The 70,594-nt window shown below is 49.1% G+C and overlaps 4 protein-coding genes across 10 annotated transcripts; 2 read left to right on the forward strand and 2 right to left on the reverse strand.

Moving 5' to 3' along the window:
* The first annotated feature begins 8,142 nt into the window (after positions 1–8,142).
* ZNRD2 (zinc ribbon domain containing 2) lies at positions 8,143–13,991 on the forward strand. The gene is made up of 5 exons (XM_078868153.1): positions 8,143–8,276; positions 10,263–10,417; positions 10,738–10,822; positions 11,150–11,421; positions 11,931–13,991. The coding sequence occupies exons 1-5, from the start codon at positions 8,261–8,263 to the stop codon at positions 12,159–12,161; spliced, it is 759 nt and encodes a 252-aa protein (XP_078724279.1). The 5' UTR covers positions 8,143–8,260; the 3' UTR covers positions 12,162–13,991.
* Positions 13,992–21,585: 7,594 nt separating this feature from the next.
* LOC144941746 (E3 ubiquitin-protein ligase pellino homolog 2-like) lies at positions 21,586–39,934 on the reverse strand. Of its 4 annotated transcripts, none has more exons than XM_078868155.1 (8): positions 39,917–39,934; positions 35,482–35,602; positions 27,788–28,036; positions 26,466–26,595; positions 25,278–25,379; positions 24,404–24,658; positions 23,003–23,215; positions 21,586–22,726 (listed from the first exon to the last, which is right to left on the reverse strand). In XM_078868155.1, exons 2-8 carry the CDS (start codon positions 35,487–35,489, stop codon positions 21,965–21,967), a joined length of 1,719 nt encoding a protein of 572 aa, XP_078724281.1. In that variant the 5' UTR covers positions 35,490–35,602; positions 39,917–39,934; the 3' UTR covers positions 21,586–21,964. The 4 variants fall into 4 exon arrangements, with proteins under 4 accessions (XP_078724281.1, XP_078724280.1, XP_078724283.1 ...); XM_078868154.1 differs by lacking the exon at positions 39,917–39,934 and adding an exon at positions 35,973–36,120; XM_078868157.1 differs by lacking the exon at positions 39,917–39,934 and having other exon boundaries at positions 27,788–28,033; positions 35,482–35,966.
* A 1,152-nt stretch (positions 39,935–41,086) lies between these two features.
* On the reverse strand, positions 41,087–56,413 carry LOC144941747 (uncharacterized). Its single transcript, XM_078868159.1, has 2 exons — positions 56,062–56,413; positions 41,087–47,868 (listed from the first exon to the last, which is right to left on the reverse strand). The coding sequence occupies exon 2, from the start codon at positions 47,848–47,850 to the stop codon at positions 46,747–46,749; it is 1,104 nt and encodes a 367-aa protein (XP_078724285.1). The 5' UTR covers positions 47,851–47,868; positions 56,062–56,413; the 3' UTR covers positions 41,087–46,746.
* Positions 56,414–58,904: 2,491 nt separating this feature from the next.
* POLR1C (RNA polymerase I and III subunit C) lies at positions 58,905–70,127 on the forward strand. Of its 4 annotated transcripts, none has more exons than XM_078868395.1 (11): positions 59,072–59,161; positions 60,080–60,188; positions 60,970–61,041; positions 62,208–62,315; positions 63,327–63,459; positions 63,946–64,065; positions 64,466–64,618; positions 66,807–66,956; positions 67,289–67,356; positions 68,099–68,116; positions 68,635–70,127. In XM_078868395.1, the coding sequence occupies exons 2-11, from the start codon at positions 60,090–60,092 to the stop codon at positions 68,692–68,694; spliced, it is 981 nt and encodes a 326-aa protein (XP_078724521.1). In that variant the 5' UTR covers positions 59,072–59,161; positions 60,080–60,089; the 3' UTR covers positions 68,695–70,127. The 4 variants fall into 4 exon arrangements, with proteins under 4 accessions (XP_078724520.1, XP_078724521.1, XP_078724519.1 ...); XM_078868393.1 differs by having other exon boundaries at positions 68,099–68,147; positions 68,610–70,125; XM_078868391.1 differs by having other exon boundaries at positions 68,099–68,147; positions 68,604–70,124.
* The last annotated feature ends 467 nt before the right edge of the window (positions 70,128–70,594 follow it).

Here is a 70,594-nt window from a genome sequence, read left to right on the forward strand (position 1 = left end):
TTAAGCCGTGAGGGCGGGAGAGGGGGAGTGGGGGGCGGTCACCTGGGGTCATCCACTACAGCTGATGAGTGCCTCGCGCATTAAGGAGAAGGGTGGAAGGGAGGGGGGCTGTCAGATTTCATTATTATTTTCAAAAAATAAAATAATTATTTAAAGCCCCCTCCCCCCACCCACCCTTCCACTCTTTATCATTCCATTGATTAATGCTTCAACCACGTCGTGCCGGTCTTGGTGGTTGTTGTTGTTGTTGTTTGACCATAATTCACCATTCTGGCCGGCGAGGGTTGGTAAAAGGATGTGGAGTGGTCCAGCATCGGTTCAAATGTCACTGGCCGCTGATGTGCGTGGCCGTGGCCAGGAATCGACCCCAGGTTTGCCGGTTATTAACGCAAAGGGCCTCGGTTTGCTCATTGCGCAATATCCCTTAAGGATGCTGATGTACTCGCTCTCTGTAATATTGACGTTGTTTTGTCTTTGTTGCTGTTGCTGTCGCTGTGCTCGCGAAGCACCACAGACCTCCCTTGTAAAAAATCCGTGATTACTAATTAAATTGTGGCGTTGATGCAGAGCAACGGCGACAACTTTCACATTCAGGTGATCAAGCCGAATAACCGCGTCAGGTGCAGCGGGGATGTATCGGTTGCGATGTCTACTTCGTATTTGTGGATCGGGCATTGCTTCGCCCGGTGTACAGGAGGTCGTGATCCCGAACCCTGACGCCTGCTGCTGTATATTTTGAGTTTGCGGTGTCTCTCTCACCGTGGTCGCGTGGATTTTTTTCTCCGGGTCCTCCGGTTTTTTACGCTCCACATTTAGAATCAACATCGCGCCTTTAGAGTATTTGGCTGCTACACATTTACACACGTGATAAGCCACTCCGTTGAGCTATAATTTGTGGCCGGGTCGCTTCTGAAAAAAGAGCTGTATAACCTCAGTGGGGCCCTTACCTGTTCCGCTTTCACTTGGCTTTAGCGTCACGCTCCACAGGATCACAGGTGTCGCAAAGACGACGTCATAGTTAAATCCGGTAACCCGTCAAACTGCACCGTTGAAGTTTCAAGTTTAATTTATTAGGTATAGCCCTGTGAGCCATTCGGCTCTTGAATCGGGTGCAACCGCAACAAACAAAAAAACTAAAACATGAACAAGAAAACATCTTAAGGTGACTATGTGCAAACAGAAAATCCAAGAAAAGACAGCAAAATATTGCAGAAAAGTACCGTACACCAACACTGTGTGCAAAAATCCCAGCGGGATGCAAGTCAAACAACAACAACAACAACCACAAGACAACTTAGATTAAGGCCATCAGTCTAACTCTGTACTACAACAAACAAACATGGCTAAACCGAAAAACTTTTCAAAAATCACCAAAATAAAGCCATAAAAGCAATGAAACAGTGATCATAGGAACTGTGACCGAATTTCCACAATAAACGACGTAAAACAACATGTATTACCAAACTCTGCAGCCATAGCTTATAGACCAGCGTGGTGAGTTACGGTCAAATAAGCTTGCACTACCCGCACGCTGGTGGAGGTGAGGGGGTACTGGAGAGGACCTCATCCAGCAGTGGATTAAAAATTATGGAGGGTTTAAGTAATTTGCCCCCCATTGTTTTCAACTGGCACGCCGAGAGACGGAATCCAACCGGCGGGCCTCTGGATTATGATGATTATGATTGCTATATTCAATTTGAAAATCCCTATCTATTGTGCTTAATCCGGTCAGACATCTGCTGGGGATGGAAGAGGGTGAGGGCGGAGTTGAGAGGTGAGTGGATGGGATTAGAGAGGGGGAACGGGTGGTGGATTGACTAGCATTTGGTGAATGGTGAGCGGATCGCTTAAGTGGGTGGTGAGTGGATTGCGTCGGGGGATGGTGAGTGGCATTACCTGGGGGGTGGTGAGTGGCATTGCCTGGGGGATGGTGAGTTTATTGCGTCGGGGGATGGTGAGTGAAATTTCTCGTGGGATGGTGAGTGGATTGCTTAGGGGGATGGTGAGTGGAATTTCTCGTGGGATGGTGAGTGGACTGCTTAGGGGGGTGGTGAGTGGATTGCTTAAGGGGGTGGTGAATTGATTGCTTAGGGGGATGGTGAGTGGAATTTCTCGTGGGATGGTGAATGGATTGCTTAGGGGGGTGGTGAGTGGATTGCTTAGGGGGATGGTGAGTGGAATTTCTCGTGGGATGGTGAATGGATTGCTTAGGGGGGTGGTGAGTGGATTGCTTAGGGGGATGGTGAGTGGAATTTCTCGTGGGATGGTGAGTGGATTGCTTAGGGGGATGGTGAGTGGAATTTCTCGTGGGATGGTGAATGGATTGCTTAGGGGGATGGTGAGTGGAATTTCTCGTGGGATGGTGAATGGATTGCTTAGGGGGGGGGGGTGAGTGGATTGCTTAGGGGGATGGTGAGTGGAATTTCTCGTGGGATGGTGAATGGATTGCTTAGGGGGGTGGTGAGTGGATTGCTTAGGGGGGTGGTGAGTGGATTGCTTAGGGGGATGGTGAGTGGAATTTCTCGTGGGATGGTGAATGGATTGCTTAGGGGGATGGTGAATGGATTGCTTAGGGGGGTGGTGAGTGGATTGCGTCGGGAGATGGTGAGTGGAATTCCTCGGGGGATGGTGAGTGGATTTCAGGATCGTGGAAACACCAGCCCGTCCTGTGCAAAGGAGAGCACTTCACCAGATGTGACGATCTGAGGTTTGTGGCATTTGGAGGAGCCAAAGAGCGACATGGGAATCCCATGAATGAATATGGTGGAGTTGATGAAGGAGGACATAGGTCCAGGCCATATCCCTTTGGTCACATCATCATCAGCCAAGGTCAATCCACTGCTGGATGAAAGCGACCCCAAGCCGTCGCCATCTCTCACGGTCCTGTGATGTAGTTAGTTATCAATCGAGTACCTTGCACGAGAGCTGATTTCACCACGACTGACGCCCTCTCGACCGCGTTCCCTCCTTCGGCTCCACTACCGATCGTCATGCCGGGCTGCGGTGGCTGCACTGCACGTGGCCGTTTGTTATCCAGCTCAGCGGAGGCAGCAGCGAGGGTTCGGTGGATCACAGCCCACCGTGTGGGTGTAGAGGTGCCACACCCTGGGCGCACCAGGAGAAGGCAGCGAAGCAAGCGGACTAATCGACATCTTCTTGGTTCTTTCGGTAAAGTCACGTAGAAAGAATTTAATTAAATAATACAAATAAAACATAATAAAATAATTATCACGACGTTTCGGCCACAACGCAAGTAGCCGTCTTCAGGTGAAGAACAGGTCTGTCAAGGAGACAGAATCTGAATGGAACGCCCTAGGATTGAAGCGACTATTTATGTTGGGATGGAGGAGGCGAAGAGTGTCTTCATATCAAGAGGAATTTAGCATATTTATGGGAAATGCAGAAATGCGATTAGTGCTACTTGTGAAATGCGTAGGGGGTCTGGCGAGGGGTTTAAAGTCACTATGCCCAACTTGCGTTGTGGCCGAAACGTCGTGAGAATTATTTTATTATGTTTTATTTTTATAATTTTATTAAATTCTTTCTACGTGACTTTACCGAAAGAACCAAGAAGATGAATCCCTGCAGTCACGAAAGCTTTAAATCTAAATTTAATCGACATCTCTTTCCATCTGTACGGGGGTTCAGTGTTGCCCCCTCGCGCGTGTCGGTTTTCTCCGAGTCCGCCGGTTTCCTTCCCCTTGTATGAACACTCTCATCACTGATTGGCCGATAACATATTTAAACTAAAACCCCAATGCAGGATCCTGTTAAACGAGAGTGCTACGACTCAGCGCGGCTCTCCTGGATACGTAAGTAAATTAATTCAAGTTTCAAGTTTATTTATTAGGTATAGCCCTGTGAGCCATGTGGGTCTTGACCTGGGTGCAACAAACAAAAACATCAAATCATCTTAAAATGACGACACGCAATAGAAACATCCAGGAGAAACCAGCAAAATCTTCCAGAAAAAAACACCGTATAACACGGCTGTATGCAAAAATCCCTATGGGATTTAAGTTAACAACCAAAAGACAATTTAGATAAATATTATCAGGCTAACTCAGTACTTCAACAAACAAACATGGCTTAACCATAACGTTTCTGAAATCACCAACATAAAACTATTTAAAAAAATGAACAACAGTGATCATAGGAACTGTGATTAAAATTTTACAATCAGCGATACACATAGCATGTACAAAAAAAAACGTTGTAGCCATAGCCACGAGCATGAGTTTCTCCATAACAGCACAAATATCAGCAGTAGTATCGTACTATATCAATGTACCTTTATAGATCAGCACACGATAATCGAAAACTTAAAAATCATACTTTGCAGCGGACATCCGGAGCGATGCATTTTATTTCAGGCCACTCAGCATCGCAGTCGCAGTGGGAGCTGTACAGCTCATCAAAAGTAGTTTTGAGTGCAGATCTCACAGGTAGTGATCCAAGTTTCAGTTTATTGGCGATAGCATTCCAGACCCTTGGGGCATCAACAGCAAAGGCCCTTCCTCCAGTATTTGTACGGCAATAAGGAATATGAAGCTGGCAAATAAGCGAGGACCTTATGTTACATTTGTTCTTCGAAACAGTGAGGAGATCCAGCAGGTAGTCTGCTGATTTTGTTGTAAGTACATCGTGAATAAATAAAATCTGATGTACAAGCCGTCGATCATTAAGTGATGGTAAGTTTGACCCAATGGAGAGATCGCAGGCCGAATGATCATCATCATCATCATAACTTCTAGCGCCCTACCCGTGCCCACTTAACTGAATGTTTCTTCACACTCAACAGGGTGTCTCCAACTCGCATACGTTTGCTAATCCACCGCCAGTTCCATAACTGTATTAATTCTTCATTCGCGTGCGATGAAAAAGGGCCGTTTGCCCGAAACGTTACCTCTTAAATATGTTTACGCTTTAAGGCCACGCAGCAGAAAGCACACGGTGTTGTCACTGATGAACGTGCTGCCTAACTCTGTTGGCTGTGCTTGTGCACCAATGCCAACGCAGTAGCAGCAGCAGAAAGCATCGCCCTCGTCGTCTCTTCGATGCTCTCAATGCTTCGCAATCAAATCCAAAGATTTATACTGGTAGGAACCTCCTGGTTACACCAGCCCACAGGGGATTATTGTGTCCGTCCGTCGTGCAGGGAGGGGCTGGGTGGGGAGGGAGGGGCCGTGTGGGGAGGGAGGGGCTGGATGGGGAAGGGCTGGTCACCCCGTGGTGCCCTTATAAAACTCAACGTTTAACCTACTCACGCCGGCTTGTGCCCGCCCTCACAGTCGGGCATATTTGCGGAATACACCACGCCGCCGTTGACCCTGGCCATCAACGTTCCTACCAGCTCCCTCCGCAGGAATGTGTTAATGCGCCATACTCAGACAAAATAATATATATATATAACTGATACGGAAGCGTGGATGGCACTGGGAACGTGACACTAAGTTCAACTAAACAGAAGATAAACACGTTTTTGGTTTGATCTCAAGAGCACCGATTGTCACGGCTGAGCGGACTTTAGTTGGCAGAGGCTGTTCAAGACCACCGTGGGAGCTACAGATGAACAACTCTGTTCTGTTGTCCTAAAACTGTCAGGATCTCACATCCAGCAACAGCAGCTCCATACCAAATGAGCGTGGATGTCGTGATGGTGATTATGGCTGGGATGGCATTGCTTTTAAAGCAAAGGCAAAGATTGCCTTTGCTTTAAAAGCGCGTACCGTTTGTACTGCGACCTTGAACTGGGTCTCTGAGTGATCTCCCGCCACCTGCTGTCTCTACACGCGTACTGCAAGTGCGTTTGTTCAGCCACATCGCGACTTGTGGCTACGCACCTCAAACTTCGGACCATCAATATGGTAAACCCATAGATATAACACGGTGATGCATAGAGTCTCATATACAGAGGCGCAAATATACTGAAAGAGATGAATGCCCGTAGAGAAACTGCACCTCGAGATACGTAAAAGGCAAGCCACGGTGTTGAAGCCACGACGCCTGCACCGGATTAGCACACAAACCATGGTAGCAGCTGCAGCAGATGATGCGGTTATGATGCACGAATGGAGAATTGAAAAGTCTCCGGGCAGTTTCATTTTTCGATTTAAAGCTTTCGTGACTGCAGGGATTCATCTTCTTGGTTCTTTCGGTAAAGTCACGCAGAAAGGAAGTAATAAAATAATAAAAATAAAACATAATAAAACAATTCTCACGACGTTTCGGCCACAACGCAAGCAGCCGTCCTCAGGTGAAAACCAGGTCTGTCGAGGCGACAGCGTCTGAATGAAACAGCACACGTGCTTGGCCATCAGCCAGAACCTTCGATTAGCACGCTTGGCTACGCACGGTGCGAAAGAAGTTCAACATACATACACACGGAACAGAACCATGGGACGTGTAAGACCTCAGTGCCCGATTCACAAATACGAAAGAGGAGGCATCGTCACAGCAGCGATGCACCGCTCTGCCACACCCGATGCAATCATCTGGCTCCACCTCAATGCGAGGCTGTAACTGTTGCTCTTGAAGTATACATCAACATCGGAATATTTTTTTTATTAAGTTGTCGATTACCGTAACTAAATAGATAAGCGGACTGTAACACGTATATGTCTGTCAGCATAATAGGTAGACGATTTTGCTCACACGACCTTCTAGAAGTGCATAATTCTGGGCCGGTTCCGACATGCTGTGTCTCACCAGCAGAATTTAGATTTACGGGATTGCTTCATTAACACAAGTAAACTCTAGACCAGCTCTGAGATCCAGTGTGTCATCAGCAGGAACAGGCTTTATAGTTTATAGGATCGCTTCATTAACACAAATAAACTCTAGACCAGCTTTGAGATCCAGTGTCTCATCAGCAGGAACAGGCTTTATAGGATCGCTTCATTAACACAAATAAACTCTAGACCAGCTTTGAGATCCAGTGTCTCATCAGCAGGAACAGGCTTTATAGGATCGCTTCATTAACACAAATAAACTCTAGACCAGCTTTGAGATCCAGTGTGTCATCAGCAGGAACAGGCTTTATAGGATCGCTTCATTAACACAAGTAAATTCTAGACCAGCTTTGAGATCCAGTGTGTCATCAGCAGGAACAGGCTTTATAGGATCGCTTCATTAACACAAATAAACTCTAGACCAGCTTTGAGATCCAGTGTCTCATCAGCAGGAACAGGCTTTATAGGATCGCTTCATTAACACAAATAAACTCTATACCAGCTTTGAGATCCAGTGTGTCATCAGCAGGAACAGGCTTTATAGGATCGCTTCATTAACACAAATAAACTCTAGACCAGCTTTGAGATCCAGTGTGTCATCAGCAGGAACAGGCTTTATAAGATCGGTGTATCAACGTACAGCAAATTCTGGACTGGTTTCGACATTGAGTGTCTCATCAGCAGAATCAGACGTTATAGGATCGCTTCATTAACACAAGTCAATTCCAGACCAACTTTGATATCTCTATGCAACACGATTTTTGTTTCTGGGCAGTAAGTGTTATTTTTCTAATTTGGTATGCCTCAAAAGTATAGAAAATGGCTATTATTCCCCACAAACTTTGCTTTTGTGACCTGGACTTTACGTGAAGGAATGACACAAATGCACACCGCGTTTTTTCGTTGAAAATAGGTACATTTAAAAATATCACTGTTCTGGTCACAAAAGCAAAGTTTGTGTGGAATAATAGCCATTGTCTGGACTTTTGAGGCATAAGCAATTAGGAATTAACACTTACTACCCAGGGACAAACAAATGTTTGTTACACAGTGTTATTAATGGAGTGGATTAGTAACTTTGCTTTTGTGTCATGGTCACAAAAGCAAAGTTTGTGGGTAATAATAGCCACTTTCTGTACTTTTGAGGCATAAGCCATTATAAAATAACACTACCTAAAGAACAAAAACAATTGTTACACAATTCATCAGCAAAATCAGGATAAGATCGATTCATCAACGCAAAGCAAACTCTGGACCGGTTTCGACATTCAATGCCTCATCAGCCCAAGCCGCCTGGACCGCCCCTCTCCCCCCATTGGTTCAGCCAACACCATCGATCCCCCATAACCGTGGGTGGGGCGGCGGGTAGAAAAATCGAATCGCGTTTTATTTTGACGTTGCAGCCTCGCGAGCCTCCGTAAGCCCCCCACCTTCACCCCCACCCCAGCCCGCGTCATCCCGACAACGCTTGGTCGCTTCATTTCAAACTCGCCATTAGTTCCTCTGTGGCAAAGATTCCACGGCTCGAGATGGCGGTGAACTCCGGTACGGCGTCTGAAGAATGTTCGTGCGCTTTGTGCGGTTTAAAAAAATGAGATGAAACCAAAAATGTGTTTTGATTTCGCGTTAAATTCATTTAATGCGTCGCATACTTGCGAGGCCCGGTCTCACCGCGCCTCCACCCCGGGCTCGACTAGAGGCGGCGGCCGTGGGTAGTGAGGGGTGACCCAGGGCGGGAACCAGGCGGGACCGAGGCTTCGGCCCGCGCGCCTTCGGGCCTAAGAGCGTTGCTAAGCGAGACCAAACGCAATTAAATAAACAAACGCACGCTGTCTATAAATGCAACATTTGCGTAACCGCAATGCGTAATTTACAAGCGTAATGTGTCGAATGCAGTGTATATGTAGATAAATGACTTGTTGTTTCTGGCCTTATTGTAGCGTGTGGGTGCACGTCTGTGTGCTCATGTGCACGGTTTATCCAAGTTGTGTACCTTTGACCAAATAGCCAGAAGTGCGTGCGGTTTCGGCAGAAGTCGCAAGCCAAGCGAGGTCTAACCTGGAACGCCACCATCATCATCATCCTCACGCTGCAAATTCACAGCAACGTTCAATCTACACCGACTTTTAAGTGTCATTTAAAGTCCCCCCCCCCCCCCCCCGTAACATCTGTCCCGCCCAGCAGTCGAACGACAACTCAACGCTTCAGAGTCACGGTCGTTTATGTCTGTTAAATATTGTGCGCGTTATAAATGTGTATTATTTTTAGAGGGGTTATTACAATGCGTCGTGGGCAGCAGTGCGCGACATCCATTTGTTGCACGGTACTTGTGTGTTTCCCCGTCTGTGTTCACCAACCTTTACAAATCCGCACCGACCAGCGTGGTGACGTATGGTCTCATAACCCCCATTGCTCGCACAGCGTACGGATGTGGAGTCATTGGTCCAAAAATTGGCATTCAAAAACTACCCGCAAAATAATTCAATGTGGATGACACAAAGGAACAGTGGCTCTCTACTGCTATACGAAGGCCCGCTTGGAGGCCTGGTGCTGAATCACCTGTGTCTGGAGAGAGACAGCCGCTACTCGGCGTGCCCTTTCAAATGTTTGAGATGAGATACGAGTCGCTTAACGCGTGTGAACTATTCAGAGACGACCCTGCGTAAAGGGATCTATTATCGCAAAGAAATCATTATATTCAATCACAAATACATAAACTAGTCTAACTGTTTTTTTTTTTAGATTTGAATCTTTCGTGACTGCAAGGATTCATATTCTTAGGTTTTTTCGGTAAAGTCACGTAGGTAAAACATCAAAATTAATAAAAAAAATAAAATAAAATAAAAGTCACGACGTTTCGGAGGCAACACAAGTCTCCGTCATCAGGTGGGACCGTCACAGCCAGATTAGCTGCATCAAGCTAATCTGGCTGTGACGGTCCCACCTGATGACGGAGACTTGTGTTGCCTCCGAAACGTCGTGACTTTTATTTTAGTCTAACTATATACACAGATACGTTGCATACGCATACAGCATGTGCGACTGCAATACCTAAATCTAGTTCTTACAGGGATTCCATTTCAAGGAGCCCTGCTATAATGAGATGCTAATTCTTCTTGGTTCTTTTGGTAAAGTCACGTAGAATGGAAATAATAAAATAATAATAAAAAAACATAATAAAATATACTCGACAGATCTGCTCTCCGCCTGAGGACGGCTGCTTGCGTTGTGGCCGAAACGTCGTGAGAATTATTTTACGATGTTTTATTTTTATTATTTTATTATTTCCATTCTACGTGACTTTACCGAAAGAACCAAGAAGATGAATCCCTGCAGTCACGAAAGCTTTAAATCGAAACATAAAAATTATTTAATTTTTATTATTTTATTATTTCCCTTCTACGTGACTTTACCGAAAGAACCAAGAAGATGAATCCCTGCAGTCACGAAAGCTTTAAATCGAAATAGAGATGCTAATTGTGAGCGGGCGGCTGTCATTTCTACGCGTGCACGCTGTGCCTGTGCGTGCAGCGGAGCTGGCCGAGGGGCCTTGGGAACCTCCGAGCGAGGCGGAGATGAAGGTGATGACTGCTCGACGCGAACGGCAGGACAAGATCAGCAAGATCATGGGCGAATACCTCCTCAAGGGATACAAGATGCTGGGCGAGAGCTGCGATGAGTGCGGGGTGAGCAGAGGCAGTTGCAGTTGGTTGGGCGATGCGTGACCGGCGTTCCATTTGTGTTTTTTTTATGTAGGGGATTTTCCCCAAGCTTCCAGTCCTTCCGACAGCCACGTTGATCAGAATCTTCTCTGCAAAAATGCATATCAAATTGTTACGCACCTCACTTGCTTGATGATTGTTAAATGTGTATAACATGATGGAAAGAACACTTTGATCGTGTGGTAGTGGCTGCAACGGTCAGTGTAGGTGGAGCGACTTTTTAATTTGCTGTGCTGATGCTGGTGTCTGTTTTACTTCCCCCGCCCCCCCTTGCCCCATATCAGACGATCCTGCTGCAGGACAGGCAGCGGAAGAACTACTGCGTTGCGTGCATGGAGTTGGACTCGGACGTCGATAAAGACAACCCAGGTACTCTACCTAAGGCTTCAGTGACGATGGTGATAAGGTGTTGACGAATGCCTCTGAATGATTAATTATTCGGGGTGATGGTTTGAATTACGTATCGATTTATTTTGCCTTTGTGGGGCATTTAGTATCTATAATGGTACAAATATGTAGAACATATTGTGCGTAGTTCAATGCATTCATCGTGAGAATCGAATTTTCGTGAAGAACCAACGCATCTTCAGTAGCCAACCTCTCAATGGTGTGCTTGTGTGTCCCTCCACCTCTGGGTGTTCACGTGACTATCCGCGTGTGTCTGTACGTGCCCACATGCTCCCGCTTGCTGCGCAGCCCTGAACCCTCAGGCCGCGTTGTCCCAGGTGCGCGAGCGCCGCATTAAGGTGGCGGCGGCAGCAGCGGCGGCAACGACAGAAATGGAGGGGGACGCCGGCATTGACGGCGCAGAGGAGCGCGGGGCCCGTCCCGCGGGGCCCCGCGCCGAACCGGCAGGGCTCGCCGTGCCCGACGTCCGCCCTGGCCTCTCGGCTGGGCAAGGGGGGGGTCCTGTGGGGGCCACAGCCCCCCTGACCACTCTCTCCAGCACCTTGTCGGGCCTCACATCGGTGAGCTCACTCACCCACGTACTCACAAGCAACTAGGGTAGTTATACGATAATCAATGGACAATTGGCTTCTGATCCAATGATTTATTTTCAATTCATAGATAATATAATGCAATGTGATTTTATATTAAATGCATGTATTGGCACGGGCGAATGTTAAAATCACATGGTGCTTATCAGACACTGTATGCTCCAACAGATGTGTACATTGCTGAACTTCGTTTTTATTGTTGGACATTTCAGCCATCATCATCATTAGGCATGAGTAATCCACTTTTGGATGAAGGCTATCTCCTGTGATATCACAAATCCATCTCGGCCCTGATCATGTGTTTGTGTTCACATGTGTAGAGGAGTAGAACTACTCAACACATGCACATGTGTGTGAGCTAGTATGCTTGCAGGCAAACGCGTGTTTGATTATGTAATTTACGCACGTGTGCTTCTCATCCCACCCCAACCCCACTCTGACCCCACCCTCACCCCACCCCCACCCCACCCCCAACCCAGTCAACCGGCCTGTCCCGCCCGGGTGGGCGTGACGGTTCCGGCAGCGGTGGCGCCGTGTCGCGGACTGTCGCCCGACGGGGCGTGGAGGAGGCCGAGGCGGTGCTCGTGTGCAAGATGGCGTGGGCATCGCGCGAGCTGCAGCACACCGCCTCGGTGGAGGGCAGCACCCAGCTGTGTGCCCTGCTCAAGGTCTGCGCCGACTCGCTCCTCGCCGTGCGTCGCCTCCTGTAGCCGTGATGCGCCAACGGCGAGGGGGTCGGTGAGGTGGGAGAGGCAGGAGGTGAGGGGAGCCGGGAGGGGAGGTCGATGAGCGATGGAGGGTGAGCGGTAGCGATGGGAGAAGGTGGATTTGGTGTCGCGCGTGAAGTTGTGCCACGTGACGAGTTGCGTGTGTCACCGTGGAGCGTGGTGAGGTGCAGCGATTGAGTGGAACGCATCGTAATGAATGGATGTGGAACGTGTTGGAAGTGCGTGAAAAGGATGGAACACGTTGAGGTAGGCGAAGGATGTTTAACGTCCCGAGGTGGATTTAGGAGATGAAACGTGTTTAGGCAGATGAATTAGCCGGAACGTATTGAGGTGGAACATGTTGAGCTGAGCTGGAGGGATGTATGGAGGAGGGTCTAGCAGATGACACTGGTGGAGCATGCAAGGTGGGGCGAGGTTTCGCGTGGGAGAGCTGCACGTTTTTCACGCACGCAATCGCCCCGGTCGCCCGCTATTAAGTAACAGCAGCGCGAGTTATAAAACAACATGGTGCGGGGAGACCGTGGGCGAGAGCACAAGGCGCGTGTAACTCACTACTAACACCGTCACATCCCCCGTACACCCGTGTCGTGACGTATTGATGTTGATCACGAAGTTGTTGTGGGGGGCGGGGGAGCAGGAATAGCGGGGGAGAAGGTGAGGGGGATGCAGTCTTTGTGGACACTACATTGCCTGCTGGTGTGAATAGTTTGTCAATTTTGTGAGACGGGGTATGTGACCTCACACCACTGTCCCGAGTTACCTGTGCCCACGCCTCCATTTTGGGAAAAGCATTCTTGCATTCTGCTTTTGCCAAACAATGATGGGTCATACAGAGCGAAGTAAAATTATAATAGTATAACATAAAGAGATGGAAATATGAAATACAAAAAAGTCCTGGCGCTTTTGTTAAAATCACCGCAACTCATAAAAATACTGCCAGAGCCAATTATATTTGTGTTTGGCGCTCACAGGGCATGGAAATTGGTGGGTTAGTTTGCGTGTGTTTATTAGCACAATCATGGTTCGTACTACCATTTGGCTGGTACACTATTTTTCAGAGCGGCAGACTTCTATTAGAATTGGCATTCATTTCAATTGGGATAAGTGAGGGATTTTCAGTTTTGTGTGGTGACTGGCGCTAAATATCATCCAAGTCCAGATTGGTGACCCACACAGTATATCAACATTCGTCACCGCATCCAGCATACCTCTCACTATTATGGGCTGTGGCTGCTATGTGCCACGTGCCGCCCACCCAAGTCTACCAGCCACCTGGGCAATGTTTGTCGTGACTGACCACTCTCTTAGCTTGAGACCTGTTGGCAGGAGTGGTGAATACTGGGGACGGTGCCGAGTGGTGGCCACTAGACTATACCCAGGGACTCTAGCCAATGGGGGCGTGCAACGCTGTATAGTCTACCGCAGGCGACGTGGTGAGCGCTCCTGCGTAGGTTTTCGCGGTCGTGCCGTGTAGCTCTCCGATGTGTTTTAGTGTTCGTGGAGCGAAACCAATTCCGTTTCCGAGAGGAGCTCCCAGCACGCGGAGCAAAGAGTTGGACATCGTTGCCGAGACAACACGCGGTACAACCCGACAGCACATTAGAGAGTGATGGTCACTTCGTTAATGTGAGTGACCTCTGGATAACTTACTGAAGCGTTTTTTTTTATTCCTTGCCCCCCCCACCCCCAAAGTCATTTGTTTAAATGTGCATTAAACTTAACATGTCTGAAGGCTTTTCCCACACACACTGTTGAATGTTGGCGATGCATTTGAGCATATTAACGTGAAATGAATAAAAACTACGTAAGTTACTTCCTGATGTCTCTGAACTTGCGCGTGTTGTCCGATCTGTGAGTTCACTTTTTAATCGCAAGCATGCATCTCTCCATCGTACTTCTTTGCCCACTTTTCCCCTATTTTTCTCCATTGTCTTAGTGAATAAAATTAAGTTGGCCTGGGCATGACACATCACTGGAAGGGATGGTTGCCGATGGTCGAGACTAACTCTGGAGTGGCAGCCAAACGAGTGAAGACGCCCAAGGGAACGTCTACCACGTAGATGGAGATTGTTACATTGCTGGACCCTGAGAGATGGTTTTGGCATGGGGAAGCCTTCAGCAGGGGATGGATCCTGGCTGATGAAATGGGCTGAGTGACAAAAAGCAGATTCTTGTCAATCGTGTTGAGGAACAAAATCAATAAGCAATGCCTCCAAACCTGACTGCTGCTGAGATATCGAGTGTCGAAACTGGTGCACAGTTTGTATTATTAACCAAATGCTTATGAAAATATGCACTGAATCACAGAAAGCCACTTGACTGATGAGATGAATAGGTTGAACGAAACGTATGGGTCCCGTATTCTCTGGCTTAGTCTTAATGATCACGCTGATTGACTGACGTGATATGTCTTGCACAGCTACTTTGTTTAGGAAGTCTCATTGGGGATTCGTCAGTAGAGAGACTCATTGCAATAACTGGCCAATACCGCCACTTATTGAACAGATTTTATATCAAACAGTTTGGTGATGTTGCTGCGTTGGCAGCGGTGCACAAGCACAATTAAGTAAAACTAAACGCATTCGTCGATTTAAAAAAAACTGGCCATCAAAAGGAAAACTATACAATGGAAGACATTTCGGGCAATGGCCCTTCGGAGCACACGAAAACCCCCCGTGTGTGACATAATTGTAGATGATCAAATGCAAGTATTTGTCAGCAGAGGGCAGTGCAGCATTACAGATCACTGACAACCGCCGTTCACTCAGTGGCGGTGCACTCAACCACGACGCTTGTGGCAGGCCAGATGCACGTTGAGGCCACGTGAAGTGTCAAAAGCCCTCTGGCAGGAGGTCACGAAACACACCCAGGTTCCGTGGGTTGACTGAGATGGCTGGTAGGTGGACCAACTGCGCTCCCTGCTGTGCCAACTCTTCGTTTTAGCCGCTCGCCGCTGCGCTCATTGTGAGCATCGCTCCTCTGCCCTCCCTCCGTTGGTGCTGGAGGGCGATTGCTTCCAACTCCCCAGCGGCGTCTTTCACGAACCTCCTCACAGTGACAACACACTGGGGCTGAACGATTAATCGATTTCAAATTGAAATCGCAATTTGAAAATGCGATGAGCAAATCGCAAAGGCTGCGATTTTTTGCGATTTGAAAAGTCATTTTTCTTATTGGAATTGTTTTATTTTTGATTAGTAGAACTTTATTTATTTAACTTAACAATTGTTCTATGTATTCTTGGTTCGGTAAAGTCACGTAGAAGGGAAATAATAAAATGTTAATATATATTAATATTATAAAGAACCAAGAATATGAATCCCTGCAGTCACGAAAGCTTTAAATCAAAATGTTATTGTTCTATGTATGATTGTTTTATTTCAATAAAATGTTTTAATAAATACATCCATAATAGAGGTTTTTGGGTTAAATCGCGTAAATATATAAATGTGTCGTTAAAACCCGCCACCACCCGACACAGACAACTACTAAGGGTTGTCACGTAAACAGAACGTGCCAATTCTTCACTAGTACAGCACTAACCGGTGTGTTGGAGAGCCAAGCCACAACATTTACAAACCAAGTACAACGTTTCGCCAGTAACTACAACTAGCTTCATCAGGCGACAGCCAGATTTGTGGAGAAGTCCTCCTGTTTCGTTCCTTTAATGGAGACGTAGATGTGTTGACCAAGCAGCTGCGCTCTTGCACAATGTGGGGGCCGGGGGATTACTGAGGCAACGTACATGATGCATGTGCATTATGCGAGCCCTTTGAGCTTGTCCTTCCTGTCTATCGTGTTCATTAAGATAGCCCGACCAACGGTAATCCCTATTGAAGTACGCTGCCCTTTGTAGGCATGCATTAAAATAATGTATTATTTGATGATTCGCTTCCACGCAGCACTAAGGCGGTAGCTATCCGAACGGTTAAAGTTATTTTGATTTCTTTCAATTTCGATAGATTATCTAATTAGTCTTGGCAAGTAGTAGCTAGTTTTGCACAAAACTTCAATTGAGTGTCCTGTTTGCCCAACATAACATTTACCACACGTGCAGTTAATCCTGTACACACCTTCTGTTGATAGCTTCGGTAATACATATTTTTTACCAGATATTACATTATGTATTTTATGTACCGTGCCAAATCTGACTCAGATGTTTTGTTTTTCCAAACATCTGGCTAGTGTATCAGTTACTCCCGCAATGTACAGTATTTTGATCGTTTTAATTACTTGGGCAGTTTCAATGCTCTTGTTATTTAATTTGGTTTTGGTATTCAATGCCCTGTTGATTGGGTGGTAGCGGGTGTTAACGACACATCTATATATTTATGCAATCTAACCCAAAAACCTCTATTATGGATGATATTGGTCGCGAAAGCCGACGTGTTAAACTAATAAATACATGTTGGAAGCAATTAATATGTTTTAAGTTCTCATCCTTGCATTAGAATATATAGAGAGCAGTTTATATTTTGATGGTATCATGTGGTAATGCTCCAGCACATGTTTTAAATCTATTACACAGTGAATATTGAACTGAAGCTTGACTTTAAAAAATTTAATCGCAAATCAAATTGCAATCGCAATGTCAGAAAAATCGCAATTAGATATTTTCCCCAAATCGTTCAGCCCTAAAACACACACACAACACTTCCCTAAACACACATCGACTGGATTGTTTCATATTTCCACGCTACATATTTTAGTCATGAATATAGACCGTACCACCACCACTAGACCGGGGGGCTGGTAACCTGCGGCTCTTTAAGCACTGCTTCGTGGCGTTATTTATTAAAAACCGTCTCGTATTCAACATGCATTGCGGCTCTTGAAATATTCAGTGTTTTTACCGAATTCGAAAAAAATGTCTCTTGCTATTTTGGTTGCCGCCCCCTGCCCTAGACTATGGACCCGTGCCAGTATGGTTACTACAAACACCACAATGCGAAAATAATACTTTCACTAATAATGTGAGTATTTGTTAAGTGGTATTTGTGTGTAGCGGCGAGCGCGCTGCGGACCTGGCGACCCCAGTTCGATTCCCGCTCACGACCAACACCAGTGACGATTATCAGAACCGGTCCTGGGCCTCTTTTAGGTCGACTCAGCCTAAAATGAGTACCTGGGGAGACAAAGGCGGCCGGGCGTGGTGCTGGCTACCCACCCCCTCGTGTGCTTTGCCTTCGCGAACAGCACTTGCTCCAAAAGACTGTAAAGGCTATACTGGGGGACATTTGTCTTTGTTGTATTTGTGAGTGGGTTGGTGTGTGGCCTCCAGATGCACCTAGCCTGGCACAAGCTCGCGTGGTGATGTCACCGCCAAATACAGACGACAGGGGCCTTCTGTTGCCTGTATTTTTGTGGATGTCTGCGCGAGCTCGGTACGAACCCGGCGACCCGAATTCGATTCCCAATCACGAATAAAAAGGGAGGGCGAATATTTCACCGTTCCTGTGTCTTCGCTAGGTCGACTCGACCTTAATTGTATACCAGGTGCGTGTATAAACATCAACACGGGGAGACAAAGGCGGCCGAGCGTGGTACTGGCCACCCACCTCGTGTTCCGTCCCGGCCTTAATAAATGCTCGTTAGCAGCTTTTGTCCCAACATTCAGTTAAAGGCTATACGGGTGCCTTTGTCTTTCTATCCCTTAATAGGCGCTCGCTAACAGCACTTGCCCCGACAGTCTACGTATGGCTACGCAAGGGTCTGCTCGTGTCCGTGTGTTTGTTGTTCACGTGTCCGTCCGTACGTCCCGCATGTCCGTGATGGCTTGCTGCCTTAGAACAAAGCCTCGCGTGGAATTTTAAGGAGCAAGAGAGAGGGAGGAGAGCGTGGTGGTGGGGCGACAGGGGAGTGGAAATGAGAGGCGGGGGAGGGAGGAGGGAGTAAGACGGGGAGGGATCCGGAGGTCCAACGCAAAGAGTTATATTTGTATACACGATTTGCTGCGGGGGATACATTTACACTATTGACCAATTATGAGACAGAGCGGCAGATAACCTAATTAAACACACACACACGGGTTTTGACCTCAGATGTCTAAATGTGCCTTTATTTATTTAGCTCAAAATACTCTACAAATTATTCGGAACGCGCACGATCTCATCAGATGTCGGAAGCTAAGCAGCAGTGTTTGAGTGAGTCTGGTCAAATGCTTGGGCGGCACGACCGCTATGCATGACAGGTGGATTTTGTCGCAGTCTTCGGATTGTGCCTCTCCAGGAATCGAGGAGTTTAGATTCTCACACTGCGGGAGTTTGTGCCAGGTGGTTAGAGAGCAGTACAGCAACATTCACCCTTGTAAGGTTAAGGCTATACTGTACTTCTATGTTCCCAACTCTCGATGCTGCTCACCCACCCGCCCTTCCACCAAAACACAATGACCAAGCAGCGTATAAACATTAACCAGTTCGGAGCAATCATCATCGCCCCCCCACCCTACTTGTGAAGACTTGGCAGGACCCCCCTGACACAGTCATGACACTTGAAGAGGCCTTCCTGGTGTAAACATGTGGGACAATAATAATAACAGTGAAATGCGGTCAAAGACTCATCCTGGGGAGGCCTTCATCCAGAAGTTCAGTGACTCAAGGGACACACGTGCGTACACGTGCAATACTCCATACAGCACGCTGCATGCGATGAGTTGCTTTGATCAAGCCGAAGACGATCATCACCTTTCACTCGGTTCTATTCTTGCGATAGGCAGCGATGTAGTTCAGGGGCGCGATGCCAATGTCGAGGTCTGCGCTGCCGCTGCTGGTCACGACGAGAGGGCTTCAGGAGTTCGTTCGTATCGTGTCCATGTTCCTCTTCCTCCGTTGAAGGAGCAGAGGACCACGGTGGGTTTGCTGTACGGTCTGTGGTTTGGATTGCATGGCCACGATCGCACTACTATGGCTTGTCTCTTTAATTTTCCATTCATCAAGGAGATGCGGTACAGCATCATCAGCATGTTGATAATGAATTCTGATACAGTTGATGGTTTGCACCACTGGTGTCTTCGATGAGGAATGTCAAAGCCAGGAGTAGGAGTGCGATGTTGTTTGGATCTCCAACAATGAAGAATAATCTTGATTTGAAGCTTTCGTGACTGTAAAGTCACGTAGGTAGAACAATAAATGAAGTAATATCTATTCTTTTTTGTTTTATTTTATTTTTCTACCTACGTGACTTTACCGAAAAAAACAATGAGCAATGAAGAATAAACCCACAGGAGGCCTGGGCACGGCGAGGCGAAGCGTGAGAGCGGTCGTGTTTATTGGCCCATCGGAGAGGACTCCTGCAACACGTTATTTAGCCGCCCAATGCGAGCCCAAGGGGTCGGACAGCCAAATTAAAAGACATTTTTTTCGAATTCGGTACAAACCTCAACATTTCAAGAGCCGCAATGCATGTGAATGCATACATACATAACGTCACGAAGCAGTCCTTTAAGAGCCGCATGCTGCTCCAAAACCGCAGGTTGCAGACCCCTGACTTAGCCGGTACCACCCAGGATGGTATCAACTAAAGCGGTTCCAATTGATTTGTATGCGGTCAATAACGGTGAAGTATGTGAAAACCACTTGGAGTGAGGGTTATCCAGTAATTCACTCGTATTTAGCCGTATGAATAAATCGGTACTAAAGTTGTGCCACCTTCGGTGGTATCGTGTGGACTACAGCCCATTGTTGGGAAAGCAGTGGTGCTGCTGCGACTGCTGTGTGTTGACGCTGTTGTGTTGACGGTGATGCGTTTGTGTGGGTGGCGATGCTGCTGTGTCGATGATGGCGATGCTGCTGTGTGGATGGTGACGATGTTATGTTGACAGTGATGCAGTTGTGTTGGCGGTGATGTGGTTGCATTGATGGTAATGTTGTTGTATTGATGCTGATGCTGTTGTGTGGATGATGATGCTGTTGGTTTTGGCCACACCACCCCTCGTGTGCTGTGTCGGCCGTCATAGGTGCTCACAAACAGAAATTGCCCCAACAGACTGTTAAAGGCTATACAGGGGATCGTTGTCTTTACGTCTTTGTACATGTATGTAGGGTGTGCGTATTTATGTACGCGTGTATGTATGTTGTGTTTGTCCATGCTGGTGTATGGAATGTTGCATATTGCTGCGTGTATGCATATTGCTCTGCATTGACCCAGTGTACGCACACGCACACGTCACGTGGCAGTAATAGCAGTGACGAGGGGGGTGATTATGATGATGTTGGCGGTGGTGACGCGTTTATCCATCACTGTGTGCGAATTGTATTCTGCATTTTTCCTTCACACGATTCACATGATTCACCATCCCTACACCCCAGCCCCCACCCCCAAGCCCGCCGCCCCCCCCCTCTACCCTCCCCCTCAAAGCAACGCGCGCTTTTCCAATGTGCACCCCAAAAAAATAGACGCAGCTCAAATCGCGCGAGTCATTCATTCCCGAAGCTTCGATGTGGTCGATGATCAGGCCCATGGTGATGATTATGATGGTTAGGATGATCATGAAAACGATGATGACATTTACGATGATTACGATGACAGTGATGACGATCTTTATGATGAGGTATTCATGTGAATTCGAAAGTCTTATGAATTATTAATTCAGTGTTTTCTTTGCTTAATCCACAGGTCCGTGTCCATTCCTCGTCACCCCAGACACTTGCTCAAATGTATCCGGAAAGTTTAAATCCAGGAATGGAATCCACCTCCAGAGTTCGAATCCACGTCCAGCGATTATAATTCACATCCATGGCGTAAAGTTCACACCCAGAGTTGAAAGTGTTTCCAAATAAAAAGAAAGAAAGAGCGACATCTATCAATGCCAGCTTCGTGTTCATGCTCACCCCGATGTTCACTACCACACTCAGGTCCTCATTTAAGTCTGAGTTAACCCAAGGGAAGGCCATAAACCAGGAGCCACAGTGATACAAATTTTAGAATTTACAAATTCACCATCTGTCAAAACACAAATCAAGTCTTTACACACTGCGCAAGCCTGATGATTGCTAAACGTGTTCCACGTGATGTAGAACCAGCTCTAATGCACATGGAGAAATATTGTTGTCGTGTGTATGTGCACATGCGTGTGTGTGTGCCCTGTGTGACACAGGGAGCCGCAATTAAAATTACATCAGCGCTGTAATTCTACACGTGGTATGCGTTTAACAATCATTGGGCAAGTGCAGATCGGTGAGTAAAAACCTAATTTGCATTTTAACGGGCAAATTACCAATCGCGGAAATACGAGGTTACAGGTGGCTCAGAGGATCGGAGTTGGCTCTGCCCACTGCTCAGATAACCTCGCTCACTGCTCAGATAACCCTGCCCACTGCTCAGATAACCTCGCTCACTGCTCAGATAACCCCACCCACTGCTCAGATAACCTCGCCCACTGTTCAGATAACCCCGCCCACTGCTCAGATAACCCCACCCACTGTTAAGGTAGCTCCGCCCACTGCCAATGTGTGAAAAAAAATTAACCAAATAAAAAATATACATATTTCAGCAAATGCCTTGGTGGATGACACTGCGTGAACAATCTCACTGAAACTAACCACTAGGACTCGTTCCAGAAAAACGGGGAGGCTGTTCGGAAAGCTTTATGCCCTATGGGAAATGACGCACGCACCGCTCGGACTGCCGGCAGACTTGGTGTCCCTTCATAGGTTGGCCCCCTATTTATGGGTGCCAGGGTCGGGGGGGGTTGGAGGGTGGCTCGAATCTGGACGTTTGGTCAGCGTTAGAGCCCATCGCGGGGAAGGGGTGGCGGAGGTGCGTCCCGGCAAGGGCGGCCGCACGCGTCAGTCGAGAGGGCCTTGGAAGATGAGCCTGACGCTGGCACGTTCGCCCTCGCTGAACGCCGTGCCGCAGAACGGGCACGCCGCGTGGAAGGCGTGGGTTCCATGCGGGAGCGACACACGCGCCCAGTACCGTGCCGTCTTCTCGGAGCACACGTGTCCACAAGGCGAGAGCGCGTGCGCCGGCCGGCCCGCGTCCACGTAGAACGCTGGCTCGCGGCCCAGTGACAGTGCCACGTAGGGCCCCACGGCACGGCACATCGGGCACTCGCGTCCGGCTTCCGTTGCGCCACCGTTGCTGCCGGCGCCGCCGGTGACGTTACCGATGCCGCCGCCGCCGCGGAGGCCCCACTCATGCCGCCCGTGCACGTGTCCACACGCCAAGTAGGCCCACGGCTGCCGGTCCTCGTCACCGACGCCACCGCCGGTTCCGTTGGCCACAGTGGATCCCGCCGCCGCCGCCGCTGCGGTTGTTGCGGTTGTTCCAGATGTTGCTGCTGCTGCCGCGGTGCAGCTGGTGGGGCCGCCGCTGGCGGTGGAGCCACCGCCGGCAGTGGGGCCGGGGCGGCGCCGGAAGCTGGGGAAGGCGAGGGTGTTGAGGCCGACGGGGCACTGCGGTCGCGCCGCGTTGATTTCCTGGCGGAGCGCGTCGATATCTCGCAGAGTTGGGGCGCGCGCCAGCCCCTCGGCCGTGCGCCACAGCAGCGTGGCGCCGCACAGGTCCACGAGGGAGCCGTCGCGCAGCACGTTGGTCTCAGAGTCCACCTGGGGGTGTGTGGAGGAGGAGGAGAGGAAGTGGAAGAGGAAAGTGGTAGCGGAGATGACATGAGTGAGGTGTGATGGTCTCGCGTCATCGCAATGCAGATTCCGGTGAATAATTGGCATTTAAAGAGACACACAAAGAGATAGCTACACACAGCGGTAACAAGATCCATGGACTTGAATAGTTACAGGTTGTTTTCGACTAGACGCACACTCACAGACTGAATTCTCACTCAACTTACAGTCCCCCTCCTCCGCTTCCTCCCCCTCGCCACTCACCAGGTGTCCGCGCAGCTGTGCGGAGCGTGTCTCGCGGAGCGAGTAGACATTGCCGCACACCGAGATCTCGCGCCATGTGCCGGGACTCGGCTCGCCGGCGCCCTCGGGGGCCCCAGTGTGCGGCGGCGGTTGCCGCGGCGTCATGACGAGCACGCCGTTGGTGGTGAGGCCGTCCATCTGGCCTGCCACGCTCTTCCACTTGGCGGCCTTCTCCTGCGCGGTGGGGATGGACAAGGGATGGGGGGGGCGGGGATCAAGTGAGATTCTCCAGAGGAGGGATGGGCCACGTCGGAGCTGAAATCAGTTTGTTTTGTTTAAACCAGTTGTTCTTCACTCATTTTCAGACATCAGTGTGAGGGCCGCTGCACATTTGAAACCATTGGGTTTGACAGCATTTGTCTTTCGTTGGGGGCCGCATGTCAGGGGCTTCACTAAAGGCCACCAGGGGTGTTAGTGGCCCACGGGCCTTGCAATCAAGAACACCGTTTTAAACCGTAGGTGCAGAACTCAACAGAATCGCGAGTCACATTTACTACAACTATACTACAATATTTATCTTACCAGGTAAGGCCCACTGATTTGCAAGAGCGACCTGGGTCACCAAAAATGAGGAAGGCAAAAATTAACCCGTAAAAAAAAGTTTTTCACTATAAATCCTTTATATGCGTGGTGGCTAGAGTCCTCTCGTCCTCTGGCTTGAGATGGCTGCCACCTATGGGTCAGATGATTGCCTGCCACCATTAAGCAATTGGTAATTAAATATTTTTTTTAAATGCCTAAAATAAATTGTCACGCACAACGAGTCTGTGTGCAAAATGTCAGCTCGATTGGATCACGGGAAGTGGGTTAAAAAACGACCGAAAGATTTGCACGGTTGTAAGCGCGCACGCAAGCAAGTGAACTTAATATAAAGGATTTAAAAACAAATAATAGAAACGAAATGCAGCATTGAAGTTAAATACAAATCAAGTCAAAAACAACTGCATCTTCGAGAATATTGCACAAACACAAATCAATGTCAAGTCTTATATTCCCTGCAGGGCGAGTTGGTTCGGGCAGATGATTTTCAAACTGATAACAGCACAAGAACAAAATTAAGTTGCAGAAAAATAAAACACATATAGGGCGACTGTTGGCCTATATATTGAAACAAGCAAGGATATGTCCACTGCTATTTCAAGTCAAGTTATCGTGAAAAATCAACAGCGATGCCATTCCGCCACTGCCGAGATCCTCGTTTAGAGATCAATCTGAGAGGTCAAGATTCATGGTCAATTTCAACAAGTGCCGAGTTAAGGATAAAGTCGTCCGAGTCATCACAGTTCACGATTCAGTTTTCCGGGAGGGGGGGATGGATCAGTGTTCGGCAGGGTAGGGGTGGGTGTGGGCTCGCCCTCTCACCCCGAGGAAGATGTTGCGTGAAGAATCGAAGCCGGCCGCGTAGATGCGCGCACTGTGAGGCGCGGTGCGCGCGCAGACCACGCGGCATGCGAAGCGCGAGATCGTACTCTGAGCTGCCAGGTGCGCATCCTCCCCTCCCCCTCCGCCAGGGCCGCCCCCCGTGGAGGGGCCAACTGCAGCGCCCCCCCCACCACCATTGCCCGCCGGCGTGTCCGTGACCACGAAGTCGATGGGGCCTTCGGTTGAGCGGCCGATCTGTGCGAGCGGGGGAGTGGTAGTGTAGCGGTTAGTGCGCCGCGCTATAAACCCAGCAACCCAAGCTTGATTGCCGCATATTTGAACTGGTCCGGGGACTCTCCTAGGTCGACTTAGTCGGAAATTAATATCGGTGTGGTGTGTATGAAACATAAACACGAGGGAGACAAACGCGGCCGGACGTGGTGCTGGCCACCCCACCCCCTCTCTTGTGCCGTGCCAGCCTTCATAGGTGCTCAACAATAGCACTTGCTCCAAGTCTCGTACAGACTATACGGGGGATCTTTGTCTTTGTGCGAGTGAGTGCGTTGTGTGTGTGTGTGTGACGTGCCATGCAAGGCCTTCATAAGTGCTAGTCGCTAACAGCACTTGCCCCAAAAGTCTGGTAAAGTGCTCTTCGGGAGAAGTTTGTCTTTGAATAAATGAGTGTGCAGATTTGTGTGTACGCAAGTATGTATGCACTGGTGTGCATGTCAGAGACACAGACAAAGGCTGTGGTGCTTGCTGGCCGCACCATACCCCCCCCCTCGGCATGTCGCCCCCTTAGGTCTACTCAGCAGCAAATGACGTGGGGTGTCATTCCTCCGACGTGAGCGTGGGCCCGCGCGGTGCCGGTCACCTGGAACATGTCCGTGTCCTTGTCGTGCGCGTACTCCACCACGACAGTCTGGCTGCGTGACAGCGTGTACGACACGCTGTGCTGCTCCTTGCTGCTCACGGCCTGCGGTGCAGTGGGGGAGACCAGGCGGCGTGCGGGGGTTTTCTCCGAGCACTCTGCTTTTTGCCTCCCACGTTAATAACACACTGCTCGTGAACGGTAGTTGGCCAAACATCCCGATAGTGTGACAATAAGTCGAAGCTTTACGCTATTTCAAATAAATAATTGCATCCATAGTTCTATACTCAAGCCCTAGTTTACTCCTCTTAATCAAAGATAGCTAAGTGGACAGCAAAGAAAGATACGCCGACTGTATATGTTGTAAATGTAAAGCTACTAGTTTCGCCACTGGCAGCAGATGAGAACCAATTCGGTCTCTTGACTTGGGCACGGTGACGGGGAGTTGGGGGGGGGCAGGGGGGAACAAAGCCGGAATTCACAAACGCGAGCCCCAAGTGGCAATCATGATCCCCTGTTTGTTTTCTGGGGAGTGGCGCCGATGGTGGCCGCAATGCAGCTGTGGCCAGGTGCTCGAAGGGAAGTGAGCAGGGAGAAAAATTGCGCAATCTCTGCAAATACGAGTGTTCAAACACACGTTGTTGTTGCGTGCGTGCGTGTGTAAAAATGATGTGCGAGCGGTGACGTGAACACATCATTTGTGCATACAATGCAACACAAAGTGGGTTTATATAGCATTGTATAAATGTCACCGTATCTCAAGATGCCGGAAAGAAACCGTAGGTGTGTTTATTTTCTCGCGAGAGATTGTCACACAATCGTAGGTCTCTGTGCGAGTTTGTGGGTCTCAATGTGAATCTATGTTCCATGAGTCTATGGCTCTTTCTGGGTCTCTGCGGGTCTATGGGTCTCCATGCGAGTCTATGGGAGAGGGGAAATCAGTCGTAGGCAGTGGAGAAGAGTAAATCTTGAGACAAGATGTGAACGGGGGCAGGGAGACGACAGCATGGATGACTTTGGGAAGGGAGTTCCAGACTATGATTAAACAACCCCCATGACCGACATGCCACGGACAGGCCTTCATCCAGCAGTGGAATGACAAAGCGATATGCATATAAATGTTTATATAAAGTTTAGTGTCATAGTTCAAGGTCAGGGCGAGGGTCACCGCGTAGTGCCGTGTTTGCTGACCTTGGCCGCCTGGGGGGTTGGGGTCACGTGCATCGTGCTGGGCTTGACCCCGTTGGCCTTTGACCTGCGGTAGAGGTTAAACCGACTCCGTCTGCGCCCCTTGTCGCCCAGGGGGAGACAGCCATTGTGTCTGTGGAACGACACACATCGTCCACCTCATCATTACCATCATCTTTCAAATAATCCACATCATCATCATCATACAGGAATTATTACATGGTTAGGGAACCTGTTCTTTACCGAGGATCAAACAGGACTTTTAAAAACCTTTGGCGGGTGACCACACCCTTTAAGACGCGAACAAACTCACATACACCCTCAGCGTTATCCAAGAACATCGAGAAAAACAGCGCACGCATTTCAACTGAGTACAAAGAAACCCTCGCAGTAATTGCAGTGGCTGAGTGCAGTGCTAGAATGAGCAGCACGGTGATGTAGTTTCCAGGTCCAAGTGATTTCCCCCCCTCCAGGACCCGATGAGTGCGGCTACGATGTCCGCGATCGATGGGTAAACACCGTTTACCGTTGCAGAGCGGGAGGCTTCGTTATGTGGCCGAGGGGCGGAGGAGATTAATTCGTGGGCAGTAGTTTCCCCCACCACGGACTTATTATATTTATATATCTATAAAAAAAAAGATCTGAAAGAATCCAATGAACTATGATGCTCTTTTTTACAAATGCCCGGTAATGGCAGATCATTAGGTCACAACAACAAGGACATGTTATGATATTCATGTGTCGACCTGGCCGGGCTAGTGTGAAGATAACTATGCAGCTGCCAACCAACCCAGTAATGGACTTTGGCCACTCGCTACTGACTTTAGTCTTATCACACGCTCCTCACAAAAAGTACCAAAGAAAACCGTCAAAGATCCCCCACCATAGCCTTGAACAGACTGTTGGGGAAAGTGCTGTTAGCGAGTAGCACCTATGAAGGACAGCACAGCACATGAAGGGATGGGTAGCTAACACCACGCCCGTCCGCCTTTGTCTCCCCAGTGCTGATGTTTAACACACCGCAGCAGGAAACTGATTTGAGGCCGTATTGATCTAAAAATCGTACCGCCAAGAGGCGCACATGCACCCGGGGGACATACACAATTGAGAGAAAGACATCACGTTGACTGGTAAGTGGGTGAGGGCAGGACTAATTGCGGAGTGACAGCCCAAGGAGGGCAGACATCCACCACGGAACTCGAAGCTGCTTCGCGATGACCCAATGGGAGATGACGACGGCTTGAGGAGGGGCCTTCATCCAGCAGGGGATAGATCATGAACGATGACGATGATATCGATTACATTGAACCACCAAGGATACCCACCCCAGCACAATGAGTTGCCCATACAGAACCGTGTCCCTTGCTCCTGCTGCGGGTGCCGAGCCCCCCTGCTGCTGCTGCTGCTGTTCGCGTGATGTGCCGAACATGAGCGCCGGCTGCTGCTGCTGCTGTTGCTGCTGTTGCTGAAGCTGCTGCTGGCGGTGCTCATGAGAGGCGCTCGTGGTGGAGACAGAGCGCGCCCCTCCGTGTGCTCCGGGCGGCACCGCGATGTCACAACACTCGGGCACACTGCTGCAGCACATGGGACGCGATAGGGTTGGGGTTGGTACAAAGGGACAGACACAGTGGGGGGTGGAGCAGGAGACACGAGGAGAGAGACAGGGGGTGGTAGCCACTGGGGGAACATATGGGCGGGAGGGGGGGGAGACATGGGGAGAGAGATACGGGAGGAGACATGGAGAGGAGATATGGGGGAGATGGAGAGGATAGGAGGCAGGGGGAGATAATGGGGAGAGATGCGATGATGGAGGCAAGGACATGGGGTGATTGGAGTGAGACACGGGGTAAATCGGGTTAGAGAGGGAGGCAGAGAGACAAGGAAGACACAGGGAGGAAGGAGAGGTCTTTAGAACGTATACCTTGAGGCAGTTTTGTGACACAGTCCACACGTCTGTCAAGGACCCCTCTTACGATATCGCCATCACCATCGCCCTGCTTTAGGTCTTCTCTTCCCCTTGGTCACTGACCTCTGGGTGCTACTCCAATGCCCGTCTAGGGGGACTGCCCTCCACCAGCCGAGACACGCATCCCACCCATCACTACATCCTCCTATTCCCAACCGCCAAGTTGCGTACCTCCTCCTCCATCCTGCACACCATGTGTCCCACCCATCACTATCTCCTCTTCCTGATAGCACATTCAACACTTGTTGCCACATTCCATTCCCAACTTCAAAGTTGCTTACCCCCATCCTGCCGTCAATGTCCTCCACATACAATTGTAAACTGAAGGCCATAAGTTGCTTCTACAAAATCTTTTCGTACGTTTTTGGTCTTTATAGACTGTGATAATCAGTAAAAAAAGGTAATAAAATAAAACGGAACGGTTTTATTTCCCCCAAAAAACTCTAATATTTCAGTACTGTACATCAGCCTATCGGCCTTCTGGGATAATTATTTCAAGCCGCAGTAACTTCATTGTGGAAACCCACGTAGCAACAACGTTCCTTACTGGCCTACAACTCCCATCTGTGAGACATCACGCCTTCCTTCGTTACTGTAGCGTCACGCCGTATGAATGGCCTGTATGCCAAATACACTAACAATCATAATAATAATCATTACTTGCTTCAACGAACAAAAAATAACAACACTTAACCAGTTCTGCCTTCTCCTAGTCTCATGACCGGGGCCTTGATCCCTGTTAAACAAATACCGTTGTGTCTGTTGCCGCTACGGTTTTACAGGTGATAGTTGGGTTGCAACAGTCGCACTGAAAACAAAAATCTCTCTGCCCCGTCCATTACGCCTGCCTCTCACAGCACGCAGCGACGCACCGAAATGTGTCACATTTTACAATGAGAAAATGGGGAAATATGGCAGAGTTTCTGCTTTCTGGCTGTTTCACAATGAGGAAGTTCTAAGCCGTAGAACACGACTGACTGTCTGTCTGCTGGTACTGCTCGTGCGTAAACATTTCCAGCGTTTCTGGATGTTTCGGGTCAAAATGAAAATTGAGCGGCGTGGTACGAGTTAAAACGAGCTTTTTCAGCTCCTGGTGCGGACATTTACACCACACTCCAGGCCACAACACACCGATTCACTCACCAACCCCACTCACTCACCCACCAATCCACTAATTCACCAAATAACGCCATGACCCACTCACTCACCCACCAACCAAAGCATTCACTGAATCACCCACTCACTCATCCACTGGCCCACTCGTCCACCCAAAAACGTACCAAACTCACCAACACGTGACTTCTCTTCATGCTTTACTCGCACTGTTCCACTTTGGAATTCCCTCCTCCCATTATAATCAGTCTCTTCTCTCCCAAGCTTTTACAGTACTCATCAGAATAAAATATGCCCCCTAAATGTGTCTGGTGTCCATAACGTTATATACAGGGGATACACACACAGATACACTCAGAAACGGATACTCATATACACGTGGATACCCACAAACACACCCAGACACACAGACCCACAGCTGTACAGACTGTTGGCAAGTGCTGTAAGCGAGCACCTATTAAGTTCGGTTGTGAGCGAGAATCGTACTCAGGTTGCAGTGCACTTTCCACTTGGCTACAGCTCCCCATAGACAAAGATCCCCTGCATAGCCTTCACAGACTGTTGGGGCAAGTGCTGTTAGCGAGCACCTATGAAGGCCGGAAATGGTACACGCGGGGTGTGCGGCCAGCACCACGCCCGACCGCCTTTGTCTTCCCAGGCACGATGTTTACACATCGCATCCAGGAACACATTTGAGGCTGAGTTGATCTAGGGGAGGCGCAGGACTGGTTCGGATTGTCACTGGTGTTGTAGCCGTGAGCGGGAATCGAACTGAGGTCGCCGGGTTCGTAGTGCAGTCCACGTCGACACAAAGGGCACAACAACCTCACACATCCCCACACACACAGACACACACACAACCAGACACACTAACACCGCATCTGTTCCGCTGCGTGATCTTGCCAACATCTGCTACTGTGGGCGGTGTCACAGAGGTGGGGGTGTGGGGGGATGTGGGGTGGGAGGGTCGGAAATGGGGGGTGGGAGGGTAGGAAATAGGGGGGGGGTAGTATAGAAGGATCGGGAGGGAGCGAGTCGATAATGGAGTGATGCATCTGTTCTAGAGGAGTACCTGGTGCGGTGTGCAGTAAACATCCGACACGAGGGGGACAAAGGCGACCGGGCGTGGTGCTGGCCACCGACCGCCCGGTGTGCCGTGTCGGCCTTCATAGGTGCTTTTCGCGAACAGCACTTGCCCCAACAGTCTGTTAAGGCTATACGGGCGGTCTTTGTTGTGTATGCATGCATGTGTGAATGTCAATGAGTCGGGGATGGAATTTGTATGCGCGGGTGTGAATGTGTGTGGGTGTGAATGTCATTGTGTGAGTGTATACGAGTGTGTAAATGTGCGTATTTGTCCCAATAGTGTGTTAAGGGGGATCTATTTCTCTGTGTATGAACTTACATGCGTCTCAATGCGCATGCATTTGTGTATAAATACAGTATGTGTGTACGTGTGTATGCGAATATCTGCATGTCAATGTATGTGTTTGTGTAAATTGTATACAGTATGCGTGCGTATGCGTGTCAATGCGAGTCAGCCCTTGCCCCAACACTCTGTTAAAGGCTATTACGGAGGATCTTTGTCTGCATCATTGTATTTTGTCTGCGCCACAGTCGCGGCCCAGACCCATGCATCATCACTCGCCGCACAACACATCAACACAATCCATCAACAACAACAACAGCCTCCGCCATTCGCCACTAAGTTGCAGTGACGTCACCACGGCGCTCGTGCCATGCCCAGCGCACCATTGAGGCCACGTGAAGTGTCGAGGGAGTAACCTCCTGCCATACATCCATCACCATCATCACCAAAACAATCACCACAGCCGCGACAACCATCATCGGCACCACCTTGGCCAGAATCACCATCACATCCCGCTACCATCACACCACAGCCAACCCCAAATTAACCACCATCACCAATCAGCATTGCCGCTACAACAAACGCTTCCAAATCACATCACCATCATGGCCACAATTGCCATCATAACACTACCACAATCAACACACCGTCGCCAGCGCCAGCTTCATCACAATCACCATCCTCATTACGATGACACAGTATTGATACCATAATTGCATTCGCTACTAATACAAGCACCACCACGATTACAACCAATATCACCATCACCTTAAGTACGAGCATAACACTGTGGAGATGGTGAAAGTTGTGGGATCGATCACATACACGAATGTTGCGAAACTCCACGGTGGGTGTCGATAAAGTGCCAATACACTGCCTCTGCCAGGAGACGGCGGTACAGCAAAAAAATGTGAACCCCACTTGTCCCATATGTTTGGGACAGAGTTGGTCCATCGCTCACACCTCGTGAGTTTCCTCCGGGTGCTCCGATTGCCCCCCCCCCCCACATGTATAAACAAACACTCATTAATTGGCCGAACAACCCTTAAAATCGAGGACCGCAGAGCTCGGGGAATTGTTGGTGCCGGGTCACTGCCTGGCTGCTGCCTCCCTGCGAGTCTGTGGCTCCTCCTCGCGTCTCTCTACGATAGTGAGCAGATACTGCGTGACATCATCAAAAACAAAGTGGTGATACAACAATCACCACTTTGTTATCATACCACTACCATTATCTTAAATCACAATCATAATTGTTATAACAATCACCACCATCATATAACCACCTTGTTATCATATCACGGTCACCAACAACCACCATGACTGTTACAACCACAACAATCACCACCACCACCTTCAGAGAGCCGCACAACCCACGTACCCGCCTATTTGTCCCCGACACATCCACCCCCCCGCGATACAGATATAATGTAATTGCCTCTGCGTGCCCCGCGGGATTGAAAGGCGCGTGGGGGGTGTTCTACGCGAACATCACGTGCGCGTGTTCGACTGTGGGGGAGCGAGCGGTGGGGCACCGGTTAGCGCCACTCCGCTGGGGACCCGGCGACCCGAGTTCCACTCCCCCGCTCATGGCCACCAACATCGGTGACGAAAATATCTGAACCGGTCCTCGTGGGGCTACCCCTAGGTCGACTCGGTCTCTAAACGAGTACCTGGTGCGGTGTACAAACCCTATCGGCATCGGGAAGGAAAAACAAAAGCGCCGTCCATGGTGGTGGTCACACCACCCATTCCGTGAGCGATGTCAGCCTCAATAGGTGGTTGCTATCTGTCGGCACGAGACCGAAGTGTTTAGTAAAGTTTATACCTGTACCGTAGATGTTGTTTTGGGGAGAGGTAGTGGAGTGTGCTTCATGCACCGCGCTACGAACTCGGCAACCCGAGTTCGAATCCAGCTCACGACCAACGAACGGCGGCGACAAATGGCTGAACCGGTGCGGCAGGTGATGATTGTTGTGTAGGTATTATCGATAGTGGTTGATTTGCTGGTAATTAAGGTAGGGAGAGGAGTGGGTGGAAGGGGGGGGTAGTTGTGGAGGGATGGAGATGGGGTTCGAGGTGGGAGGGCAGAGTGGTGAGTGTAGGTGGAGGACCTCGAGGGAGGGGAGTGGAGGGGGAGATGGGTGGGTTCAAGGGAGGGATATGCGTGGGGGTAGGCGTGGGAGGGGAGAGAGAGGTTGCAATAGAGGTGGTGGAGAGGGAGAGGGGAGGGGTACGTGGCAGGAGAGGAGGGGTAGGAGGGAAGGGAGGTGGGAGTAGTAGACGTGGGTCCCGATTATGAATTCAACACGAGCCTCAGTCGTGGCCGCAAATAAAAAGCGTTTCCCGGGACACAATCCCCTCCCACCTCCCCTCCATCACCGGTTCGTTTAGGGAGGGTGTGTTCATAGATGCTCGCAAACAGCACTTGCCCCAACAGTGTTCTAAAGCTACACGTCGGATCTTTACTGTGTGTCTGTGCGTGAGCGGCAGTGTAGCGATCAGCGCGCTGCGCTACAAACCCGGAAACCGGAGTTTGATTCCCGCTCACGGCCAACACCAGTGACGATTAGGTCGACTCGGCCTCAAATAACTACATCACCCATTGGTGAGACAAAGGCGGCCGAGTGTGGTATTGGCCACCCCCCCCCCCCCCCCCGTCGTGTGTCGTGCCGGGCTTCATGTGTTCACTAAATAGCACTTCCCCAAACAGTCTGTTTATGGCACCAAAAGGGAATCTTTGTGGGGTTTTTTTGTGCCTCGAACTATCTGGGTTCATAGCGCAGTCAGTGCGAAAACCACCGCTTCATCATAACACATGTATGTTCTGTATGTGTATTGTATTTTTATGTGTACGCGTTTAAGGACGTGTCACGAGTTCTTAAACTTGGATTCAAACTCCAAGGTTCAATTAGGGACCATTAAATAGGGAGGAGTTTTATGGCATAATATGGTACAAAGACAAAGTTCCCCCGTGTAGCCTTAACAGGCTGTTGAGGAAAGTGCTGTTAGCGAGCACTTATGAATGCCAGCACGGCACACGAGTGGGTAGGCGGCCAACTCCGACGCACGACCGCCTTTGTCTCCCCAGTGGCGATGCTTACATATTGCACCAGGCACTAATTTAATGCTGAGTCGACCGAGCGGAAATCGAACTCAGGTGACCGGGTTTGTAGTGCGGTGCGCTAACCAGTGCACTACCGCTCCTCCACACATACACAGGCAGACACAGCAACATAGAGTCTGGTTAGTAATTGGATAGGCTACCTTTGAATACCAGGTGTTATAGGCTTGGATTTCCAAATGGCCAGGAGATGACAATGCTGCAAAGATGTCTGTGCATGTGTGGTGATGCACATGATGGGTGGTGTTGGATGGTGATGATGGACGGTGATAGGGCTGACGATGGTAATGGGTACTGTTGGAATGTGATAGGGGATGATGGAGGCGATGAATGATGATGTTCATGGATGACGGTTTATGTGTGATGGGTGATGGTTGATATGAATGGCGATGTTGATGGGTGTTCGTCGTGATGGTTGATGATGTTAATTTGGGTGATGGTAATGGAAGACGGATGATGGTTGATGCTTGATGAGTAACGTTGATGGGGTGATCGGTGATGGATGAGATACGTGATGGAAGGTGGTTGATTGATGGCGCGTGATGGGAGATGGATGATGTTGATGTGTGGATGTTTATGACTGAACCGCATCTAATATTCCGCTCCACCTCTCGCGCCAATTAATCATAAACACGTGCGCGCGATTTCAATTAAGCCAGCCGGGGTGGTGCGAATACGCACTGCGCATGCGCGTCCATCATGATAAACATCGCATATAAATAAATACAATTATAACCACAGTGATATTATTATGCACAGCATTAATATGGGTCCAATGGATACTCATAATATTAGTACTGTTATCTTGTTTCCCGCCTCTTCCGTTGAGTGTGCGTGTGTGAGGATGGTTGTTTTTCACTGATTTACTCGCTCATGCGTTCACCATTTAACTTACTGTAACCATTACTTAACCACGCACGCTTTCGCTCTGTCGGTTATGCCATTATGTTGTAACCCATTCTCTCATGATTCGCTATATATCAAGCTGTCATCGACTCCGACTCATGGACCCCCAACACGCCCTTTGAAACCTCGTTCGCTCACTCAATCTCATTCACTCACGATCCTGCTATTCACTCATTCTCTCATTAACTCTACCGTTCAATTTATATTTCATTCATTCAATGTTTAGTTTCGGTAATCCTTTCAATTGCATTTAATTACTCGTTCCCTCACTGCCTTAAGTACCATTTCCTCCAATGTACATTCAGTCTCAATCTCCCCGTCGTTCATTCATTCAAATGCAATCGTACGCTCTTATTTATTAACTGGATCATGCATAAATGTACATTCACTTGAGCATTTATCCCATCATTCACACATTCATATACACCGTTATTAAATGAACCACTCACTCTATCATCACCCACTCCACCACTCTCTGCATCACTCAATCACTCACTCAATCATGACCCACTCCACACATTCCACCACTCACTCCACCACTCACCCAGGCATCTCCGCTCGATGCACCGCGTCGCCTCGCCTCTTCTCGTCTCTCCCGGACGTGTGAGGCGTCGCTCAGCCACGCAGCCAGACCCGATCCGCCTTCACATCTCCTCCTCTTCTTCCTTCATCGACACACAACGTATCCCTCCATCCCCATCACACTCCCCACGCCTTTCTCTTTGATCTCACGATCTCCACGTCTCGTCCCACGCATCTCTCCCTCCTCCCCCTCTGTGCACGTATCTCTCTCCTCCCCCTCTGTGCACGTATCTCTCTCTCCTCGGCGCGCCTCTCCCCTTTCACGTCCCTCCCGCGCCTCCCCCTCTCTGCGTATCCACCACGTCTCTCGCTCTCTCTTTCTCTCTCCAACCCCCACCCCTCTCGGCACGTCTCTATCTCAGCTGCCACTCTCCACACCTGCCACCCCACAACCCCCGGGCGACCTCGATGTGCGTGAGACGGGCAAGGCGGGAGGGTCGTGCGGAGTCTCACCCACCACCACCCCGTGTTGCGGCTACAGATGACTTGCTCTGGCGGAGCAGACGGGGTCTCCCCAATGATGGGGGATCCTACACGGGGAGGGAGGAGAGGAGGGATGTTGGAGAGGGAGTGGGGAGGTAAGAGAGGTGGAGGGAGGAGAGGGAGGAACGGGGAGAGGGAGGATGGGGGAGAGCCGGAAGAGGGCGAATGGGGAAGGGGAGGGAGAGAGGGCAATGGGGGTGGCGGGGGGATTCCACAACAAGGCGAGGTGGATGGATGCGAGATGAAGGGAGTGAGAGGAGGGGAAGGGGATGTAGAGGTGGAGAGATGGATGGTGGATGAGAGAATGGAGATAAAGAGAGGGGAGGTTGGAGGAGGAAGGTAAGATTGGGGCAAGGTGGGGACAGGGGTTGTGGGTAATGGGTTGAGTGGGAGTACTGTATTAGGGGAAGGCGGGAGGGATTGAGGAGTGATTGGAGAAGGGCTGGTGTTGCCCCGTGCCTAGAGTTCAACTTTGAACCCGTGCCTAGAGTTCAACTCTGAACCCGTGCCTAGAGTTCAACTCTGAACCCGTGCCTAGAGTTCAACTCTTGACCCGTGCCTAGAGTTCAACTCTGAACCCGTGCCTAGAATTCAACTCTTGCTCCGTGCCTAGAGTTCAACTCTGAACCCGTGCCTAGAGTTCAACTCTTGCTCCGTGCCTAGAGTTCAACTCTTGCCCCGTGCCTAGAGTTCAACTCTTGCCCCGTGCCTAGAGTTCAACTCCTGACCCGTGCCTAGAGTTCAACTCTTGCTCCGTGCCTAGAGTTCAACTCTTGCCCCGTGCCTAGAGTTCAACTCTTGACCCGTGCCTAGAGTTCAACTCTTGCTCCGTGCCTAGAGTTCAACTCTTGACCCGTGCCTAGAGTTCAACTCTTGCTCCGTGCCTAGAGTTCAACTCCTGACCCGTGCCTAGAGTTCAACTCTTTCTCCGTGCCTAGAATTCAACTCTTGACCCGTGTCTAGAGTTTAACTCTTGCTCCGTGCCTAGAGTTCAACTCTTGCTCCGTGCTTAGAGTTCAACTCTTGCCCCGTGCCTAGAGTTCAACTCTTGCTCCGTGCCTAGAGTTCAACTCTTGACCCGTGCCTAGAGTTCAACTCTTGCTCCGTGCCTAGAGTTCAACTCTTGCTCCGTGCCTAGAGTTCAACTCTTGACCCGTGCCTAGAGTTCAACTCTTGCCCCGTGCCTAGAGTTCAACTCTTGACCCGTGCCTAGAGTTCAACTCTTGCTCCGTGCCTAGAGTTCAACTCCTAACCCGTGCCTAGAGTTCAACTCTTGCTCCGTGCCTAGAGTTCAACTGTTGCTCCGTGCTTAGAGTTCAACTCTTGCCCCGTGCCTAGAGTTCAACTCTTGACCCGTGCCTAGAGTTCAACTCTTGCTCCGTGCCTAGAGTTCAACTCTTGCTCCGTGCCTAGAGTTCAACTCTGACCCCGTGCCTAGAGTTCAACTCTGAACCCGTGCCTAGAGTTCAACTCTGACCCCGTGCCTAGAGTTCAACTCTTGCCCCGTGCCTAGAGTTCAACTCTTAACCCCGTGCCTAGAGTTCAACTCTGACCCCGTGCCTAGAGTTCAACTCTGAACCCGTGCCTAGAGTTCAACTCTGAACCCGTGCCTAGAGTTCAACTCTCGCCTACGTGCCTAGAGTTCAACTCTGACCCCGTGCCTAGAGTTCAACTCTGAACCCGTGCCTAGAGTTCAACTCTCGCCTACGTGCCTAGAGTTCAACTCTGATCCAGAGGTCTGCGGTCTCCACACCGTCGCCTGCCAGGACCATTCACCTCTAGGAGCCGCCTGGTGGCAGTAGGGGAAGACCTGGTACCGTTCACGGCCAGAGGAATATGGAATTTCCACAATTGCAGAAAAGCACAGCCCCCGTTGCTCATTAAGGCAGGGAGACACTGACCCGCTCCTACGCCTCCCCCCGCCCCTACTGGTGTGGACATGGGAGCATAGAGGTGCAGTGCAACTTTGAATTGTGATGCCGCACTGCCCTCTGCTGCCCATAGCGTAGATATACACATAATGTATGTACAGTATAGATATACATTGTGTATATAGCAGTATCTACGTATGCGCGCGTGTGTGTATATATTTAGGGTGGTTATTTCCCAGACCCAATTTATCTGTGTCGCTGTTAGTGAGGGCCTATTAAATACGACACGGTACATGAAGGGGTGGTGTGGCCAGCACCACGCCCGACCGCCTTTGTTTCCTCAGTATTGACAGATATAACTTTATCGATCGCCCGCCGTTCCAATTAATACTCGTGATCTTGTTCAAGAAGGGACATTTTTAAACTCTTTAAAGGCTCGCTTGTTGTATACGTATCCGCCACAATTGAGCCTGAATGTAAAATTAGCAAATCTTTAACAAGTAATTTCGATAAATCGAAAAAAATCGGTTGTTGCACTCAAGATAAATGAAGTTTAGGAATCGATAAATTCTAGATTTGAAGCTTTCGTGACTGCAAGGATTCATACTCTTAGGTTTTTTCGGTAAAATCACGTAGGTAATTTTTTATAATAATAATAAAATAATAAATGAAAATAACTAAATTTAGTAAAATTACTCAAATTACTGGAGCAGTTACACCTGATGACGGAGGCTTGTGTTGCTTCCGAAACGTCGTGATTTAATTTAGTTATTTTAATTGATTATTTTAATTATTATTTTTAAAAAATACCTACGTGACTTTACCGAAAAAACCTAAGAGTATGAATCGATAAATGTCGATAACTCAATGTCCTAGTGGCGATGTTACACACCGCACCACCAATAGTACAGTACTTCATTTAAGGCTGAGTCGACCGAGAGGAGGTCCGGTTCAGATGTCACTCGCCACTGATGTTGACCGTGGCCCGGATTCGAACCTAGTTAAAGCAACTTTATTGCTATTATTATTGCTATTTTGGTTATGCTTCTTTGCCGAGGAAAGTCTCTCAGAGTGTCGATGATTGTGATATTTCGGGTGGTCCAGGTGTCTTGTGACAACCCCAATTTAATTCTGTACAACTTTTATTATTTTAAAGTTCGATTTATTTAAAAATATAAATTAATATACAAAGCAAGAAACATATTGGGGGCCCGTTAATTAATAGGGGGGGGGGGGTCACAAGACATTTGGACCGTGAGACCGTCACACAGTGGCACAACTCTTGCCAACGATGTCACGGGATCTTTAACGTCCACGGGGCCGTCGTGTTACTGTGATCAATACACCCGTGGTGTTACCGTAGAGATTTAATCAATTAGCATCGATTAAGCTCGCCGATACACGCATTAAAGTGTATGGGAATTGCTGTTTTCTGATTTTTTTAAAATGAATTAATAAGGAAGGGGGGTCATTGCCCGAAACGTCGCCTATTACCGATTTAATGTTTAGCGGTTTAAGACCACAAACGTTGTTATTGACGGGCGTTGATTTTCTTTAGATTTGTAACAAATTCACGGCCACTGGAGTTCGCTTACGTTTACCCAACAATCTTGTAAACAAATATAAATATAATCGATTGTTGAGATATAATCCACTGCTGGTTAATTTGTCCCGCTCGTCAACAGCAATGCGGTGAGAGTGGCCACCAGGGGGACCACGGAGTGGCCGTAACAACTCTTGAGGGATTCGTTTCTTTCGTGAGGTAAACAACTACAGAGGATATTAAAAAAAAACCCCACGATTATCACGAACGGTGAACACGGGATTTTGTTGTTGTTGACAATCGCTGAATTCTGACGTGAGGAGCCACCTGAAATAACAGGCGGGAATTACTTCCCGTGTCGCGTCGCACGAGCAATGTGGGTAATACAATTTACATATTTATCATAACAAGAATTTAAAGATGTACATTTTCCCTCTAGAGTGTCCTTTTCCCTCAGAAAAAGTAAACTTACCTATACTTAATTTATATACTTAATTTACCTGTTAATCGTCTTCGAGTCTATTGCAAGCGGGAACATTGAACATTAAATGGAGCGCGAGCGCGGGTCCTAGGGGTGGGGCTAAGCGCGTGTTGGGAGGGGGGGAGCTCCAATCAGAACGCGAGCAGCGCGTGATCGGGCGGCGCTGACCAATGGGAGACGCTCACGAGGCGCGTGATAGGCGGGTGCCATCCAATCGGCGTGCATCAGGAAGTTTCAGTGGGGGTTGACGGATGTGGAAAAGCGCGGGAAATTCGAGGCCCCACGTGTTGCTGCTGCTGCTCCAAGCACGCGGATTTGGTAATTGTTATATTTGCTGTTTTCGGTTTTTTACGTGAGATTTCGTTTATATTTGAACCTAAATTTATTTACGCTTCGCCTTTAAAATATATTTGTGCACTAATTAAGCTTGTGATCAAGCGAATGAGACGAATGGTAAAGTCCGAACCACGTTTGTAATAATTTTAAATACACGCGGAATATATTGACGCAGTCTGGAGAGCCCTTCATCCAGCAGTGGACTGACCATGAATGATCACGGTAAGAGAAATAGTGGCAACGAATTGATCATTGGTTAGTGCACTGCGCTCTAAAAATTATGAAGCCGGTGAAGTATGGTCAAACAAACCCATGACCGACACGGAATTGAGGAGGCCTACAACCAGTAGTGGAGTAAAAAAAAATGCGATATAAATATTGTGATGAAGTGGCGTTGGGATTTTAAAAGTTAAAATGTATATGTTATTAGGAGATTTTACCACATGTGGTTGGTGTTCGTGATGCAAAGTTGAACTGTGAATTGGTGTCACGGCCCAGCTCGTTAGCTGCTTGTTGTATAGGTTTACGGTTCTAATCCAGCGGCCGCCCCGATTAATATTGCAGGTATATTAACCGCTAAAATACTGTGCTGTGTGGACGGTGCAGATCTCGTAACGTTATTCGCAAGCGTAGGCCGTTGTGTGCTGTCATCATGGTCCAAATTTGAACGAATTAAACGGCAAAAAAACCCCACAATTACTAAATTTATACTTTACATAGCAGCATTATTCACCCCCATACTGCGAAAACCTGGCAGGATCATCTCCGAAAATAACTCCTGACAATCGGTGAGACTTTCGTGGGTAAACAAGGGGAGACGGTGGGGGGGGGGGGTAAAGGATTGCAAACACAATTTGAACACCAGTATAAGTTTATGTGATGGTGTATCATGGTTGTTTACAGACTCTTAGCTTAACAAGATTGGCTATTATCACCTGCGTGAGCCCCAACGCGACACACATCAACAACAACAACAAACAGGAACATAACAATAATAAGTAAAGTTACAAGTATTGGATAAATACCGTTACAATTCGATGCATAAAATCACGTTGTTTCCTCTGCGCAATATAATCTAAACAACGGAACCTCAATTATAGCTGTCAGTATAAAATTATACATGTGGTTTGTATATATAATCTGTAATACGTATAAAAACACGTAACATTTAACATTTGTTTTCAGTCCTCGACATTTCAATAAATACTGGCCACGTTCCCAAGAGGAAGGTGATACATTATGATGTAGAGACCCTGGTATTGGTTTCCTAATCACGGTAGCTGAGCATAGGCCCAAAACGCCAAGTGGCCCGCGACAAGCAGCACTGTTAAAAGTGTAATAGATACGAGTTGTTATTAATACGTTACTTTCTTAAATGGAGAGAAGTTGGAAGAACTTTTGGAAACGGAGACGATGATGATGATGAGTGGAGCAGTGCGAGGGAAGAAGCAGAAAGAGAATTGAGGTGACCTGCAGTCTGGTGAGTGGGTGGGTGAATTGGTGGGTGGGTGAATTAGTGAGTAGATGGGTGGGTGAATTAGTGAGTAGGTGGATGGTGGATTTAGTGAGGTGGGTGGGTGAATTAGTGAGTGGGTGAATTAGTGAGTAGGTGGGTGAATTGGTGAGTGGGTGAATTAATGAGTAGGTGGGTGGGTGATTTAGTGAGTAGGTGGGTGGGTGATTTAGTGAGTAGGTGGGTGAATTAGTGAGTAGGTGGGTGATTTAGTGAGTGGGTGAATTAGTGAGTAGGTGGGTGGGTGAATTAGTGAGTAGGTGGGTGAATTCGTGAGTGGGTGTGTTGTGACCTGCATTGTGGAATGAGACAAAACGGTGTCTGGTAGAACTGAGTCCCCAACATGAGTGGTGGAATTAACGAGTGAAGTTCACGGGAGACACTAATCATGGTGGCAGCGCTATAAGAGTGATAAGGAGGCGAATGACTGCCCCCTCATCGCTCTTTATCGGTGAGTGTTGGATCATCAATTACCCAGACTGCTGCTTCACGCTGAATTCTACCAAGGTATCCGTGATGTGGCAAACGTCAACACCCGTCCCATTCTTATACATACTGCTCGTTGTGTGTTTTACAACACAAGTTAACACACAATTCGTAACACGCGTGAACACACCATTTTCAGTTAAGTGGGTAACATTGTACAATGTCCACAATTTCCTGTCCCCCCCCCCCCATTATTTTATAGGCGAAACGTTTGAGAATAAATGACAAGTGGCGTAAAGTGATCGAATACGGTACAGTATTAAAATGGGGTGGCGCAGTGGTTAGCACGCCGTGCTATGAACCCAGCAGAACGGGGCTTGATTCCCGGCCAAGGCTAAGTGGCGAGTGACTTTACCAACCTGTGTTGACCAGCGTGGTGAACTACGGTCACACAACTCGTACAACCGACCCCCAGTGGGCAGGTATTCGTCCAGCAGTGGATCGATCAAGGGCCGTACATTATTAACAGACATAGCCTATTTATGTTCCTTTTAAGGCCACGGTATTGTTGTTGAATGTGTTATAGTTTTTTTGTTAATTTAATAACATCAGTTATTAAGGTTATGATATGCGCACCACGTGCACAAGTGAATTTACAAACATAACCAGCCGCAGTTAAACTAAACACGAGCTTTGACAAGTCAGGGGGCAACAGGCAATTGCGGACACCCGGTACAATACTATACATTGCTCTTGTCTTGACGTAATGAGGCATATTTGTATTATTTGGATAATTCTGTTGTGATTTGGTGAAGTACGGTCAAGCAAACCCCCACGACTTACACGGCATTGCCGAGGCCTACGTTGTAATTTGAGGAAACCTGAGTGTGCCTCAAAATAAAAAAAACCCTCGCAAACTACAGCAGCCTGTCGTGATCCTACTTGCTGTACTGTCTCCAACAACAGGCACCATCTCTGTCTTGCTGATGGAGTGGCTCACACAGACTCCCATCTCTAAGTGGTCCACCAACACCCACGACACTTTCTGAGGTGAAGGTGTCTGCCACCTTTGTCTTTCTTGGAAAATAACAGTGAAAGCAATGGGTATTTCCCCCGAATATTATCCTGATTGTTGCTATCGAGACTCGTTCGTAAATCTTGCAGACCAGCACATCCCTTCGTGTTCGAAAGCGGCCCGAGGAAGCGGATATCACAAGGCCACCTCTGAGATCCCTTCAACTGGCTGCAATTTCCCACCTGCCCTGCCACCGAGGGTAATATGCATGTCATAACGGTCAAAGCAATGTTTTGGCTTTGCAGCAGCTTGCGTTTAGCCAAATCGAAGTTTTAGATCCAAAGTCAATGTATTGGGGATTATTATTTTTTTGTTTTAAAATCCATCAATTCGCTACAATGGAGAAACCGGTTTTATCACGGGTGGCTGCACCCTAGAGTCGAACCCAAGTTTCCCAGCGGTGCCGGTTCAGCCTTTCTGACATCTTTGAGCCACTGGGCCACCTCCTCTCGTCTTGAGGAGTATTGTGAACGAAGGAAGCGTTATTTATTCTTTTTGTTGATCTCGCAGGTTGCGTTGGGGTCGTTATTATGCATAGATATATTTCTGTAATTAACGTGCTTTGCTCCCATACCCAGTTTAACGCCCCAGTTTACCAGCCTTACCTGGATAATAATCGGCGAGATATTAAAAGTCTTAAAAGAGATTTTATGCTCAAATCAGCAGAGAGGCGTCGGTCCTTATCTCCCATTTTACAGCCCTGCAGAGCCAGAGCCAGAGGTGGAGATGTCTCATTCCTTCGGCAGGGGGAGTCCATCCATAGGACAACCGCTATTGATTTCCCTGTAAATTTCTCATTTTATTGACCACCGGAGAGAGTAGGATGATGGGCTGATTCAACCCCCAACCACGATGTGAACTCGGAACATTTCGACTGCAGGACCACTCGTTTTGCTACTGAGCCACCTGGGCCAGTTAGTGCGAAGTTAATCCCCGTATATAGCATGTTGTGTATTCACACATACAAAATAAGTGTGTGTAGACATACATGTGTCACGTGTATGTGTGAGCACATACATTAACACAAAGGTACAATATAAGTTTGTGTGCAAGTGCATGCACGCTTACATAATACTGTACACATTAACACCTATGCATCTTCTATACGTGTTTGTATATGTGCGTGTGAACGTACATATATATACACGCATATGACATGGGATGTCATATGGACTGCTACGAGCTGGATCAGAAACATGGACCCTGACAATTAACAAAAAGTAAAAGTTGAACAAAAATGTGCAAAGAAGCGTGGAGAGGGGGGGGGGACCATGCTTGGTAACATACGGAAGTAGGAAGAGGAACGTGTCGCTTGGGACAATGCAGGGTGGAGACCTCGTGTTGTCTTGGTTGGGCAGGACACATCATCGCTACAAAGGATGCTAGCCGATGGACAAGACTGGTGATGGAATGGCAGCTAAAGGAGAAGAAGAGGACTCACATCGTGGAGGTGGAGCGATGAAATTGACTCGTGTGATGGAGCACTCGCCCCAACAGCCCATTAAAAAATGCGAGTCTCGCGGTTGACGATTGCTATGTGTAGTCCCATTGAGGATAATTTGAGGTGTCATTTTCTCAATTGCCAAATACGGGGGATCGTCTGTCTTTGTTGATCACGAGTGAGTGAAGAGTGGCGATGGAATATCTGCAGTGGTCGTCTGCTCAGGCGCGCTCCCTCCTTTGGGCTGCCACTCCGTTACCAGTCTCAGCCATCGGTCATTGTCGTCATCATCCTGTTAAGCCACGACGTCTCCTGCCCAAGCTGACGCTTTTCTTACCTGTCAAGGTTAATGTCACCGATTTGTGTTTGTTCTCTTCTATTCCATGCGTGTTCCTCTTCCTGTCTATCTGTGTGATTATGCGAGGGTAAGAGTACACATACACATGTACGGTGTGTAGTGTCGTATAAATCTTGCGTCGAATAAAAAGACTGCTATTAAGTTAAAAACGCGAATGCATAATTAATTGAACACAAGCGGTGTTCTGGGTTTCACCAGTCTAGTTTGCCAGATGTTAACCTAAAATAGTAGTCCACATGGGTACGGGATGATGACGATGATGATGACGCTTATGTTGATGTTAAAATAGCGTCATTGAAGTGTGGCGTATATTTGTTGAGCGTCCTGAGATAAGGTCACATTTAAATATTTTAGAAAATCCAAATTGTGTGTTTTGTGATACCGTTCATGGTGACAATTGCGATGATGGCTGGTGGTAGTGATGGTGATGTTCTTACAATAATGGCGTTGATGATTATCGTGATGATCGCTTCAAGGTGAACTCAAGAGACCAGGATGAGTCATGTGCAAGAGTCACCTGGGGCATTAGTCTGCTGCCAATAGGTGGTGGTGATTGCTGCTATGTATAGTCCTAATTGAGCCTAATGTGGTGTAATTTTCGAATTTGCCAAATTTCGACCCCTGACGCCGGCACATAATGGCCTACTTGTGCGAGTGACATCACGGGGAATCCGTAACGGCCACAGCGAAGCAGACAGCGCGTGGTATAATTGCGGTTATTGCGCACCGCAGTAATAACCAGGGAGGCCACTGGATTCGAACCGTGAACGATTGCAACAAGCAGCGCACATGCTACTGCTAGGCGATGTAGCCGTCCAATGACAGACATGATGTGGTGATGATGATGATGTTGATAATTATAATTACAATGTTGGTGATCGTTACGTCGCTAACAGTGGTAAGGATTTTACTGATGACATGCTATAATAATAGCCATGCCCATTTTCCATGAAATCCAGAGTCGAGAGACACTTTCTGGAGGGTTCTGCTACGTTGGGACGTTTGGCCAATACCATGAAGGAGCGTTGTTCGTGTGAAGCAAGGACATAATGCTCAAAGCTCCGTACAGATAGATTCATGCCATCTCGCAGCCCAAGCCTGGAACACCTGGTTATCCTAGTCAGTCTCCCATCAAAGTAATAACAAGGCACAACCCTGCTTAGCTTCCGAGATCGGACACAAACGAGGTGATTTGTTCATAGGCGACATTACCGCGTTATACACTGAACTCGTGATGACATTGCTGACCCTGAAGATTGCGATTGCGTTCATGTGATGACGCTGCTAATGACTTGTATGTATTTACGTTAAACTTCTTTCGCAACGTACGTAGCCAACCGGGCTAATTGGAGGTGCAAATGACAAGGAAAGTCATATAACGTCGCTCCCAACGATGATGATGATGATGAAGACGACGATAATCGTGCTGCTACGGCGGCCCAGTGACAAGTGCACCGTGGCCACAAACCCGGTGATCGAGTTCAGTTTTTTTCTGCCCACCGCTAACATCGTCCACCAACGTGGGCCCCCCGTGACGTGCGGTCGATCGGCTGAAAAGCTTCCGTCGGACAATCCTTACGTAATCCACGCGGCTTGGAGGGGGGGGGGGGGGAGGCCTTCGTCCAGCAGTGGATTGACAAAGGGGCTGTACAATTAAATTTAAGCAAGGGTGGCGGCAACGACCGACGGCAGCGCGCCGCTCACGTGCCCACCAGCACCTGCATGATCTGGTCTAGCTCGTTAAGGTCTTGCTTGCCAGACGCCGCCGCCGCTCCCACACCGCCCCCGTCCCCCATCGTCCCTTCTGCCGGCGCTGCCACCGCCACTGCGGGCTTGGCGCAGTCGCCGCCTCCCTGCAGGTGCAGCGCGGCCGCAGCCGGCGAGAACGGGTCAAAGTCGTACATGGACGTGTCGATGTCCGAGAAGGCTCCATCCAGCGAGAGGTCGCACAGGAAGCCCGACGGTTCCGTCACCATCGCTGCGGCCGCAGCAGCCATCAGCTCGACGCCAGACAGCCGAGCGGCGCCACCGACGCCGCTGTCGTGAGGCCGATGCCCCTCGGCCCAGGCGGTGGCCGTCGGCGCAACCCGAGGGCCCCAAGCGGCGGCTGGCAGCAGCGCGGTGAGACACGGGCCTGGCGGCGAAGAGGAGGCAAGGACATTGCCGGTGCTTTCGCCGGCACAGTCAGGATTCGCCGGAGTGGCACGGCAACTGCCGTCCGCGAAGTCCAAGAGCGGCGCCGTCACGCCGAACCCTCCCAGGGCCTCGCCGCTCGCCTCCAGCACGGACGACGGCGTTAGCGGCGGCGTGAGCGAGCGGAACGGTAGCGGCTCCAGCTCCGGATCGGGGTGAGCCGCCCGGTCCGATCGTTGGTCCTCGGGGTCGTCGTCGACGCCGCAACCCGGCTCGGCATGCACGACCCGCAGCGTGTTGGCGATGAGCACGGAGCGGCGCAGGCAGGGCTCGGCGGCCTGGCGACACGCACGCAGCTTCCCCAGAGAGAGCGCCAGCACCGAGGCTCGGAGCGCGATGCGCTCACTCGCGCCATGGTCGCTCGCGCCGTCCCACCAAGGCGCCAGAATTGGCGCCATCTTTGCAGTCACGGCATCGTCCTCAAATTCCGGCAGGTCCGGAAGGGCTCGGGGGTCTGGTGCGTCGAACGGGCACCACTCCCGGTCGATGCCGTTTGACTCGGAGCGCCGGCGACATTTGTCGATGGGGCCCCCGTCATCGGCGTCGTCCTCCTCTTCCTGTTCGTCATCGTGGCGGCACAGCTTGCGCTTGAAGGCCCGGCCGCAAGGCATCAAGGGGTGAACGGACGACTGTGGGAGGAGATGGTGGGGGACATGACGAACACTGTTAAGTACAAATTAAACAATAATTTCTCCCGTACACCCCCCCCCCACCCCATTGTATCACAGTTGTGCTATCGGCAGAATGTCACGACAAAGAATTCAGTTGGCACCCGCGCACGGCAGTGAAACTCTTCGTGCTGAAGAAATAGCCTGTGGAGGTGGATACTACAGAACTAGTCTCTGATAACCCTCTCGAGTGACCACTCCTGCTCACATTAGGGGGCAGCGCTTCTGGCTGTGGCATAGAGGACAAGTGGCTTTCTCATCCTTTACACAGTAGAGGACGCAATTTCCTACACGCTGCTATTGTTGCATGTCAAATGGTGATTTTAATCTTCACAGCTGGAAGAGTAAAACCGAATTTAACGCAATGTTTAGTGTAGTTGATGATTGGACCAAGACCATCAGCGTGCTACACTTGTGAACCACGGTAGAAACACTGGTTGCACGGCTAAAATCCGGATTCGAGCCCAGCATCTCAACGGAGCAAGTTTAGTGTCTCGGACCGTTGAGCCTCCCGGCCTCCTCCTCTTTGTATTTTTTCACGCATCATAATACTGACCTAAAGTCGTCAAATTGTGACTTAATAATAATCCAAATCGTCGTTTAATCATCAAATATCTAAGAGAGTCGAATCGTTACAATCGTACAAGATAACTTCCATCTGTGCGGCAATAAGCTGTGGTGCTCAGTCGAGGCAGTATAGCAAGCAGGAAGGATGCCGACCTAATCCATGTGCGCATTTTGCGTCAATCCAGCCACGCAGATGCATAAACCTACTTGCTGTACTGCCACCAATGAGCCGGCCGGCCGAAAACCTCGCGTCGAAGTCTGGGTAAGGTGTCTCGGAAGCGCAGGGTGAAATCTGACTTGAGAAGAGAGAAAGAGGGAGACTTTTGAAAAAGTAAGAGAGAAGTCAATTGGTCGTCTACGTGCGGGTATGTGAGCCCCCGGTTCGCGCGGCGATGGAAAGAGTGGGAGCACGAGAGAGCGGGCGGGAGTGAGTGCGGGCGGGTGGGCAGGCGAAGCGGGCCTATGCGCGGGAAAGCCATGTTGGGGTCACGGCAGGGAGAGGCACAGACTGTACACTCTGCTTCAGTGCACTTTCACATGCTGTACCCAATCGGGGTGGGATCTTACAAGGTGTACCCAATGGAATAATACACATTAAATGTGTACTTGAAATTTACTTTAACAAGCTGTACCCAGTCAAGATGAGATTTCACACTAACCCAGTAAGGGGTTAGATTTCATAAATGGTACCCAATAGGGGTTAGATTTCACAAAGGGTACCCAATAGGGGTTAGATTTCACAAAGGGTACCCAATGGAATAGTCGACACTACACCTTTCCTGCACATGTATTTGATGTACCCAGTGGAAGTTTGCTTTTTGAAGGTGTTTGTAATAGAATAGTAGACGCTACACACTGATTAAGCGCACTTTCACATTGTGTCCCCAACGTGGGGTGGGTTTTCACAAGGTGTACCCAAGGAATAGTAAGACTGTCATCTAGGTGCACATTTACAATGAGTATCCAATGAAAGTGAGCTTTCACAAGGCCCCAAAAGTTCAAGCTTCATAAATAGATCACTACATAAATAAATAATATTTGTTAAAAAACACATGAAATGTATTTTCTCGTCGAAATATCAATAAAATGCCAGTTTTCGCGTCTCCTTCGTCAGTCTATGGGTCCTGAGTCAAATCGGTTTCACTCGACCGGTTTATTTTTCTTCTTGTGAAACGAGATGGCTATTGGCAGATCCACTCGAAAACAAGCGGGACACAAACCCATCGAACCACAACAACAAACAGAACAACAACCACGCAAAACAACAACGACAAACTAAAGTCCACAGCACAAAGAAGTCTTCTCCACTTGTTTGGCTGACTCAGCTATAGGAGCAGCAGCAGCAGCCCCTCCCCACGCCCGGGCCCCTGCTCGACAGCCGCGAGTAATGTGCTACAGCTGGCGACGGAAGGAAGTGTGCGGCTGTAGTAGAAGTGGAGCTGGGCTCATAGCCGAGCTGTCCACAGCACGGCTCAGGTGGTGGTGGTGATAGTGGTCAGGGCTGTGGGGTTGTGGCAGCTATGCGACCATTAAAGATATGAGACAATTACGGATGAGATAATAGCTATGAGATCACAATAGCTGTGAGATCATGACAGCTAAGATTATAGCGATGAGATCACAACCGCTATGCGATCATAGCGATGGGATCACAATAGCTAAGATCATTACAGATTGATCACAACAGCTAAGATTATAGCGATGAGATCTCAAAAACTGACGTCACAACAGCTATGATAATTACAGAAATGTGAATGTGACAGATATGAGATTGGAACTGCTTAGTTTTTAACAGTTATGAGATTACAGCTGTGAGATTATTTCAGCTTTGAATTATGTGTTATAACGTTACAGCTTTGAGGAAATCATAGCTATGAATGAATTACTGCTACGAATTACAGCTATGAGATTATAACAGCTATAAATAAATTGTGATTATTGATGATGAATTACTGACTATATAGTCCATCTTGAGTCAATCAAACAGAACTAGCAGTCGTGAAGTGTGCTGCTCTGAGTTTCAAGTCTCATTTTCAGGAGAGTCCTGCCCTGCGAAGTTTGGCCACTTTTTTTTGTACCGTATATTTACAAACATAGATTCCGTCATTATCATTGTCAAGAATAATGACCGAGTGGCAGCCAAGCAGTGGAATTCATCCGAGAGGAAGTCCATAAAAGAGAATGAGCGATGAAATCAACTCGCGTGGATCATTACATCGCAGGATCGCAAGAGATGACGCAACCTTGGGGAGGCCTTTATCCAGCACTGGATGGAGCATGGCTGATGATTATTTAAATAACATCACACTCAAAAGTGGTCTGCCAGCTCTAAGCGAGAAATGGGCACAACATTTTCATTGAGTCGGTGATGCTCGAAATTCCACATTATCGTGGCCGGGGCCAGGAAATCCTAATTTTAAGTCTTTTTTTGAAGATTGCCTATTTGCCCAAAACGTCACTTATATAGTTTTTATTATTATTTGAAGACTGCAGCATTCTTGACAAATGTGTCCAGCGCTCATTGACACCCATGACTGCCGCCATATCACTGTCATCAGCGGCTATTTTCCATCCACTGCTGGATGAAGGCCGCCCCTGTTACGTGCGGAACGTGTATGCGCGCACGCGCTCATTCACTGGAGGCGGCTAGCCCGGGTGAGCGGTGCATGCGTCACTCATCGGCTGGTCGTCACCGGGCGTTTGAGTCATCGCCCACGGCTACAACGCGGAGAAGTCGAACAGCCGGCCAAGAGAGATGAGCGCTGGAGTGAAGTGTTGGTGAACCGTGAACATCACACACACATGCAGTATATACACGTACAGCAATGAATTAGCGAATCTATTTGTGCGGATTTTGGTCGCCACCATGTATACAGCACATTTGGTTTTCTTTTCCCGTGGGTTCTCCAGATTCTCTCCCATGCGAAGCCATACTCTCATCACCGATGGAATTCAGGTCCAAACACCCCAGAGTTGGAGCAACCCTCCTAAAAAAAGTCTTGAGACTCAGTGAGGGTGTCCTGGATGAATAATGGGCATTGTTATTTTTGCCGTTTAGGGACTGGGTTCGGTATAGAGGTGAGTGTTAGGATGGGCTTTAGAGACAGGATTTGTGTTAGGATAAAATAGACTAACAGAACACAAAGACTGACATCGGGCCCATTGATTAACATAGAGCTCAGGCTAACATAGGGCCCATAAACCAACAGATTCCATAGGCTGACATAGGTCCCATAGCCTAACATAACCCACAGACTTAAATCGGGCCCATAGACTAACACGGGGCCCAAATACTGACACGGGCCACAGGCTAACATAGGGCCCCATAGACCAACATTCCATAGACTGAAATAGGCCCCATAGCCTAACATAACCCATAGACTTAAATCGGGCCCATAGACTAACATAACCCATAGACTTACATAGGGCCCATAGACTAACACAGGGCCCAAATACTGACACAGGGCCCACAGACTAACGCAGTGTTGCGGGTAGGATTGGGTAATGCTTCCCTTGGCCACACGACGTTGGCGTTTACTGGGTTCCAACAACTCAACTCTCCCTGGAACCAACCCCAGCTCTCCCGACTTGTTTTCGGGTCGTACCGCGTGGTTTTTTTGGCACGACGTGAGACGCTTCGCTCTGCGTGCTATGAGCTTTTTCAGGAGCTGAATCAATACCTTTTTCCGGGACATGACACCGAACGGCGACAACGCGATGTCATTCAAACGCATACAGAGAATTGTAGAGCAGCACAAATGCGGAAACGCGAGCACATTCGGAAACCACGATTGTTATTCAGAGAGACCAGGTCTCTTCTTAGGGACCAGGTCTCCTTTGGGGAGCAGCTGCCAGCCTCGGTGTCAAACCCAATCGCCCCCCCACCACCCCATTCCGAGCAACTGAGCAAAGAGACGAGCAGATGGGAGAGTGAGCAGACAGCAGAGAGGAGGTCAGCAGAGTCAATACCCAGACAAAGATCTCCCGTGTAGCCTACACAGACTTTTGGGGCAAGTGCTGTTAGCGAGCACCTATTAAGGTGGCAAACGGGCGTGAGGAGGGGCTGGGGTGTGGTCAGAACTCCCCCCCCCGGCCGCCTTTGTCTCCCCGGTGCTGATTTTTACGTGCACCGTGGAGATGGAGCGATTAAATCAGCTGGCTCGTGCACAGGAGCACGATGGATTTTGGCATCGCAGGACCGTGAGGGATGGTGACCACTTGGGGATGCATTCATCCAGCAGTGGACGTAGGGCAGTGGGTGTCTTTGAGATATCGTAGCACCCGTTTGACTATTTTAAAATCCAATTGTGTATAAATAAATGTTCGACATTGCGTTGCGTGCTGCATATATCCACAGCTGCGTGGGGTGGTGACGGCACAGTGCTTGGCGCACCACCGTACCAACACGGCCACTGGGAGTGGGACTCCCGGCCACGGTTAACATCAGTGGCGAGCGGTATCTAAAACCGGTCCCAGGCAGCCCCTTCACGCGACCAGCGTGGTGAAGTATGGTCTGACAACCCCAGCGACGGCTTTGGGGGGGGGTCTTCATCCAGCAGTGGACTAGCAAAGGGCTGCAGATTATAGATTATAATCACATTACATTGTCATTTGCATTTATTTCATTCATTCACTGCATCTTCTTCCTCGTGTAAACATGGCTTGGTTGTCATTCACAATTGTGGCCCTTAGCCAGTGATATAAATTCCACATTCGTATGACGGGGCCGCATTTTACCTACATAAACGCCATAATATATTGCCATTACTTACAACTCTTGGTCCATCCACTGCTGGATAAAGACATTTTGCCATGCCGATCAGGGGGAGGATATTTGACCCTACTTCACTATTCTGGTCGCTGCTGGTTAGTGATGGTGGGGATGTGAAGGGGGGCCCATAACACGTTCTGATCCCACTCGCTACTGATGGGAGCCGTGGTTTATAGCGCTAACTGCTGCACCAGCCCTATATATATGCATACGTACAATATTGTACATTGCGCGATCAGACTTAAAACAATGGCACATCTTTACCGAGGAAATGATCAAGAATCTGTTTTTCAGGAGGGCCCTGCTACATTGGGATGTGTGGGCACTACTTCTCGTCATGGGCGGGTGTTGAGTGTGACGCGAATGCTGCTAAAAAGCAGACACATGCCTCTCTTAACGGTTACTAGTGGCCAAGTTTAATTTGTCTAACCAGTTGAGAACTCTTAAGACACCAGGTTAGTCTCATTCGCAAGTGACCTTTGCGAGACTGACACTCACGTGGTACAGTACAGTGCATACAAGAGACAAAGACCACCCGTGTAGCCTGCAACAGGCTTAGGGCAAGTGCTGTTAGCGAGAACCTGTTAAGGAGAGCACGATACACCTGTGAAGGGGGGGGTGGGGGGGCAGAATCACAACCGGCCGCCTTTGTCTCCCCAGTGCTGATGTTTACACACCACACCGGTTACTCATTTAAGGCCGAGATGTCGTTAGGGCAGGCCCCATAACCGGTTCAGAAAATCATCATCGATGTTGGTTGTGAATGGTAGAATCGAATTCGTTACACAGTGCAGTGCGAACCACTGCGCCACCACTCCCCCCCCCTCTCAACACGCAGTACACAACGCTGTGGACACAGCCCAACGTTGCCACGAGTGAGTGGGGGATTACGGAGCACCGCGTGAACCCGAGTACAAGACGTACAAAGAGGAACAGAGAACACCGCTGCACACACACAGCTGTAGGCACACACACACACGACGGTAGACACACGTTAGCGAGCACATACACATTTAAGGCTGAGTCAACCTAAGGGAGGCCCAGGATCGGTGCATATAGTCGCCACTGTTATGAGCAGAAAACGATTATCAGGCCGTCGAGTTCGTAGCGCGGTGCGTTAACCACTGTGCCACCGCTCCCTACAAAGACAAAGATCCCCCGTATAGTCATAACAGACTTTTGGGGCAAGTGCTGTTACCGAGCACCTATTAAGGCCGGCACGGCACACGAGGGGTGGTTTGTCCAGCACTAAGCCAGGCCGCCTTTGTCTCCCAATTTCGCATCAGTTATCGATTTAAAACTGAACCGACCTAGATGGAGGGCCCAAGACCAGTTTAGATGTCGCTCGCCACTGACATTAGCCACGAGGGGCAATCAAACCCAGAGCGCAGGGTGAGGGGGGAGTTCCTAGCGCAGTGCGCTAACCACAGCGCCACCACTCCACCCCATTAAAGGGCCCCAACCAAGGGCGGGCTTGAGGTTCGCGGTTGGCTTCCAGCGGCCGCTCTGGTTAATACTGCGGCTATGACAACCCAAAAAAAATAGGACCCGTGACGTCAGTGGCAAAAGTGGCCCACGGTCCAAATTTAAATATTTACCCGCAAATGACTCAATTGGGATGTAAAGTGCTGAGCAATCATCGTCCTCCTACCGCTACGAAGTTGGTGGGTACCCTCCTGAAAAAAACCCAGTCATGAGAACTCAGTGATGCCCTCCTGGGGGTAAATAAGCATAATTCATATACAAATATATAAACAACCACAAAAAGATAGAGACACAACACCACATACACACAGATGTACACACACGCATAATAACGCTGTAGTCAACTTTTATGCAGCTGCAGTCATACAAACAGCACCCCCTACAAGCTGAAAATTACCAACACCGAAGATTCAAACCACGACAAATGATATAAAAACTTAAATTCTAAGATTAAAATGTAATCAGAATTTGACGCCACAGCAAAAATGATACCACAAAACTCCGAGACAAGACACCCCAGACATACAAAAGTCAAAGATCCCCCGTGTAGCCTTCAAATACTTTTAGGGCAAGTGCTGTTCGCGAGCACCTATGATGGCCAGTACGGGACGAGGGGGGGGCAGCACCACGCCCGGCCTAGTGGCGATGTTTCTACACCGCACCGGCTACTCATTTGAGGCTGAGTCGACCTAGGGGAGGCCCAGGACCTGTTCAGATAATCGTCACCGGTGTTGGCCGTGAGCGGGAATCGAACTCGGTTCGCCGGGTCCGTAGCTACACAGCTCACGAACCTCTCCCCACACAAACACACAGACGTACACAGATACGCAGACACACGTATGTACACATACAACCAACACACACAACTATTCCCCAGTCTGTATGCATGGTAGACACGTACACAGACAAAGGTCCCCCGTGTAGCCTCCACATACTGCCGGGGCAAGTGCTGTTAGAGAGCACCTATGAAGGTCGGCACAGCGCACAAGGAGGTGGTGAGACTCGGCTCACGCCCGGCCACCTTTGTCTCCCCCGGTTGTGATGTTTTCACAGCGCACCAGTTACACAATTAAGGTCGAGTCGACCTAGAGAGGTTCCAGGACACGCTCGGATGTCACTCGCCGCTGATGTCAGACACGGCCGAAGTTCCAACTCGAGTCGCAGTGCAGCGCGCTAACCACTGTGCCACCGCTCCCCACGTTATAGACACAGACACAGATCCCCCGTATAGTCTTGGGAGACTTTTGGGGCAAGTGCTGCTAGCGAGCACCTATTAACACCGGTACGGCAGACACGCGAATATACAAAACCAGCTTTGGTGACGAACTCACCCTTCAAGGCGATGTTGGTCGGACGGATGATGATGTTGTTGGTTTGAAGAAGATGATGATGTCGTATAGTCGGATGGTGGTGACGATGATGTTTGCGGTTGGACGGTCGAGATGGTTATGATGGTTGGTAGTGATGATGTTGTTTGGATGGTGGTGGTGGTGATGATGTTGTTTGGATGGTGGTGGTGGTGATGATGTTGTTTGGATGGTGGTGGTGGTGATGTTCGGTTGGTTGTATGACGGTGATGATGATGAGTCAGTCTGTATCCGAGCACCACAGTAAAACCTTTCCGCCTTTGTCTCTCCTCCCCCGCTCGGCGTGTCTCACGTTTGAATGGCTCTGTTGGTTGGAGTCCTCAGGCAAAGGGAGGGGGGAGGGGGAAGTGAGGGGCGGGGGGGAAGTGAGGGGCGGGGCAGAGCGGGGGGGAACCGGGAATGAGGGGGCGGGGGTGAAGGAGAACGCCGTGACGTCACAGGTCTCAAGGGACCCTGCGTCACCAGCCGACGTCACTCGCTGGGAGCCTTGCCAGATGAGAGGTTTTTTTACCTTCAAACGTGCACATCGGCGGTGTTAAATCAAAGGTTTTTTTTTGGTCAAACCTTCACCTATTACCTCCAGATTTAAAATGCAGTATACATTCACGGACCGCTTACGCTAATCCACTGCTGGATGAGGACAGCCTCCCCAAGTCAGAGGGGAGTTGGTTGACCACCCTTCAGGGTTGATTTTGACCGTGAACGACCAAATGATTGTTTTTTCTGCACTGCCTCACACGGCGCAATGCACCTCGTGTCTCCGTGTCTAGAGGAGAGAGAGGGAAAGAAACCCCCTCCTCCCCCCCCTCTCACCTGGCAAGGTGTCCCTTTCATATATATAGGGGCCATCCATAAATGACGTCACGCGATTTTGGACGATTTTTACCCCCCCTCCCTCGTCACGCGGCGTCACAAAAAGTCAGACCCCCCTTCAAATATGACGTCACAAAGCTCTGCCCCCCCCCCCCAAAACCATATTTCTTTTTGGAAATAAAACATGCTTCATATCGCTTGAAACTATTGTCATTGTAGTGCGTATTTAATGTGGCGCTGCACTCTGATGTTGTAGGAGAAACATTTATTAAAGCGTCTATTTAATCAAGTAGAACGTGTTGTCTATTTATATAAAGTTGCGCATTTTGATGTGACGTCACATTTATCACCCCCCCCCTCGTCACACATCGTCACAAATGTCTGACCCCCCCCCCCCTAGGTGCGTGACGTCATTTATGGACGGCCCCATAGATCAGAATATGTATTGATACCGGAGGAATCCGATGAGCTACAAAGCTGCTTCACAGATGTCCAGTCGGGGCGTGCGACAAATCGTAAAAAACAGTGCAACAAAGCACGAAAGGAAGTGTAAAGTATTAGGAAGGTAAACAAAATCACTTGAACATATACGAATACAACTAAACAAATGTGTTTTTTGTATCATACCAGGTAAAGCCCAATGAGGTATTAACTGATTTTATAGAGGCCATCGCCTCCCCCCAGTTCTGTCTAATATCCTATAATCTGAAATGCTTATTTATTTAGAGGGCCATTTATATGAAGGGCCATTGGCCGAACGTCGCCAATTATACGTTTTTTTATTGTATCAGGCCACGCGGTGTTATTGATTGATATGTTGAGTTTTGTGTTTACTTATCAAGACGTAACACCTTCTGAGCTGACAATGCTTTTCCCACTAAGAGACAAAACAAATACTCATTCAATTCGTCTCCTTCACGGATCTATTCCTCCACATACAAAACAAAGTACAGGCACTTCTCTACTTACGAACGAGTTAGGTTACAGATGACTGTTCTGAAGTCCAACTTTACTCCTGTCGATTCCAAACACGTACGGCATGTACTGTAAACACGGGGAATGGCTTTTAAAGTTGTATAATCTCATGTAGATGCCACTGGTTCTTCATGTTCTGCAGATGTAGATGCCACTGGTTCTTCATGTTCTGCAGATGCCACCGGTTCTTCACGTTCTGCAGATGTAGATGTCACTGGTTCTTCATGTTCTGCAGATGTAGATGGGCACTGGTTCTTCACGTTCTGTAGATGTAGATGCCACTGGTTCTTCACGTTCTGCAGATGTAGATGTCACTGGTTCTTCATGTTCTATATATGCCACTGGTTCTTCATGTTCTGCAGATGTAGATGCCACTGGTTCTTCACGTTCTGCAGATGTAGATGTCACTGGTTCTCATGTTCTGTAGATGTAGATGCCACTGGTTCTTCATGTTCTGTAGATGTAGATGTCACTGGTTCTTCACGTTCTGCAGATGTAGATGTCACTGATCTTCATGTTCTGTAGATGCCACTGGTTCTTCGTGTTCTGCAGATGTAGATGCCACCACCTCCATCTATTGCGCGGCGATTGAACTTACGACTCTCGGTCTGAACAGGGAACTGGACATGCGGACCTGATTCGCTCGTATCTCTGAAAGTTCGTAAGTCGAGTGTTCGTAAGTAGAGGATTTCCCGGTATGGTTTTAAACACATTGCTTTGTTCCCACAAAGAGGTATGGTTGATGGATGTGTAAATACTCTCTACACGGAGAGACATATATAGGATAAATATGATACAGATAGATATGATGAAAATTATTATTAGATATTATCGACACGACCCGAATTATTATTTAGTATCACCGTATTCTTGATTAAGAAGTCAACCCTCTGTTCAGTCTAGAGGTAAAAAACCTCTGCCCTATCCCCAGCCGGAGCAGGAGCGCTCTCCACCCTCACCAGATGCTAGATTTCCGATTACGACCCTCACAAACCCCCATTACATTTCATATCACGCATTAGGCCGAGCACGTGGAGGGTCGCGCGCACGTGGCTCCGGCACGCCCGTAGCGTGTTTGCGCTACCAAATCCAATCCCGCGCACCGCGAGGCCCCACCGAGAGCCTCGGCATCGCCTGAGCGCCCTGCGGTCGCAGTCCCCTCGCGGAGCCGCAGAGTCTCGAATCTCCCGGGGGTCACGGAGCCATGGCGACCACGGCCGAGAGGGTGACGGAGATGCGCGAACGAGTCCTCCTCAGCGAACACGGCGTGACCAACGTGAGTCTTTTAGTCGAGGATCAACACCGCGGAATGGTGGACGATGTGGTGGTGGTTGGTGGTGGTGATGGTTGTGCTGGACATCCACCACCCTCGTGTACTGTTCAAGTTTCAAGTTTATTTATTTGGTATAGCCCTGTGAGCCATTGGGCTCTTGAATCGGGTGCAACCGCAACAAACAAAAAACAAAAACATGAACAAAAAAACATCTTAAAGTGAATATGTGACTAAGTGCAAACAGAAAATCCAAGAAAAGACAGCAAAATATGTGCCAGCCATCATAGGTGCTCGCTAACACCACTTGCCCAAACATTATGTGAAGGCTTTACAGAGCTATCTCTGTGTTAGTTTAGGTGGTGTACGTGATGGTGGTGTACTGGTGGTGGTGGTGAATGAAGTGGTGGTCATGATGATGTAGGAGGTGATGGTGGTGGATGTTGGTGATGGTGGTGGATGTGGGTGATGGTGTGCGTGGTTGGGTAGTGGAAGATGTGGTGCCGTGGTGGTGATGGTGTAGATGGTATTAGTAATGGGGAGGTGGACGATGGTGGTGCATTTTTGTTGTTGGAGGTGGTGGTGGAAGAGGTGAAAGATGTGGTGGAGGTAATGGTGGTAGTGAAGGTTTCTGGTTGGGGCCATTGGGAATGAGATCCCTTGTGATTATCCCCGATTATCTCTTGTGTGTCTATGCTATCTCGTGCTTTATCTCAATTTATCTTTAAATTGTCGTCTCGCACTGATGCTTTCCCGCACATCCGATTAGCAGGGTTGGCTACGTACGGCGTGAAAGAAGTTCAACATACAGTGAATACATGCTGGTAGCCGCAGTCAATGCTGGGATGATGTGCGATATGTGGGCGGTGATTGATGTCTGGAGGCGCGACCCCCTGCTTTGATCCTCCTCTGTCTTTCATAAAGATCATGAGCCATGGTCTATCCACTGCTTCAAGAAGGCCTCCCCCACCCTGTTGCAATCCCGCACCGTCCAGCGATGGCACGATCCGTCTCGTACCCACACACACACAACGTGAGCTGAGCTCTCATCACTCCATCTGTAAATGTAAATAAATCCTGGCAGGAATTGTTTTCATATAATATTTTGAAGGTTTTTAGCAAGTGGTAAAGTTAACAAATTATTTGGTGATATTGCATCGGCAGTGGTGCACAGGCACATAACAAAAACATGAATGTGCTGTGAACGACAACGTCCCCAATAAGGCCACAGTGTTATTTACGAATGTGTTGAGGTTTTATTTAAAATAAAAAAAATATTTGGTGACCAATGTTCATGCTAGTTAGTACTTGAAAATTAGTTAGTACTAATTGCTAGTTAGTATTTCAAAATCCTGATCTTGGCTTAGCCTTGTTACTCCTTAAAGTTAGGTGCACAGCTGAGTGCGCCATTACCGAAATAAATCGTTCAGCCTTAATCACTTGCAACTGCGTTGTCTGCATCTGAACGAATAGTTGCGCAAAAAGGAAATAAAAATTACATTCAGGATTGTAACAACATATCATAGTTGGCAAATGACTAACACGCGATGAAATGTTGCTGAAAATCAGATAGACTTCAAAGTCAAGCCTGTCTGCTGTGATAACCATCTGGTTGTCCAACTGCTCCCAACTGGTTTCAGACAGCCACGTATAAGCGATTCAGTTTGGATGTAACCAACTTATGCAATTAAACTCTCAGCCGTAGACCCTTGAACCCAGTCCAAAAACGGTGACCTTGCTCCGCTGACCCTGCTCTGCCGGCTCATCTTGACCCCTTGGCGACCTCTGAACCTGTCGCTGTGTTTCCACCGCAGGTTCATTCGACGGACTTCCCCGGCAACTACGCGGGCTACGATGACACGTGGAACCAGGAGAAGTTCGAACAGGTGAGTGAAGAGTACTTTGTCGATTTGTAGCCCTGGCTTGGCAGGGTATGGCATTAAAAGCGAGTGGAATGATTTTCACGTTTTCCCATCTGTACAGGATTTGAGTGATACCAACTCCGCCTTACACGATTGGGTTATCTTTTGATTCTGTGGGTTTCCTCCCTCTTATATGCTCGACAATGGAGTTGTCCAAGCATCAAAATATAGGACCACAGAGCTTGGGCAACCGTTGGCACCAGTTCTGGCTGCCTTACAAATTCAACAGGATTTTGAGATGCATTTTGCATGGATGGCACTATCAAAAAATAAAACACAAGTTACTTTAATACAAACCTACCACACATCAGTTTAGATCTTAAGTTTTCGTGACTGCAATGTTCCATACTCTTTAGTTCTTTCGGTAAAGTCACGTAGGTATAAAATAAAATTAAAAATAATAACAAATAAAATAAATCACGACGTTTCGGAAGCAACACAAGCTTCCGTCATCAGGTGGGACAACCACAGCAAGAAACAAATTACTGTAGTGGGCAAGAGTTGCTCGTAACAAGATATTATATAAGGCAAGAACACACATCACCATAATTGATTGATATCGCATCTCAGATCCAGCTAAAATTAAGCCATGTTTACATCCATAATCATCTTCAAAAAACATCTGGTCAGTGTGGAAGAGTAGGCCAAAATGTCCTGTACAGGGGACTCTAGAGCTCCCTCCAACTGCTCGCAACTGGTTTTAGACAGCCACATATAAACGATTCAGTTTTGCATGCGACCAACTTACCAAATTAAACTCTCAGCTGTAGCCCCTAGAGCTCCCTCTAGTGCAGTGGTTCTTAACCTTTTTGGAGGTACCGAACCCCACCAGTTTCATATGCGCATTCACCGAACCCTTCTTAATTGGAAAAATAAAATATGATTTTTTCAAATTCAAAACATAGGTACATGTTTTACTGGTGCACAATCATATGAGTCGGGTGTGTGTCTTAACCTCCGCCGAACCCCTGAGACTGACTCACCGAACCCCAGGGGTTCGATCGAACTCAGGTTAAGAACCACTGCTCTAGTGGGAGGCTCCTTCCGCCAGCAGTGGGGCGAGCGAGCCGTTGCAGGGCCGCGCCGCGCCTCGCCGTACATCCCTGATGCAAACCGCTGCGCTGCCGCAGAACTTCCGCATCGACGTGGTGCGCATGGAGGACATGGAGATGGAGTTCGACATGGTCGGGGTCGACGCGGCCATCGCCAACGCCTTCCGCAGGATCTTGCTCGCCGAGGTGCGGCGCACAGACACTCGTCCAGAGAGCAACCGGCGATCTGGGACCCACTTCTGGGGTGCTCCCCGTGAACACAGGCCACTAGGGAAAGAAGGGGGTAGAGGGGGGGGGTAACCCCTCTGGCTGTACAAAGTAAAGTCAGTTAAGGCCCACTGAGCTGTATAGCTTGTTTTTCAGAAGCGACCTGGCTATCACAAATGACAGCTCAATCAAGTGGCTTACCGCTTGGAAATTTATAGCAGTCAAATAACTCTGAACGTGTAATGTTGATTCCAAATGTGGAGGGGAAAAATCGGAGGACCCAGAAAAAAATCCACTCGACCACAGGGAAAACATGCAAACTTTAAATATACAAGCGTCATGGTCGGGATTGAACCCATGACCTGTATACCAGGCGAGGTAGTTAACATTTCGCCACCATGGCGCCCCAATAGCTGGGAAAGTCCCGGTAGTGTAAAAAATGTGGTCGTCCTAGGCCTCGCTTAGGCTCGCTTGGCCTGGTGCGGTGTGTAAAATCATCGCCACTGGGCAGACAAATTCAGCTGGGCATGGTGCTGGCCACCCAACCCCTCGTGTTCTGTGCTGGCCTTCATAGGTGCTAGCAAACATCTCTTGCCCCAACAGTCTGTTCAGGTTATACGGCGGATCTTGGTCTTTTTGTGTGTGTATGTGTGAATGTGTGAATATGTTGCGCAGTGATTATCACACTGCACGATGAGCCAGGGATCCGAGTTCGATTTCTCGCTCATGGCCAACACCAGTTTCGATTATATGAATCAGTCCTGGGCCTTCCCTAGGCGGACTCCGCCTCAAATTAATACCTGGTGCGATGTGTAAGCATCATCACTTGGGAGACAAAGGCCCTCGGGCGTGCTGATGGCCACCCACACCCTCGTGTACCGTGCTGGCCTTCATAGGTGCTCGTTGACAGCACTTGCCCCAAAATATCTGTTTAGGTTATATACGGTGGTGTGAGTGAGCGCGGCTCATTGCCTCTGCGTGCCGCTACAGGTGCCGACGATGGCGGTGGAGAAGGTGTTCATCTACAACAACACGTCCATCATCCAGGACGAGATCCTCGCCCACCGCCTGGGCCTCATCCCCATCCACGCAGACCCCCGGCTCTTTGAGTTCCGCAACCCGGGTAACAAGCGGCAGCAGCAGTAGTCGTAGTAGAGTAGTCGTAGTTTTTGTAATGGTAGTTATAGTAGCAGTAGCAGAAACAACAATAGTAGCAGTGGTAATAATAGCAGTAGTAGCAATAGTAATAGCAGCAGTCGTAGTAGCAGTAGTAAAATTAACACCAGTAGTAGCAGCAATGATCATAGTTGTAGTAGCAGTAGTAGCAGCAGTATTAATAGCAAAGGCAGCAGTTCTAGTAATAGCATTGGTAATAATAGTTATAATCTTCATAGTAGCAGCAATAGGCATAGTAGCAGTAGTAGTTGCATTAACAGGTACCACCGCACCATGCACATATGGCACAGTCAACTTAATTAGTCGATTAAAGTACATTCTCCAATTTAATTAAATTTAGCGTTTCACTGAATTTGGCGAAAGTGCAATTCGGCAATGTGTAACCGTTGGCTTGGCCGTTACATGATGGGCAACCGTGCTGGCGCCTGCGCAGGTGACGAGGAGGGTACGGACATCGATACGGTGAAGTTCCAGCTCAAGGTGAAGTGCAGCAGGAACCCCAAGGTTCCCAAAGACTCCTCCGACCCCAACGAGCTCTACATCAACCACAAAGGTGTGGCGGCGCCTCCACGGGTGGTGGGGACGGCGGGTGTGTGTGTGTGTGTGTTATGTGTGGTTGTGTAGAGTGTGTGTGGAGAACAGGTCCTCCACGGAGGTGGTTGGGCGGCTAGGATGGTGAAGGAGTGTGTGCGTGTGTGGAGAGCGGTAGTGCAGCGGTTAGCGCATTGCGCGATGAAACAACGACCCGAGCTCAATTCCCGCTCACTGTCAACACCGGTGACGATTATCTGAACCGGTCCCGGGCCTCGCCTGTGTGTGTATAGTGCACACGATGTTGTGTTCTGTGATATCCGTGCCTGTACGACGAACTTTTCCCGTCTGACCCCCCCCCCCTCCAACATTCACCCCCACCTCTTCGTTCTCTTCGTCCTCATCTTACGCTGCCCCCGCAGTCTATTCGCGGCACTTGCGCTGGGTGCCGCTGGGAAGCCAGGCGGACGTGTACGCCGAGGGCTCCATCCGGCCCGTGGACGACGACATCCTCATCGCTCTGCTGCGGCCGGGGCACGAGATCGACATCATGGTGCACTGCGTCAAGGGCATCGGTGAGACGCTGCAGCGCGATCAAGATGCACTGTGGCGGAATCGCCGATCGTGCAGATATTAGCCAATCGCAAAAAGTAGGCGGTTCAAACGACGCAATACTGGCCAACGGGATCACTTGATCCATGGATCGCTTGGCACTGAAAAACTAATTTAATATTTTTATTTTACCTGGTAAGGCCCACTGAGCTATATAGCTATTACCAGAACCAACCTGGCCACAAATGATAGCTCAACAAAGTGGAAATTTCTAACAGAAAAATACTTTCAAACGCATGTTTCTAAATGTGGAGGGGAAAACCGAAGAACCCAGACAAAAATCCACGTGACCACATGGAGCACATAAAAACTCCAAATATACTGGCATCGGGCTCAGGATCGAACCCACAACCTCCTGTATACCAGGCGAGGTAGATAACATCTCGCCACCATGGAATGGATGCAGTGATTAACCCGCAATTGTTTTGTGATTAGTGAATAAAAACAGACATTTTAACATTGCAGTCGGATCGACAATGAATAGAATCGATATCATAGACCTCGATTGAGGTTCCACACGACCATACTTGAGCAAAGACGCCGTACAGGTGTAGTGACATAAGAAGGGAGGGGCTGCTGGGGGCTCTGGGACCCTGGGCGGGCCAGGCGCTTGGGCCTCTTTGCGCCAGGGCTGGGTTCCCAGGCGGGTCAGACGCTTAAGCCTCTTGGCGCCAGGCGTTGGGTTCCCGGGCGGCCCAGGCGCTTAAGCCGCTTAGCGCCACCAAGGGGGGGGCTGTGTGTGCTCTGTGGGATATCTGGGGGCGCACACGGCCCCACCCCTCGTTGGAGACTAGGCATAAAAGGGGAGCTCCCTGGACGACGGGAGGCAGCCATCAGAGGACCCTGGGATGTTGTGAGAGCCAGTGGTGGGACTCTGGAACTCCCGACTCTACGACCTTGTGAGGGCGAGTTCCAGAGCGTAGCCAGAGTAGAGTATCTAGGCTGTGTACCTAGGCGGTAACAGAGTATCTGGACTGTTGGAGAGTTGGAATGTTGGAGTGCTGTTGGATTGTAATAAAGAAGTTACCTCTACAAGTGTCTCCGGAACCCGTTACACAGGCAATGCCTCGGCAATTTTCTCTCATATATCACTGATCAGTTATTTTGTTGACTGCCTGATTTTATCAAATTACAGCATAGGTGGTGATGGTTGTGGTGGTGGTGGATATTCTATGACTCATCTTCTTGGTTCTTTCGGTAAAGTCACGTAGAAGGGAAATAATAAAATAATACAAATAAAACATAATAAAATACAATTCTCACGACGTTTCTTCACCTGAGGACGGCTGCTTTCGTTGTGGCCGAAACGGAAAGACAGACGCTGTCTTTCCGACAGACCTGTTCTTCACCTGAGGACGGCTGCTTGTGTTGTGGCCGAAACGTCGTGAGAATTGTATTTTATTACGTTTTATTTTTATTATTTATTATTTCCCTTCTACGTGACTTTACCGAAAGAACCAAGAAGATGAATCCCTGCAGTCACGAACGCTTTAAATCGAAATTTATTCTATGACTCGTAAAAATGTTTGCGTTAATTCCACAACTAAGATCGGTAAAAAGAGTAAGAACCTACACAGATACCAAATGTACTAAAATATTATGATTGGTGAATTTGGGTGATGCAGGTGAAGAGCCTGACACCAGCAGCATTTTGGACATTGAGTTTAGAGGTGAGGGACGCGGTGAGGTGAGGGATGCGGGAATGCCGTAGAGGAGAAAGTTGCCATAACCTTGAAGGGATGTGAGGTAGGAATCAGAGGTCGCAACCGGGTACCCAATACCCGTACCCTACCCGATACCCGGCTACCCGTACCCGGCCGGGTACGGGTACCCGTTTGCGACCCTGGTGCGGCCGGGTACGGGTACGGGTAGGCTGTGAGTCACCGGTGAGTAACCGTTTGTCACTCATTTCGGGTAGGGTACGGGTAGCGTTCGGGTACCCATACCCGGCCGGGTACGGGTACGGGTACCCATACCCGGCCGGGTACGGGTACGGGTACCTGTTTGCGACCCTAGTGCGGCCGGGTACGGGTAAGGAATCAAAACCCGTTTGCGACCTCTGGTAGGAATGTCTGGGTGAGGGTGTCTGGTGGCAGCTGGATTCTTGATCGTGATTTTGAATACCTCTCCGTTGGCGATCCCGCACCGCAGGCCGGGACCACGCCAAGTTCTCCCCCGTGGCCACGGCGAGCTACCGACTGCTGCCGGAGATCCGGCTCTTGGCGCCTGTTGTCGGGGCACTGGCGCATAAGCTGCAGAGCTGCTTCTCTGAGGGGGTGATTGGCGTGGAGGAGGTGGACGGTACGACGCAGCGAGTCGCCCCCTTTCCCTCGCCCCGATGTTCCCTGCCCCTGTGCACCGTCGAGAATACAGCTCGCGGCCAACATTGCTGACGAATATCTCAACCGGTCCCGAGCCTCCCCTAGGTCGGCTTGGTCTTAAACGATAACCTTGGTGGGGTGTCTAAACATTTCCACTGGGGAGACAAAGGCGGCCGGGCGTGGTGTTGGCCACCCACCCCCTCGTGTGTTGTACCGGCCTTCATGGGTGTTTGCTAACAGCACTTGCCCCAACAGTTCGTTGAGGCTATACAGGGGATCTTTGTCTCGTGTGTATACGTGCTGCGTGCGCAGGAGAGAAGGTGGCCAAGGTTCTGAATGCCCGGCTTGACACGTGCAGCCGAGAGGTGCTGAGGCATGAGGTGAGAGCGCCACCCCAGCGGTGTCCACCCTTGTGGTCTCCCCTCCCACCACCCCAGCGGTGTCCACCCTTGTGGTCTCCCCTTCCACCACCCCATGATGCTCGAGTGGTTGCATTTGAGAATCGTTGGCAAGTATTGCCTGACCCGGTGCTGGGTCCTTCACCTCCACTCATCCAACATTGGATCAACAAAAACGCTGTACATGTGCATTTGCTGTTGTATTTGTTGCTGTTTCGTGGCCTTGTTGTCTCTCCGATCATGGGGTTCACCCCGTCTGCAAGCACGCCCTTCACTGGACGGAAATTAGACCAGTTTAGTTTCACTAGACGGATGTATAGCAACAATAGTAAGGCTCGCCGAGAAAAAGTTCTGTGTACGGCAAGTCCTCACTTAACACGTGGTGTTCGCATGCTGTGGTTTCGCTCTAACGCAGCTCTTACATTAGCGAAATCTTTTAGCACAACGTGGAACACGCACCGTTATAACGCGGAAGGCGCCCGTTATAACACGGTTTCTGAGTGGTCGACGACGAACTACTTTGTTGAGCTGCATGGCTGAGTGGAGTGATATGGTACGCGGAATAATACAGTATTGCGGCGGTGTGCCCTCAGTTATTTGTCCCACCATCTTAATGTGCGTGCGTACATCGTATCTCGCCAAATATCCTTACATTATTTATAAGGAAATGTTTTCGCTTGACGCGTTTTTCACTTAACGCGTCACTTGTGTGTGTCGTGCGCAGGATCTGAAGGATTTGGTGCAGCTGTGCCGGATCAGGAATCATTTCATCTGTGAGTTCCCAGCACCGCAAGACCCTCCCCCGTTATTCTATCACTGCGAATTACACGCTTACAAAGACAAGCGCGTTTCAAAGCATCACAGAATCCATGCGTACGGTGGACTTGGTTTCTGTTCCAAATGCGGCCACGTGGGTTAGGCCACGTGACGAGCAATTCTTCTCTCGAGCTTTCGCCAGAACGCACTCCTTGTGGGCAACTTCAGGAGTCGGGAAGTGAGGATTCTCTCCTGGCCTCCAGGTATCTGCATCTCCCTGAAGATGCCCTGCAGTAGTGTGTGGCAAAAGCTTGAGAGAAGATATGCTCAACACGCAGCCTAACTCCAGAAGAACCACACTTGGATTTACGCCGCTGTGGAAAAAACTTCCAGCCAGATAGATTTTGGTCATTGTGACGTAATGCCGCTTGTCGTGGTGCGTGTGTGTGTCCCCCACTCCACCAACCCCGCAGTCTCAGTGGAGTCGACGGGGGCCCTGCCGCCCAGCGTGCTCGTGTGCGAGGCAATCAAGGTGCTGATGGAGAAGTGTCACAAGTATCTTAACGAGCTCGACTCCAAGGAGGACGACGATGATGATGAGGAGGAGGCGGCGGCGACAGCTGACAAGATGTGACGTGGCGTGTCGGGTTCGGAACCGTCATCTGGTTGTTGTCCTACAGGTGTCAGAGCCATAGCTGCTTCAACTGCTGCTGGAGCAGCATCACCATATTCTCTGGATTGTAAAGTAACTTTTCTGACACCGAGCACAAGTGTGGGTTTGCGTCTCACTTTCTGAAAATCTTACAATCCGGACGAAACTGGAACCTCTTTTTCCCACCGCACAACCGAACCGCGCCAGGGCCCCTGCCATGGAGCGGTTCGGGAGGCGCCGGTGTTATTTTTCGACCGCGGAAGCTGAGCCGTGCGGTCGTTGCGTGCATCGTCGCCGTGCGTCGTCATGCGTTCGAGTGTACCGACGCAACGTTTGACGAAAGTGATCAACTCCGCCCCCCCCACGACCCCCGACCCCCTTGCTTGGCCCCGAGCCAGATTCCGATGTCTCGTGACACCGGCGAATCATTGTTTGGTTTTTGGCTCCAGCTCAGCCAAATTGCCGGTGGGGGGGGGAAATACCCGTACAGTGAGGGCCCCCCTTGCTGGCTCAACGCTGCTGGTTGTGCGAGCCCCGAGGCAGTCGTTGGCGAGGGGGACGACGGGAGTGCTTCGTAGAGTGATGTTGGTGTGTAGAATTCTTAAACTAAACGGAACATATTTTTTATTTGACCAGGTAAAGCCCACTGAGCTATAGATAGCTATTTTTCAGAAGCGACCTGGCCATAAATGATAGCTCAACGAAGTGGCTTGTCACGTGGAATTATTATAGCCGTCAAATACTCTAAACTCATGTTCATTCTAAACTTGGAGGGAAAAACCGGAGGACCCAGAGAAAAATCCATGCAACTACGGGGAGAGACATGCAAACTCCAAGTATACAGGTGTCATGGTCGGGATCAAACCCACGACCTTCTGCATACCAGGCAAGGTAGTTAACATCTCACCACCGTGGCACCCATTCATCTCCTACGCTCGCGATTCTGTGACTCGCAGTGCTGGATCAAGATTACATCATTTTGTTTTTCTCTTTTGTGATTAAAGCTGCCCGTCGTGGCTGTAGGTGTCCCATGTACCCATAATTTTCGTAAATGTTAAACGGTGGATTCTTAACACACGCGATTCGATGTGTTATGAATGTAAGAATTGATTGTAATTGTTTTGCTTCTATTTTGCCAGCTGGTAATGTTTGTCTACCTTCATCCTAACTGCTCATTTCAGGGAGTTGTTAAAATTCTCAATATTTAAGTTCAGTTCGACTGCCGAGTAGACGGCACTATGTCACCATCAACATTATTGTCTTAATTTATATTGTCATAACAGGCACGCAAAGTTGCTTTGTTCATTTTGACCTTTAGCGTTCCACCCTTTTTGAAACGAATTGTCCTACACTGTTCCAACTGAGAATAATACATACGAAAAGTCTGGCAATGTTTCGTTTAACATTGATTTTGCTTCATTATTTTTGCTTAATCACCTCAGGTTGATACGAAACCGGATATGAATGTGAATGACGGATGCCAATGAACTCAACGTTGGGGTACATTTAAACACCGTAAATATCACAATAGCCATATGCTGTCTCCACAACATCCTTTATGGGTCTCCTTGGCCACTACACGTGTATCCCCTTGGCACTACACGTGTATCCCCTTGACCACTCCACGTGGGCCCCCTTGCCCACTCCACATGAGGTCCCCTTTGGCCACTTCACATTAACCAAAAATTGAGATCTTGCTCGTATCTCAAACGAGCATTCGGACGATGCGCTTCTGTTTACATGACTGAGCCAGTTTATGGAAATTGCACATTCATGTGGTGGGGGTGAGTAAATCCATAGGACAACCACTAT

Source organism: Lampetra fluviatilis, chromosome 25 (assembly GCF_964198595.1).
Source record: "Lampetra fluviatilis chromosome 25, kcLamFluv1.1, whole genome shotgun sequence".
NCBI lineage: Eukaryota > Metazoa > Chordata > Hyperoartia > Petromyzontiformes > Petromyzontidae > Lampetra > Lampetra fluviatilis.

What these genes read in the sequence shown, in the direction of transcription:
- ZNRD2 (XM_078868153.1), top strand. An exon ending in AGAGCTGCGATGAGTGCGGG is followed by an intron (nt 10,418 to 10,737) that starts GTGAGCAGAGGC and finishes GCCCCATATCAG; the next exon opens with ACGATCCTGCTGCAGGACAG. An exon ending in CGTCGATAAAGACAACCCAG is followed by an intron (nt 10,823 to 11,149) that starts GTACTCTACCTA and finishes CTTGCTGCGCAG; the next exon opens with CCCTGAACCCTCAGGCCGCG.
- LOC144941746 (XM_078868155.1), bottom strand. An exon ending in AGGACACGGACATGTTCCAG is followed by an intron (nt 24,659 to 25,277) that starts GTGACCGGCACC and finishes CCGCTCGCACAG; the next exon opens with ATCGGCCGCTCAACCGAAGG. An exon ending in CACGCAACATCTTCCTCGGG is followed by an intron (nt 23,216 to 24,403) that starts GTGAGAGGGCGA and finishes CCCACCGCGCAG; the next exon opens with GAGAAGGCCGCCAAGTGGAA.
- LOC144941747 (XM_078868159.1), bottom strand. Translation starts at nt 47,850, where the DNA reads ATGCCTTGCGGCCGGGCCTTCAAGCGCAAGCTGTGCCGCCACGATGAC.
- POLR1C (XM_078868391.1), top strand. Translation starts at nt 60,090, where the DNA reads ATGGTCTATCCACTGCTTCAAGAAGGCCTCCCCCACCCTGTTGCAATC. An exon ending in GCACTGCGTCAAGGGCATCG is followed by an intron (nt 64,619 to 66,806) that starts GTGAGACGCTGC and finishes CCCGCACCGCAG; the next exon opens with GCCGGGACCACGCCAAGTTC. An exon ending in TGGCGTGGAGGAGGTGGACG is followed by an intron (nt 66,957 to 67,288) that starts GTACGACGCAGC and finishes CTGCGTGCGCAG; the next exon opens with GAGAGAAGGTGGCCAAGGTT.